The sequence below is a fragment of the Onychomys torridus genome, chromosome 5 (genome assembly GCF_903995425.1).
Source record: "Onychomys torridus chromosome 5, mOncTor1.1, whole genome shotgun sequence".
Lineage (NCBI taxonomy): Eukaryota > Metazoa > Chordata > Mammalia > Rodentia > Cricetidae > Onychomys > Onychomys torridus.
Genome location: NC_050447.1, coordinates 82887521 through 82959461, shown reverse-complemented (window position 1 = coordinate 82959461; position 71941 = coordinate 82887521). Strand labels below are relative to the sequence as shown.

The 71941-nt window shown below is 47.3% G+C and overlaps 1 protein-coding gene across 2 annotated transcripts; it reads right to left on the bottom strand.

Annotated features, from left to right (window-relative positions):
* Positions 1-24013: 24013 nt before the first annotated feature.
* Jcad (junctional cadherin 5 associated) lies at positions 24014-64576 on the bottom strand. 2 transcript variants are annotated; one of them, XM_036187665.1, is made up of 4 exons: positions 64478-64576; positions 50750-51086; positions 29351-33054; positions 24014-25457 (listed from the first exon to the last, which is right to left on the bottom strand). In XM_036187665.1, the coding sequence occupies exons 2-4, from the start codon at positions 51028-51030 to the stop codon at positions 25423-25425; spliced, it is 4020 nt and encodes a 1339-aa protein (XP_036043558.1). In that variant the 5' UTR covers positions 51031-51086; positions 64478-64576; the 3' UTR covers positions 24014-25422. The 2 variants fall into 2 exon arrangements, with proteins under 2 accessions (XP_036043558.1, XP_036043559.1); XM_036187666.1 differs by lacking the exon at positions 64478-64576 and having other exon boundaries at positions 50690-50817.
* Between the last annotated feature and the right edge of the window lie 7365 nt (positions 64577-71941).

The following is a 71941-nucleotide window of genomic DNA, read 5'->3' as shown; positions in this document are numbered from 1 at the left end:
TCAGGCAAAAAGTTTCCGCCTTCCATGTCCTTTTATCTGCCATCAGAAGATGTGGCCAGATTTAGGACAGGTCTTCCGGATTCAAATAATTTTTTAAGGAAATCCTTCCAGGCATGCCCAGTGGCTTGGGTTTTAGTTGATTCCAAATACAGTCAAGTTGACAATCAAGATTATCACAGCAGAGACTGGAGAGATGGTTCAGCAGTTAAAAGCACTGGCTGCTCTTCCTTGGAGTCTGAAGACCCCAGCACCCACATGGTAGCTCAAAACCATCTATAACTATAGTCTAATGGGATCTGATGCCCTCTTCTGGTGTGCAGATGTACATAAAGACAAAACACTAATGTACATAAAATAGATAAACAAATTTTTAAAAAAATTATCACAACAGGACAACTTACTAAGCTCCCTACAGCCATAGAACACTTGCAGGATAAATCTATCAGGTTACTTGGCATTATGTGCTTAAGCAGCAGAAGGGACTCTGGCTGGCCTGAACCAGATAGCCCAGGGGCTCATCTTCATGAGCTGAATGGTCAATGCTCAGGCCATCCCCAGTTTTGTTATTATGATTCCAACAAAAACAGCCATTTGCCTCAATTCTCACCTTGCTGACATGCCTCTATGCTTGCAGCATTCCAACCAAGACCAGGGAGCAGGGGCAGTGGACCCAGCAGGCTATGATGGAAATATCAGAGAGGACGGGCTTCTCTCAAATATACCGAGGCCACAGAGAACTGGCATCAGCTGCAGATGGAAAGTTCCTCCTGCATATCCACCAAACCTGTCACTCCTTAGCATGTTGGCCACACAGGGACAGTACAAGATAGCAAGATGATGATGTCACTGCTCAGGCAACCCAAAGTAAACCACTTCCTTGGGAAGATCTGGTGAAAGGATGTGGGGAAGGCAGGTGCTCTTGGTCCAGGCTGGCCACTGGGCCCAAGGGTACTCTCTCCCTCTCTTCCTGCCCCTCCCATGTTTTAATAAATGCTACCTTTCACATGCTTTGGTCAAGGGTTTCTCTTGCCTCTCAGCAACTTCTCTAATACCCCATCACATTCCAGGATGACTGAAGATCCTTTGAATTGTTTAATATAGGCTCTTTCCCTGCCAGAGTCAACAGTTGACAAGAAGAGACCAGCAAACAGTCCTGGATGGTCTTGTACAAATTCTTGAGACCTTTTGTTGTTGCTACTAATGTTGGTGGTAAGTTTTTTTGTTTGTTTATTTTTTTTATTTGTTTCTGTTTGTGTTTTGGTTTGGTTTGGTTGTGACATAGAGTCTCTTAAGTAGCCAAGGCTAGATTAAAATTTGTGAGCCATCTAAGGGCAGAGCCATCCCCAGGGCTTGGGTTCTTTCTGTTAAACTCACTGTAATCTTGAAGAAATTAAAAATGATTAAGAGCTGGCTACTCCTCACACCTTTCGACCATCAGCACAAGCCTTAGACCAAAACTGGGCCCACACTGAGAGACTTGCTTAAACAAATGATTGGTTTACAGGCTGCAAATAGCTTGATGAAGCCCCTTCTTGCTCAGGTGTCCAAGCACCCTGTGTGAACAGTTCAGTTCAGGTAATAAGCAGTCTATAGTCACAGCTCTCTGGGCTTCAGGCTGTAAATGTTCTCCCTGAACAAAGGCCAAACGCTGAGAGACTGGGTGAAACCCCAGAACTAAGGGTGCTGGCTACCAGCCTTCCTGTACAAAGGTGAGAGTCGATTCTAAGATACTTTCTCCTCATCACTAGCTGGACTTCTTCTCATGTCTTCAACATGTATTGTTGACACGCCCACACCAGGTGACAAGCCATTGTTCTTGAACTTGAAAACCCTATGGCTATTGGGAGAAAATATGTTTTTGAAACAGGTCTTTTGCACAGAAAACTTATTCCTGAATCTAATATTTCTTTTTCTCAAGATACTGGCCTGGTGATCATTTTCCCTCATGGGGGGGTGAACACTCTGTGGAAGAAAATTGCCTCCAATTAGGCTACAGAATCTGTATTCCCACAATGGGCTAAAATGCCTCAGATCAATGGTTAGATGTGGGATGTTCCTTCTCCTATATTTGATATCGGAGAACCAAAAGTCTGATTGAGCTACTATGATCTGCTAGCTCAATAGTCATTCTGTATCTTTTATTTTGTTTCCCAAGTCAATAAACACAGAGGGACAGATGGAGATCAATATACCAGTTTTTTTCTGCTTAAAAGTTTAATAGAAGATATTTACTCACTACACATTCATGTCTCCTATTTAACAGACTTTTTTCATAATTGACTGGTAGATTTTTATATATGTTCCCATATACTCATCATTTTTGTTAATGCATCAATAGACATCTCATTACCCCTCACAATTTGCTAATTCTATACACTTCTCCAGTATTTTAACCCCCCCCCTTTAATGCATTTTTTTTGTTTGTTTGTTTTTTTGGTTTTTTTGAGACAGGGTTTCTCGCTGTGGCTTTGTTCCTTTCCTGAAACTCACTCTGTAGCTCAGGCTGGCCTCGAACTCACAGAGATCTGCCTGACTCTGCCTCCCAAGTGCTGAGATTAAAGGCGTGCGCCACCACCACCTGGCCAATATACTAATTTTAACATTCTTAAAAGGCTGGTGGCTACCCATGAATTGGCCTGTGTTACTGAGAGATTGATCACATTCAAGCCACTCTGGATAGTAAGAGGAAAACTTCTCTACTTATCACAAGAGCTGACTCCATTCAGGGGTGGAGCTGGCGCCTGAGAATTCACGTTTCCCACAAAGCACACAGGGGCTATTGCTGCTGGTGGTCCACAAAACACTGAACAAGCCTGGAAGGGGAGCAGAAAGAAAAGGGAGGAGGTGTCAGATGAAGAGAGGGAAGAAGAGAAAGAGAGGGAAAGAGGAAAGAAGGGAAGGAGGGACAAGAGAGAGATGGAGGAAGGAAGGGAGGAGCAGAGAGAGAAAGGGAGGAAGAAACCAGGAACAAGGGACAGAGTGAGTGAAAAGAGGGAAGAGGGGAGGGAAGAAGGGAGCCAGGGAAGGACAGAGAAAAACCAGAATGACAGCCATGGTGGGATGAATGAGAAGGGCCTTTAGGTCGATATATTTGAATGTTCAGTCACCAGGGAGTGGAAATGTTTGATTGGACTAGGATTAGGAGCTGTGGCCTTGTCGAAGGAAATGTGCCATTGGGAGTGAGTGGGCTTTGAGGTTTCAAAAGCCCATGCTAAGCCCAGTGTCGCTCTTTCTCTCTGTCTCTCTTTGTCTCTGTCTCTTTCTCTGTCTCTGTCTCTCTGTCTGTCTCTCTCTCTTTTTCTCTCTCTCTCTGGATCTCTGGATCACATATAGCTCTCAGCTCCTTCTCAAACACCATGCCCAACATGCCTGTTGAAATTCTTCCTGTCAGGATCATGATGGACTAAACCTCTCAAACTGTAGGGAAGCCTCCAATGAAATGCTTTCTCTTATAAGAGTGGATGTGGCCATGGTGTCTATTCACAGCAATAGAGCAGTGACTAAGAGAACACTGTCCAAAGCTGTGCCTGAGTTTGTCCACTGTTACGAGCATCACCAAGCCAGCTGTGGTGGCACACACCTATGATGCCAGCACTTGTGGAGACAGGAGACTCAAGAGTTTTAGGTCATCCTTTTGGCTATATATTCAAATTCAAGGCCAGCTTGCTTTCCATAAGACCCTTGTCTCAAAATAAAAATTTAAAAGCACATGCCTAAGAATAGTGTTGGTGGATGCCTGTTTGGCCCTTTCAGACATGAAAGCTTTCTGATGCCCCACCCCCTTCTCATCCTGGGCATCAATTGCCCCATGCATCTCCAGGAAAGGATGGGACTCTTCCACAGGTTTCATCTGGTGCTGTTCATCTCTGTCCAAAATAATACAAGACCACTGGAGGGAGTTCAGAGATCAGTGGACCTGAGGAGGACAGACCATGGCTGATTTATAGGGCTGGAGGGAAGAGCTAGGAGAAATGCAGATTTTGCCAGGGAGGGCAAACATGCACAGTGGAAAGTGGCTGGTGAGAAGTGACTGTTCCTTCAGGCACTCCAGGAGGATTCTGGGAAGGGAAAGTTTGAGGCCAGCTGCTGAGGAGAGGGTCACTGACAAGTGACATCAGCAGGACAAGAGAGCACGGCCCACACCTACATAGTGAACAGTTCACACAACCTGCTCTGAGACTCCGTCTTTCACCAGCCTTCAGTGAGAACAACTTGGTCTTCAGGACACTGGGACACCAAGGAGTTTCCCAACACCCTCAACCAACCTTTCTTTTCTTTCTCTATCCCCTCTATTTTTTTTTTTTTTTTGATAGGGTGTCTTAGTTGGAGTTTCTATTTCAATGAAGAGACACCATGATCATGGCAACTCTTATAAAGGAAAACATTAAATTGGGGATGGCTTACAGGTTCAGAGATTTAGTCCATTATTGTCATGGTGTGTGTCATGCAGGCAGACATGGTGCTAGAAGAGGAGCTGGGAGTTCTATATCTTGATCCGTACCCAGCAGAAGCAACTGTGTGTCACACTGAGTGTAGCCTGAGCATAGGAGACCTCAAAGCCTATCCCCCACAGTGACACGCCTCCTCCAACAAGGTCACATCTACACCAACAAGGCCACACCTACACCAACAGAGCCACATCCACACCAACAAGGCCAGACCTACACCAATAGAGCCACACCTACACCAACAAGGCCACATCTACACCAATAGAGCCAAACCTACACCAACAAGGCCACATCTACACCAATAGAGCCACACCTACACCAACAAGGCCACATCTACACCAATAGAGCTAAACCTATACCAACAAGGCCACACCTACACCAACAAGGCCACACCTACACCAACAGAGTCATACCTTCTAGTAATGTCACTCCCGATGGGGGCAATTTTCTTTCAAATCCCCACATAGGGTCTTGTGTAGCCCAGGCTGGCTTTGAACTCTCTCGATAGCTGAGACAGACTATCCTAGACTGTGATCATCCTGCCTCCAACTCCTGCCTCCCAAGTGCTGGTATTAAGGTATACACCACCCTACCTGGCTCAGGACATAAGATCTGTCTGACTCAAAGCAGCAGCAACAGCAGCGTATTTAACCTGCTGAAACTGAAGAGTATAAAGGTATAACAGGGCCCAAGACTTTAGCAGAACTGACTCCATAATGGACGTACCACTCAGGCTGTAAAACTCAGCCCAAACTAAAGCACTACCTGTCCAAACTAAAGCAAAGGCCTAATCCACCCTGGGAAAGTCTCTAAACGAACTGACCTTGCTTTTTGTAGTTCTTGCTCCTGGCAACCTGTTTGTGGTACTTCTATAGTTCTGCTTCTGGCTAACTGTTCTTGTTAACTGAAATGTGACAACCCAGAACATGGTTTTTGTGATTAAAAGCTCACCCTGAGAAAGGCTTGGGGCTACACCGGCATCTTGAACACCCAGCAGAGTTGCTGGCTGGCTAATAAAGACTTTCTATTGGCTTAGATCCATGTCTGAGCAGTCTTCTCTTGTGAATAACCAGAGATCAGAGAACAGACCTCAAGGGTTTCAGAGCCCCTTTGGAGCAGGGAGGAGTGCGGTGGTCAGGGGACTCCTAGGGAGTGCGCAATCTGAGATGTTCCAGGTCCCCAGCTCCCTTTGATCAATCTCTGCCTAATGCTTCAGGGAAGTATGACGCCTCCTCCCCAAAAGGAAACTAATTAGAAAGTCACCTGGCCTGTCACCTCCAGAGGTAAGTCTGGTTAAGGCTCCTTCTGTTTGGACACATAGGAGAGGTTGAACGTGGATGCTGATCCAGTGATTGAGATCCATGTGAGATGTCACTGGATTCCTCCATCTGTCCAGGTGTATGGGGGTGTGATGGCCATCCCTGGTTGTCTTTACTGTGTCTCTCTGTATGTCTTTCTGTGTGTTTCTGTGAGTTCTATTTTCCTGTATTGACCAGTGGCTCTCTCTGGTGTGAGAACTCCCTGGCTTAAGACCTGTGTTCCCTCCTGTTGGGGACCCAAATTCTTTTGGCCTTTCCAGGTCACCCAGAGAAACCTAAAAAACCTCCACCTATCTTACTCCAGGAGCAGGAAGGTTAATGGCTTGACTCTTGCTCATGGTCAGGGCTGGTCCCTGTGTAGAGGTTAGGGGAGGCTGGGTCTCTCATGGGGTGGAGCTTCCATCTAAGAGGAAGCACACAGGGAGGAGGAAATAGTTCCCCCAGGTGAGCATTTCCTCTGCTCACTTGGTGTCTGCTCCAAGCAGGCCTAGGGAAGAGCGAAAGTTCCCCTGGGCTGAGCCTGAAAGAAAAGAGAAAGTTCCACTCCTTTGTCTCTTATGATTGATGTTGTCTTTTAAACCAAAGATCCATAAAACCCACTGTTCTCTGAAAAAAAAAGTAAAAACAGAAAAACAAACAAACAAACAAACAAAAATCCATGTGCCTGGGTGAGGCAGGGGGATTGCTGCCAGACAATGCAGCCTGGACAGAACAGATCTTTCCTTCTGCCCAACTCTGACCAAGGAGACTTTAAACAGCTTCTGCTAGGTCCTTTTTAAAGGATTAAAGACAGATGCTTAAAAAAATTTCCTTTGTCACTCAAGTTGGCCCCAGATATTTAAAAGAAAATGATAAAAGCTAGAAAAATGTAAATATGTAAGTGCGTCTCAGTTGCCAGAGGTAGCTCAAAGAGTGTTCAACAATAGGGAACTGATTGGGCAAGACCTTTTGTATAAACTGAAAGCCACCATCACCTTCTCTGATGATGAGATACAGTTAGACTAATAGACACCTAGAAAAATTTTGGAGTCTCACTGTCAGAAGAAACCAACCCCAAGGACTGGCCCAATACCAACTCCTATAATTGTTCAACTAACCAGATCAGCTACCTCCATCCAGATTAACAATATCCAATGACCCTGGAAACAAAAGGGGAAACTGCAGTCCATATAGCCTGGCTTGACATGACAGGCATCCCGGGGTCCTGCCAATCACCCTGGAATATACCTCTCCTGGCTGTGAAGAAACCTGGGACCTTGGATTCTCATGAGTCAGATTCTCCCAAGGAAACATATGCTGTCTTGGACCTGAAAGATGCAATCTTCTGTCACCCATTGGCAGAGGTGAGTCAACCCATCTGCTTTTAAATGGACAGACCCAGAGGGAGGTTAGAGCGGGCGACATACCTGGACCAGGTTGCCCCAGGATCTAAAAACTCTAAATGCAGACTCACTGCCCTTCTGTCAGAGGTTTTCTAGGAAAACAGACTATGAAAGGGCCACTGAGGGACTGCTGCAAGAGTCTTGTGACTACAGACCTTGAACTACAGAATATCAGCTAAGAAAGCCCAGCTTTGGAGAAGGCTACTTATCTTGGCTCCCAGCTGAGGGGAGACAAAAGAAGCCTGTCTCCAAGTAGGATTGCTGCTGTCTTTCATATTCTAACTCCAAAGGCTAAGAGACAGGTTCAAGAGTTCCTAGGTACAGCTGGGTATTGCTGCCTCTGGATACCAGAGTTTGTGGAGATAGCACGGCCTCCACACACCAGCATGAAGGGGGACACTAAACTGTCAACCAAAGACATTTGAGGCTTTAAAAACAGCTCCGACTTCCACTCCAACCCTAGAATTTCCAGATGTCTCAAGACCTTTTCATCTGTTTGTCCATGAAACAAAAGAAGAAAAGGGGTTTTAACCCAAACTCTGGGGCCATGGAAATGCCCTGTGACATACCTGTCAAAATGATTGAACCCTGTAGCCACAGGATGGGCCACCTGTCTAAGAGCTGTGGCAGCTACTGCTAGTTTAATGAAAGCAAGCAAGCAAGTTAACTCTGGGTCAAGCCCTTATACTCACAGTATCCCACAACATGGTTGAGGCCCTCCTCTGAGGAACACTAGAATACTGTCTGTCTAATGACTGTGTGACGTAGTACCAGGCCCTACCCCTGGCTCACCCTCGAGTCTGGTTTACGAAACCCACCGCCATCAGTTAGGCTACCCTCTTGCCTGATGACTCAGGCGCTCATCCATGACTGTCAGAAAATGAAAGATGAAACCAGGTACGTGAGAGCTGCAATAATTTCTTTAATTGAAATGATTTGGGTCCAAGCCAGGTACCTACCTCAGCCCAGATAGCAGAAATGATTGATCTGAGCCAGGCTCTCAGATGGGGAAAAGCGAAGTCCACCACCATACACATGGACCATCAGTTGGTATGCTTTTTATGTGCTTAAAAGCTCACCCTGAGAAAGCTCAGGGACACACTGGGATCCTGAACACCCAATGTAGCTGCTGGCTAGCTAATAAAGACTTTCTATTGGCTTAAACCATGTCTAAGCAGTCTTCTCTGGTGAATACCCCACAATAAAGGGGTTGCAGGAAATCCTGAATCTGCTCTGTCACTGCTTTCAAGAAACCGATATTCACAAAATAGGCATGGTGGTACACAACTGTAACCTGGCACAGAGGCAGGAGAATCATGGTTTGGAGGTCAGCTTGAGTTCTGTGGACCTCATCTAAAAATGCAAACAAATAACATCCTTTGCCTCAGGAGGGATTTCTGGAGCAGACATTTCTGTCATGGGGCTGTCTTGTGTACTGTAGGATGCTGAGTGTCATCTCTACCTTCAACCACTAGATATCATCAGGAGTCCCACCACAGTCACAATAAAAAAAAAAAAAATCTCGGGCTGGAGAGATGGCTCAGAGGTTAAGAGCACTGGCTGTTCTTGCAGAGATACTGAGTTCTATTCTCAGCAACCCACATGGTGGCTCACAACCATCTGACACCCTCTTCTGGCATACAGGCAGAACACTGTATACATAATAAATAACTCTTTATAAAAAAACCAAAAAAACCTCAAGTTGTCAAATGCCCCCTGGATGGCAAGTCACCCCAGGATGAGAATCAGCATCCCAAAGTGATAGGAGAGTGGGAATCAGCTCCCTGCTGTGGGCTATCTCAGAGCCTGGGCCTTTCACATGGCAGGACCATCTTGGCAGACTAAGTACAACCCTGAGCTTCTGGATAAGATCTAAATGCACTGTCTGGTGTGAATAAAAAAAAAAAAAAGGCCCATGTTAGGCTAACGAATAGACACTCTTATCACAGAGTGCTTTCCGAGGATCACTTTGACTCTATGTCATTTTCATCTGAGGCTTTAATTTTGGAGTGTGTGTGTATTGGGGTGGGGGGGTCCCATTATAATGACTGTACTGCTTTGGGGATTACAAGAAAGACTGGTGGAATTCAGTGTATTATGAATATGCAGGCTGGAGAAGGGTGGAATTGAGTGATACCACAATGTAAAGAACATGTGCATGGAACTTCCATAGCCAATGAGTGTGTGAAGGTAAAGGTTGAGCTGCTGTAACAAAGAGACCAAGAAGATGGAGCCTTCAGGAAGGTGGGTATTTACTTCTGTCTTATGTAACATTCCCACATGCTGGGACTGGCTTTGCCGAGTTGATGAGAGGTCTGAGAGTTACTAAATGGTCCTATGGGTCCAGAGTGTGACTCTATCATCTCCTATAATGCTGCCTTTGGCTAAGGGCTGAAGGCAGATCATGAAATATCACTGAAGGCCAGAGGAGAGAGGAAGGCAGAGACAGAGAGGGGCATTTCCCCACTCCTGCTCACATTCCCTAGGTGACACCTATGTATCAAGGCACACTTGGCCACAAGGAAGGTGGGCATTGCAGACTTTAATTGTGCAGCTGAACACCCAGGAAGGAAAGGCAAATGGCTTAGGAAAGGAGACTGATGCCGACTAAATGGGAAATTCAAATTCAAATTTCAAAGGACTCAATCACCCATGCATTAGGAAAGGGGCTAATACATTTTACAAATAATCTTTATAAATGGTGCCAGATTTCTTCAAATCTTCCATTCAGTCCTAGACTTTGGGTCAGACTCTTCAGAATCTTCCCGTAGGAATCCTGAGCCATTCCGAGGTGAGCCACCTCAGGGTGAGGTCCTTTGGAAGCAGAGGTGAGGAGTTCTTCCTTAAGGAAGCCATGAGGGCCTCTCTGGACATGCAGAGTGTGGCAGGAAGCAGTACATCACATGTGGTGTGTGGCATGGAGCTTAACAACAGACTGACCGATGTCTGCTTCACCAGCTCTCCCTATAAACGGGAGCTGACTCCGTATACCAAAGGTTCATGAAAACAGGAAAAATCCAAATTGATACGACCTTGAAGCACCTCATAAATGGGTGTTTATAGCCACAGACAGCTGCCACTCTCAGCCTTATCCAGAAACCCTCACTTCCCAGTGAACACCGATGAATTGCAGAGACCACATCTGTACAAAGTGCTGGAATAAGTGGCAGCTGAGTGCTCGGCCACAAAGAAGCCATTTGTACCATCCCCTCCAGGGCCAGGAACACCAGGGGAGAGGGACCAGAAAGATGGTAAGAGCTGGCAGATGGGGAGAAGGGCTGTGAGATGCTATCTTCTGGGCACAACACAGTCACTGCAATCGTAAGCTTAGGACCACGGCACTGAGTCTGCACAGAATGGGCCAGCAACAGCCAGGCATGGGAGGAGGAGGGAGGGGCTCAGGGGGCTCAGACCACCATTGCTGAACTATTTCCTAGAGAGAGAGTCAGGGAAAGGGGAAGGCACCTCTTCCAGCTGAGACCTTACCAGCCTCCAGTGGGTAGTCTCAATCCAGGGGTCACACAGACAGTCCCAAGTAAACCAAATGGTGTGTGTGTGTGTGTGTGTGTGTGTGTGTGTGTGTGTGTGTGTGTGTGTGTGTGTGTGCGTGTGTGTGTGTGTGTGTGTGTGATGAGTATGAAAGGGAGATGGGGGTTAATCAGAATGCATTATATACATGAACACAATTGTCCACTAACAATTAGAAACAAAGCAGAGCCTCTCTTGGCTCCGAGTTTTGGTTCAGGCTCTTGAGCGAGGTTCTGAGATCCAGGTCTTGGAAGGGTTAGAGAAGGTGGACAGATAATGTTGGGGTGCCTACCTCCTGGATAACCTTGGGACGAAAGGAAGCAGGGAGAGAGGACAGGTCAGAGTGGAGATGAGGAGGGAGTTGAATCCAAACATCTGGGAGCAATACAGCCTGTCCTGAGGCTCCTATTTCCCAGTTGTGAAATAATCTTCATCAATCACAGCCAGGTCTCTGGTGCCTCTGCCTCACTTCAGTTAGACTGCAGACTTCTAACCATCACCACGCAGCTGGTGCCCCATCCCTGCTTCTAGAAGTGCCACAAGTAGTGGGAGCTATGCTGGTCATATGACCCTCATCCCAACCCTGGGTTTGGGAAGAGTAGATGTAAAATAAGAAGCCTGGCCCAGCCAGAGCACCCGGGATCTCCTGTGTGTAGGATATCTGGTTAGCACATGCATCGGACATGCAGAATTTCTCATGTTTTAGAGCTTGCCATGGTTCTCAAACGTTCTCCGGGCTGGATCTTAAATGTCCCCCAAAGGTCCATGTTTGGCGGTCTGATCCACGTGGGGAGGGGAGGTGTGGTGTGCTCCTGGAGGGTTGTGGGACCTCTACAAATGGAGTCTGTGAGCGGTCTTAGATCAAGAAAGGGGTGTGTCATTGATGGAGATTGGGGGACCCCAGCCCTTTCCTCCTTCTCTTTGGCTCCCTAGTTGTGAGGTGACCAGTTTATTCCACCACAGAAGCTACAAGTCACCTTTTCTCTTTTGAAGTTGATCATAGGGGGTATTTGTTACCGTATTGGAAAGCTGGCTGCCCCTGAGAGGTACTTCCATGCAGCAGCTGTGGCCTCAGTGGAGAACCACCAGGGAGAGGGATTTGTCCTTCTCAACCCAGGAGCAGAAACTCTGAATTGGCATGGGCAGGGATGCAGCCAATTAAATTACATCTGGGCCAGGAGCCTGGACAACCGGGATGTCCTTCTGTCTTCTACCTCCCAGGTGGATAAGGGAAGTTCCAGGACAGGAAAGGATGTGAACAAGGCCATCTGCAAGCTGGCCACCTGCAGGTCAGCTACCCAAAAGTTTGGCATTAGATTTTCTATGGAGGATTCCTGGGCTGTCCATATGGTTTCTAGGGAAATGTGATTTCATGCTACTCTTACGAAAGTGAAAAGGGAGACGCTCCATGTTTGGCCCCACCTGTGTGTTGAGCATCCCTCTGTGTGCACTTACTTCTAGTCCAGTCTGAAGGAATATTCAGCCAGTAGTACACACATTTCTAATGGGAGAGCACCTGTACTATATCTTGGGCTCTGTGGGAGATGCATTCATTACTCACCCACGGTTCATCTTTTTCTCAGCAGCACAGGACAAAGACCACCTCCACCTTGGAGGATCCAGTTCTCCCAGCCAGAGGCTGCCACTCACTCACCACATGCTCCCCTGGGAAATGTTTGCCTCCCAGCCTGAAAAGAAGCTGTTTATCACAAGCCCAGGACACAAGAACAAACTTGAGCTAGTTCTCCTGCTCCAGGCTTCTTGAAGCTCACAGAGATGTGTACTGTTGCTGGAAGCTTTTTTGTTGAGTAGACTCACTGCTGCAAGGACCTCCTGAGGCTTGAGGACCCTGATTTGTGTGTGATCTTGAGGCTCCCTCCCAGACTACCCATCGATACTGAGCCAGGGCCTTGGCTGGTATGGGGGTGCAGAAGGGCTAGGAAAGCCACCTCTAGAGTTAACAACTAGCAAAAGTGATAGTGGGTACACACACACACACACACACACACACACACACACACACACACCTCAGCACAAACATTCAGTATACATAGGCAAGATGTGCAGTGCACACAGCACACAGGTGTTCATCGCCAGCTACTGTGACCCACAGTCTTTGCTACACACAGCACACACGCATGCTTGCAAAGCCAGCACACTCTAAACCCCACACCCCCGAGTTTCTGAGAGACTTTACCCATTATTTTCAAGAACTAGCCATCAGGGGACAACATTACAAAGGCTTTAAAGACCATCTTAACACCCATGGGTAACAGGCAGGAAGGGTTCGCTACATTCATGATGACATCCATGGCCTACTGAGTGCTAGGCACTGGGTCTGGCAGCTTCTAGTGATGAGGACAGCAGAAATAGTTTTGTTGTTTTCCAAGATTAAATTTCTGTCTGGGTTGACCAGTGAAGGCCTGGAATGCCAGCACTCTGAAGACTGAGGTAGGACAATTTGAATTTCTAGACCAACCTGGGCCATAGTTAGACCCTGTCTCGGAAGGTCAGTACTCAGGCTAATAAGATGGCTTAGTGAGCAAAGGTGCTTGTTGCCAAGCCTCACAACCTGAGTTTGATTCCTGGGATCCACAAGGTGGACCCTACGGCCTCAAGTTGTCCAATGGCCTCACTGTGGCTCACACATGCCCACACACAAAATAAATAAAATACGGGATAAGAAAAAATGTTAAGACTCAAAACTAAAATTCTCCAAGAAAGAGGAAAGAAGACTTCTTCATCCAGAGTTCTGTGTGTCCATGTCCTGCTTCGGGCCTCTGTTCAGCTCCACCACTGTCCTGAGCAGCACAGTCCATTAGAAACAGTTTGTGCTGCAAAGGAGCCACATGTGGGCCTAAACCCACCAGCAATGTCGTTCCACAGGGTAAAAGGGAAATTGATTTTAGTAACAGACATTAGCCCAATGCTTTGGAAACAGTATTTCCAGGTGCAGTGTGAACACAAGAACCAGTTTACCTTCCTTCTTCATACTAAAGGGCTGGCCCCGGATGTGGCTGCACGTTCAGTCCCTTTCCAGCAGGGCCGGCCACATTGCTAAGTCCCAGAGTCACGAGAGCACAGCCATTACCCTCTTGGATGCTGCAGAACCAGAGTTCCAAGCCTCAGACCCTACAGTCTGTTAGCCTCATCTTGAGGAACTGTTCAAAAATTTCCTCAGTAGGGACTGGAGAGATGGCTGAGTGGGCAACGTGCTTGCTGCTGCCCTTGTGGCAAGGGTGAGGACTTAAGTTCAATCCCCAGGACCCATTTAGAAGCTGAGCACAATAGTGCATATCAGTAATCCTAACACTCTTGTGGTGAGATGGGAGACAGAGGCAGGAGGATCCCTGGAAGCTTGAAGGCTGGCTAGCCTAGTGCACACAGCAGCAAACAAGAGACCCTGTCTCAAACAAGGTGGTGAAGGCTGACCCCTAAGGTGTCCTCTGACATCTGTACACGCACTGTGGCACACACACATAAGCATGCAGATTTGAAAGTTTACGTGTATTTTTGAAAATAAAAACAAATCAAGGTTTCCCAAAATTAATCCCACTCTGAAAATTTGATGTTACCATCCAAAAATCAAATCCAGTCTAGCCCATGTCTTTTCCCTTTCCAAATGTTTAACAACACACACACACACACACACACACACACACACGCACACGCACACGCACACGCACATGCACACGCACATGCACACACGTACAGCCCCCTATGATCTTACTCCCAGTCTCCTGAAGCTCACTTCTTAAGGGTCCACAGCATAATCCAGTAACACCAACTGGGGACCAGGCTTTTATCATGTGGGTCTTTGTGGGCACTCACCCAAGCGACAGCAAGTCTCTTGTCCTGGTTAGTGGGATGACTACTGACTGGCACTGAGCATTTGCTGGGACACTATGCTAAGCCCCTCCCATACACCCTGTCAAACCCCAGACATCCTTTCTATCTTTTTATAGATGACTCCCTGTATCACAGAGTAAGTGGCCAAGGTCCCACTTGCTGCAGACTCTTATTTGGCTGCAAGGCACAGATATGCTTACAACAGGGGTCCCAAGAATAGGACAGGCCTCTAAAAGCCTTTCTTCTGGGCTAGTGACTCACAGGGGTGGGATCTTTAGGCAGGCCTGGGCTCCTGGAAGATGGAGCATGGCCACAAGTGCCTCTGGCCCCTGATTCTCCCTATGACAAGCATATACTGCCCTCTAGTGTTTAGAATCAGCAGGTGCCTCCTGCATGCTGAGCGATCGAGGTGGCTGCCCTCCTCTCCCCAAGGGCTGCAGGGGCCCCAGCGCTGTCCAACTCTGAAGAACTCTCCACTTCCCAGCGGCCTCTCCTACATGACAAGGGCCCTCATGAAATAACCTGGCCTTCATGTGTTGCACAGGACTGCCATGCACCTTCAGCAATTCTGCTCTATAGAGCAGTGTTTCCGCTGGAGGCAGTTTTGTGCATCATTTCCTCTGTCTCTGTCATCTCTTAAGCCGGGTGTCCTGTTTACTTAATGTCAGTGTGTCACAAACTGGAGTCATTAGAGAAGAGGAAACTTCAGTTGAGGAAATGCCTCCACCAGACTGCCCTGAGGACAAACCTGTGGGACATTTTCTTGCTTAATGTTTGACGTGGGAGGGCCTAGGTCACTGTGGGCAGTGCCATTCCTGGGCAGGTTGTCCTAGGGTGTATAAGAAAGCAAGCCGGGCGGTGGTGGCGCATGCCTATAATCCCAGCACTCAGGAGGCAGAGGCAGGCGGATCTCTGTGAGTTCGAGGCCAGCCTGGTCTACTAAGTGAGTTCCAGGAAAGGCGCAAAGCTACACAGAGAAACCCTGTCTCGAACCCCCCTGGCCCCCCTCCAAAAAGAAAGCAGGATGAGCAAGCCAAGAGGATTAAACCAGCAGGCATCATTCCACCATGGCCTTGGCTCCAGTGCCTGCTGCCAGGTTCCTGCTTTAAGTTCCTGCCCTGACTTCTCTCAGAAGACTGTGAGCTGAGAAATGTGAGCCAAATAATCCCTTTCCTCAGTGCAGGGTGGTGGGAGCGCACGCCTTTAATCATAACACTCAGGAGACAGAGGCAGGCAGCTCGCTGTGAGTTCAAAGCCAGCCTGGTCTACAGGACAAGTTCTAGGACAGCTGGGACAGCCAACACCGTTAAACAGAGAAAAAGACCAAGCCAAACCAAAACAAAAAACATTTCCTCCACAAGTTGCTTTTTGGCCATGATTTATCACAGCAATAGAAACCTTAACTAAAGACACTTGGTATCACAGTGGCTATCTGTCTTAGTGACCCAGAATGATAAGGGTCCATCACCATCCTGGCAGGGACACAGGGCAGCAAGCACTAGGCATGATTACAACTCAAATGACAACCAGGAAGCCAAGAGGACAAGCTCAACATGGTGCAAGTCTTTAAGTTCTTAAAACCTACCCCCAGGGACATAACTCCTCCAGCGAGATCACAGCTCCTAAGCCTCCCCAAACAGGGCCACCAACCAAGGAACAAGTACTTAAATGCCAGGGATGATGGGAGTATTTATTACTCAAACCACATACTATCTATACATTGACACGTGGCTGCATTTCAAACTCAAATAAATGCATGTCCTGGCCTCCATCTTTATAGAAACCAAAGAGTTTGTAATGCTGGGTATAATGCACACAATGTTATCGAGGAACTCAAGAGGCTGAGGCAGGATTGCTCCGAGTTTGAGGCCAGCCTTGGCTACATAACAAGACTAACTCAAACCATATCTCTCTCTCTCTCTCTCTCTCTCTCTCTCTCTCTCTCTGTGTGTGTGTGTGTGTGTGTGTGTGTGTGTGTGTGTGTGTGTGCCCATTTCTTCAGAAACAACCCATCAGATTGCATCCCTCTCTCTCAAACCAATGGCAGCAGGAGAAGCCAAATGCAGAGCATGAGCAAGGTGGTCAAGATGTACTGATGAGCCGTACTCGGCCATGTGTATTTTATTTACTCAGGTGACACTCCTTAAGTGTGATTCAGGATCCTTGCAATGGCTCTGTCATTTGAACTGTTGCTTGATTAAGAGATAAATGAAGCCCCTGAGGTGTCCTTTGGAAGCATGCAACTGCAATCATAGCAGCCACTGTAAAGGAAATGAAACATTTTACAGAGTTTAGCTTTTCCTCACTGTATGTCCTTGCATGCCTGGTATGGAGCTGAGCCAGTTATGATATGGGTGTAATTATGGCTGTCAAGAAATCCTCAGGGGGAAACATTGTTGAAGGAAAGAGTCATTTTAAAATTTTGGCATGAACTATGTTCATCCATCTAAGCTCGTGCATAAAAGGCCTCTCCCAAAGACAGAAGTCAGAGGTCACACCTCACCAGCTTCTCATTGTTCTTCCCTAGTTCAAGACAGAAAGGGCGGACACCAGGTCAAAATGATGGGGCCATCAACATCCATGTTCTTCGGGCAACTCAGTGGCAGTTCAGTGATAGAGCGCTTGCCTAGTGTAGGGATGGGGTCCTAGAGAAAGGAGGGAAGTGCAGGGGAGAAGAGAGAGAGCATGTGTGAGACAATGCAATGACCTCCGTTGTATACTTCTTCTTTTTAAAAAAAATTTTTTTTTGGTTTTTCGAGACAGGGTTTCTCTGTGTAGCTTTGCACCTTTCCTGGATCTCACTTGGTAGCCCAGGCTGACCTCGAACTCAGAGATCCGCCTGGCTCTGCCTCCCGAGTGCTGGGATTAAAGGCGTGCGCCACCACTGCCCAGCTATACTTCTTTTCTCAAAGGCAGTGACGAGTTTTCCTTTTGTCTTCTAACTTTCTCAGGTTCAAGGTCAAGCATCATAAACACAGTTTGTACTTTGCTAAACCAGCCATCCTGCATAGCAGTTTAAAAGACAGTGAATTCCTCTGGTTATGTTGCCATGTACAGGCGTCATCTAGTCATCCACATTGCTTCTGGGGGTGGTGGTGCTGAGGCTTGGAGGCCATTGTAAGAAGCAGCAGCCAAGATGCCGGCTTGTTATTTGAAGGTCTGTCCAGGGCTGAAGACCCCTGCCCAATGCAAGCTAGTGTAGGTCCCTCCGCAGGACTGCTTGGGAGTTTTTGTGACACAGTAGCTGGCTTCACTTAGCTTGAAGTCTTGAAGTGAGTAAGATGGAAACCAGTTGTGCTGACTCAGCAGTGTTGGAGGGGGAAGGGCGTCTGGTTCTTCAGGGAGTGAAGGGGCCGTGTTGTGGGATATGTGTATACTGTGAAGATGTATTGCTGTGATCCGTGTAATTAAAAGCTGAATGGTCAATAGCTAGGCAGGAGAGACAGGCAGGACCTCTGGGCAGAGAGAGCACGGGGAGGAAGAAAGGCAGAGTTGCCAGCCAGACATGGAGGAAGCAGGATGGGCCGTACAGAGGAAATATAGCTGAGCCATGTAAAAGAACCTAAATTAAAAGATATAAGTTAATTTAAGATATAAGAACTAGTTAGGAATAAGCAAAGACCAAGCTTTCATAATTAATAAGTCTCCATGTTGTTATTTGTGAGCTAGCGGTCCAAAGAAAAATCAGTCTACCGGGCTGTGTCCTCTGCTGGTTTTCTCCAACCCTGGGTTCCTTCTCTGGCCAATCCTCCCAGTCCACATGTATCCAGGGGTCTGTGTTTGTGTCCCACAGTCCCTGTAGACTGCAGTGCCAGGTGGTCAGGGCTGGCCCTTTCACACAAAGCTGGTCCTTGGCTCCAATGAAACACTAAACACCACTGAAAGTGCCCTTGTCTCTGAGCATGCTCAGTTTTTCATGAGATGGATTTATCTTTGGTATGCCTGGGTGGGAGAGTCCTGTCTCAGCTTTCCCAGAATCTGGCATACACATGCTCTTCTGCCCTACTGGCTGACCAGTGTTCACCTGCCCCAGGGAAAGTATGCCAAACTTGCTGGATGCCAGGCAATACCTATGGCCACCGTCTTCATTAGTGACAGAATATTGACTGTCCATAGTGGTGCCCAGTTACACAGAAGTCTCTGGACATCCTTGAAGCTAGTGCGACCATTTGACTTCTTAGAAATGGAGTATGGGTTTAGAAATGTAGGATTTCCTGGGAAACTCTTCAATGGAAATTAATTTATCTGGGGGGAGAATTCTTCTCAATAACTATCTAGAAAGTATTGGTGATAGCTGGCACTCCAAAAGCCTCCTTGGTCCATGAGGTTCCTTTAGGATAGAAACTACTGTATGAGGATTCTAGAACAGAATCTCCAGTGAACCAACATGCCCGGCCTGGATTGTCTACTTCTAGGTTCCTTCAAAAGGTGATAAAAATAAGCTCCCATCTTGTTTAAGCCACCGTTGAGTACAGTACTGGCATGGATACCTGCAACCGATCTTCACAAACACACAGTATTGTAAGAACTCTGCCTTTGCATTTTCTAATTAAATAGGGGGTTCCATTATCTTCTTAGGGTGCAGGAAGCTAGGATGACTAGCATGTACTTGGTTATAGAAACAGGCTTGGGACCTTGTGTTGCTGCAAGCAGTGTGCCACAAGCGATGACTCACCCTGAGTCCTTTTGGTGTCCCATTAGACTAGTCAACATGTATGATATGTGTGGCACACAATAAGGAATTGATAGTGCTTGATTCCTCGTCTTCATGTTGTGTGTTTGAAGTACCCGAAACAAATGCTAGGTAAGCCGGGAGGTGGTGGCACACGCCTTTATTCCCAGCACTTGGGAGGCAGAGGCCGGTGGACCTCTGTGAGTTTGAGGCCAGCCTGGGCTATGGACAGGCTCCAAAGCTACACAGAGAAACCCTGTCTCAAAAAACAAAAACAAAAAACAAAAGCAAAACAACAACACCCCAAATGCTAGGTAAATAAAGGCACAGCATCTCTATACAAACTGACCCTGCTATCCTAAATTCAGAATATTCCAGTAGGGCTCAGCTGGGTAAGCCTCTAGTGGCCAAGGTTGTAGGAAGCACAGGACAGAGGTGGTGAAGAAAAGGAACAGCAAATGGAGTGTCTGGACTCTCTTTAAACACAAACTACAGCTGGGCTCTCCCACTGAAACCAAACCAGAGGCCACTGGCCCCATGGAGCAACACTGATCCCCAGGGGACACTGTTCCCAGACCCCAATGACACTGTTGACAGTCTGTAGACTGAAACTCCCAGAAAAGGGACCACATATGGGTCTAAGCAAGCCTGATTGGAGCAGCTCTACACCTGAGAGCATGTGAAGACCTCATGCTCCACACGCCAAGAAAGGCCATCTACAGGGACCGCTGATTGCTGTGTTGTGGGCTGCAGCCAGGCTCGTAAATACCCCATGGCCTGTCCCAGAATTCAGTATCACCAGCCCTGAGTGGATGAAGAGTTACAGTGAGGCAAGGCAAGTGGGAAAAGGACCACCCTGGTTGAGGTAACAGCAGCAGAGCTCCAGTCCTCGGGAGGTCCCGGTTCAGACCCACACAGCCACAACTTCCAACTGTCTCCTCTTCTGCCCCTCTGGCAGGGCAAGGATTCCTATGAATTGCAGGCTTGCCAAAAACTAGTCACCCAATCTCAGAGCTGGAACGAACCATAGAAAGTTCAATCCCTTTCTCCCATTCCAGGGTGGGTGGCCAAGTGCAAGGCTGGTTAATAACAGAGCCAGGCCTAGGGTGGGTCCACCGGTCCCAGGAGTTGTGTTTCATTTTACAGTGTTGCTTTGGTGAGGGGACTTTTCATCTGGACCTTAATCTGTGAATTAAATTATCAACCAAGTTGGGGAAAGTCCTTACTTTGAAACCGACATCTTAATGTGAACTAAAATTTTGGATGGCCTCCAAGGCCCTGAACAAGCAGGCTTGAGCCACACACACAGCAGCATCTAGGCAAAGAAGACACTGGCCTGCAAAAGCCAGTGGGAGAAGAGGCGACATAAGTTCCAGCTGGGAGGAAGGATGCATTTCTTTTTAAAACTGTTATTACGTGTGTGTGTGTGTGTGTGTGTGTGTGTGTGTGTGTGTGTGTGTGTGTGTGTGTGTAGGTCAGAGGACAACTCGTAGAAGTCAGTTACCTCCTTCCACCAGGTTGCTCAGAGATTAAAGCTAGGTCATCAGGCTTATGGCCAAGCACCGTTACCCACAAAGCCACCTCACTGGCCCCCAGTTTTTAAAACTCAGGAACTACAGCTTGGTTTACTAGCCTAACAAGCAGCAACAGCAAGCCAAGAGCATGACGGGACACAGAGTCTCTATCTGCGTACAGAACAGCCATGCAGGACAGGTAGAATCGCTGATTTAAAGCCTGCAAAGTTCCCTAACAGAACTTTCTCCCTAACATCAAGCATGGCTATATTCTCCATGCTCTGGATGCCCATTTGTGCCAGGGCCGTTTCTGTAAGTCAGATGCATCTATCCTAGCAAGAGAGGTAGATAAGAAAGCCAAGAGCTGAAGAGTGGTCCATGAGTGACTGGAAATTTGTACCCAGTTCTTGGAATGGACCATAGGTCACAGCACCAGAGTCTCTGTGGGGGAAGCCACACTCAGGACCTCCAACCCCAGTGAGTCCTGGGGGAGAGTGAAGGTGCTATGCTATCTGTCCCTGCAGCACCCATATCTTGAGCCACTGCACAGGCAGCTTCTGGACCACAGTTAGGTGGTGAACAGTTTTGTGAAAGTTACCTGGAGCACAGGTTAGGAGCAGGCTAGCCACTCTGAGACAGTGAAGGTATCTACACTATATAGAGAAGCATGCTCCTTGGAGGCCTCCATCCTGCCATTCTACCTGTTACTTTGCTGTGTTTTGCCTTGCTCTATGTGATTGATTATTCCTCGCCTGCCTTTACCTCCCACTGCTCAAGAATCTGCTGGACTGTCCCATCTGGAATTGACCACAGGGCAGTCTCCAGAACCCTCAAGTGCTAAGGAAGCTGAGCAAAAGAATGAGCAGACACAAGGTTCCTATAGGTTCCAGGGCCTTATCCTTACCACATTTTATGATTTCTGGCATGCTCAGCTTGCCTGACAGGCCTCAGTGGGGGCTGGAGTGGCAGCTGACCCAGATGATAAGGACTTCGCTGATTTTTACCATCTGGATAGAGGTCGCGGTTTTCCCTGACTCTGACATGTGGTTTTCATTGCTGAGCTCTGCTTCTCGTCCTGAACTTGCCTTGGTCTCCCTCTTGCTCAGTGTCATGCACCTGGGCTCTCCTGTGAGGTGCAGGGAGGTGGACCTGGGAGAGGCTGCAGCAGCAGGGTGGCTCTGTCCTGTGAGGCTTGCAGTGGACTGTAGACTGGGCTGTCTGTAGCCTCCCAAGCCCCTCCTTGGCCTCTGCTTCATTAATAATCCCAATTGAGACAGAGGCTCTCAAAGTCAAGGCCACCAACAGGCAGGAGTCTAGGCTGCCTCCCACAATGCTGCTGAAGCCTGGACTGTTCAAGTGAGCAGGCGGTCAGACCACAGGGACCTTTTTCAAGGGGCTGCGGTCTGAATTTATAGACTTGACCTCACCATTCTTCCTTTTAACAAAACACACAGGCTGGGGACCAGTCTTTCTATGGTGGTATTGGATCATTTCCCTCTTCTTCCAATTGAGGGTCAGAGAGTGAACCAATCCGCATTCTGGGACAAGGACCTCCCGCCATCCAGGCTCTTCAAAGGCCATTTGGAATGTGTTTCTTAGATCCTGTCCTGAGTGGCAATTCTCCTCCCACACACAGATGTACAGAATGTACAGTCAAAAGCAAAGAAAGAGGACGAATCCCTGGCTGCAACAGCTTTAGCAGTTGCAGTATTCCCGCCCCACCCCAACCCCAGCTGCCCCAGCCCAGCCAATCCGCACACGGTGCTTCCCAACACTAACGACTTCTCACAAGACTTCTACTGCCCTGGTCACTTTGGAGGAGGCATTGGGCCAACGACGGTGTATTTATCATCTAATCATTTCAAACAAACAATAAAAAGTTGAGTCGGGCAGACACACGCTTTGGGCACCCCGGGTGACATGCTTTTGTAGCTGGCCATCCTTTTGGTGGCTTTCAACGCAACCAGAACCCACATCTACTGTCCCAGTAAGGGAGCCACAATACCGAAGAAGGTGATGCACATTCAGGGTCTTTATTAATAAAGGAAATACATGTTTATAATTATGGAAATGACTCTGATGGTCCTATCCAGAGGCCAACTGCATCTTTAGAGGGTTTCGGGGCTGACAGAAACACAAGTGAATGTGGTAGCAGATAACTCATCTTCAGTCCTTCGGAAAAATTCCCCCAAAGAGGCCACAGACTACCACTTCCCCCTCCTGCAATTCCAGAAGCAACACAGGCCCAACTCCTCCTATCATTTTTAGCTCAAATGGTCAAAATCAGAACTTTTAATTTTACAAGCTCCAAATTATTGAATACTAACATGTGTAATGAGAAAAGCAATTGACAAACACAGGACGTGGAAAACTCTCCACCAACAGTCAAGGGCACATGTGAAATTTACATAGGGAATGACGGTTAGTATTGAACTCAGACCTCAGCAAAACAGTTTTTGGTCAGATATACATTACCTTGAATATGAAAAGTTAAAGGTAAATTTTTCAAGTTACTAAGTGGAATGTTACCTTCCAAAAGATTTGCATATGGGCTTGAATCTGGCAAAATTAAGGTTAAAGTATAACTATTCACTATTTTGACCAAATGGCTGCAGGGAAACATGATATGATTTCAAACAAGACAGAATGGACGAGCATCCCATTTCAAACTGAGATACATAAGGCACATGAGTTCTCCTTCAGGATCCTTCTCTTTCTCTTAGAAAGTCTTCAGATGGTATCAGGTCACTTGACAGGAAGTCAGTACAGCACCAGTGTGCACACAGACATGCAGACATGGGGTCTACACATGTGGACACATGCACAGGGCCTTTTCACTTCATTTTAAGGAGGGATGTGCAACCCCACAGAGTCCAGGAGGTGGCTCAACCTTCACTTGGCCCTAGCAGATGATTTGACCACCACTACAGATCACCAACCTGCTTATCCACTGCCCCAGGGAGACCTACATCCCATACCCTTTTCCATGACAGAGAGCCAAGCTCTGGACGAAGATGAACATAGGGAACAGGTGCAAACCAAGACTGCAGGTATGGACATCTAGGAAGGTGTGTTGGTCTATTTGGATTCTGTTCTGTGTGGTCCAGTCAGAACATGTGAGGTTCTTAGGAGATAAAATAATAGTGTGTAGATAAGAGGCTGTCAAAGTCTGTCTTAGGACTAGAAGACAGACCAGCCATGGACTCACACTAGAGGAATTGGACATGTCTGAAAATTGATTAACTGTCTCAAAAAACTTAATAGAGAGGGAAACAAAAAAAAAAAAGAAAGAGAGAAAGAGAGAAAGGGAAGGAGGGAGTCAGGGAGAGAGGGAAGGAAGGGAAAGAAGGGGACAAAACCTTTGGAAGATGTAGCTAGCAAGGATCTTCCTCAGACAGAAGGTGAAATGCCACAAAACACATAAACTATGCAGGCAAATGCAGTAGTAGAACCACAGGCCTCTGATACTTCCATCACGGCATATGCACGCGAAGATACCACCTACGTACTATCTCCAAGCACTTTGTAGAATATGCAAGATTAGGTAATCAGGGTCATTCTAGACAAAAATAGATCTTTCTTTAAAGGAGCAAGGTGACGGGCAAGAGAAAAGTTTCTTCTCGGGGCAGATTCCCCACAGCAATACAAGATGAAACCATGAGGTTTGGGCAATCTTAGTTGACATGGCTGCAAATGACCGTGAAGCTGTTAGCCAGTTTTGAGAGGGGTGACTTGGAATGTGACCTCCCAGCTCCTTCTGTGGAAAAGCATCTTTGTGAGGATGAATGAACTTGTGATGATTGGTCTTCACTGACACTCTGACACAGCGTTCAAAGGAGCAGAGCCGAAGTTGGAGCAGGGGTAACGGTTTTGGAGCCGAGGTGGGCCCTCTCGGGTCCCTCACACACATAGGGATAGACTCTTAAATAAAATAGCACTTCCTTAAAAATCTGCCACCTAAGAACTGTTTATACATCATAGAAAAATAGCAATTTTATAAAAAGAAATATAGTTACTTTGTTACCTGGTCTATTTTAAACCAGCAATTACTTTTCATATAAAGAATATCTAAACATTCACACAGAGAGTAAGACCTAGGAAAGACGGAGTGCAAAGCAGAGCGCGGCACATTTGCTTCAATGCCGTGAATCACCTCTTGGGTGAGTTACAGCGTGAGTATGACCCTTCAGGAACACAGGAAGCTGCTGCCAGTAGAGAGCACTTACTTACCAATTACCCCACGCTGCCGAAGGTAGAGTAATAAAAATGGGCCATACATAGTCACATATTCTTCTTAAACTGTTAGTGTCCAAATACCAAGTGAAGGGCCTAGGCCACACTCCTAAACATGAGCATGAGCTGGGGAGACACAGCAGGGAATGCATGGCATTATGGTCCAATCAAAACTACCCACTGCATCTTCCACACTTGATTTTTCACATAAAACCAGATTAACACCAAGCTATTTACCAGCTCAGCCTAATCTACCAGGAAGGGGAACTGATGTGAAAACTCATTTCTAAACATAGGAATTATATATCCATGCTATAAAGACAGATGGTGTCAGCACACCACTGCTTTAGCTCCATAACAATTCTGTAGGGATGACGGATTTCCCACTGATGGGCAGAGCAGGAGTCGGAATGCTGAAAACCCAGCAGTTTCCAGAGTCAGCCTGGACAAGGCAGGTGAGGACTTCACCAGCATCCATCACACCCTCTCCACTCGGCTGGGATCATATGACTCTGCGAACAAGAAGGAAAGAAGATCAGTGGGACATTCACCTGCCATGTTTTATGTTTAATCCTCAGACTATAAGTACATTAGAGAACAAAATTCACATGTATAGAAAATTGATTTTTAGATACTTTAGCAAACTTATTTCACCAAGGAGTAAGAAACTATGGCTGAAATGCTGCTTTCAAGGAATGTGCATGATCATTACCAAATAAATACAGATAAGCAAAGCTGAGTTATTCAGTTTACTGATGGCACTTCCTGATGCTCATAGTACAATATAAATAATAAACTCACTGACCCTTAACCAGCAGCAACACCTTGATCTAATGATGATTCTTTTTTTTTAAAACAAACACCAACATTTATTAAGTCCTTTATTATTATTATTTATTATTTTTATTTTTATTTTTTTCTGTGTAGTCCTGGAACTCACTATGTTGACCAGAGTGGCCTCAGAGATTGGCCTGCCTCTGCCTCCAGAGTGTTGGGATTAAAGGCATGTGCTAATGCTACTCAATCCCCGAATGCTGATTCATTTTGATGTTTCCTCTCTCTCTCTCTCTCTCTCTCTCTCTCTCTCTCTCTCTCCTCTCTCTCTCTCTCTCTGTGTGTGTGTGTGTGTGTGTGTGTATACAAGTGTGTGCAGAGGCCAGAGGTTGATACTGGATGTCTTTCTCAATTGCTTTCCACTTTGTTCTTAATTTTTTTCTTTCCCTGTATGACCACCTTATTTTTTGAGGTAAAGTCTCTCGCTGAACCTGGAGCTCACTGATTTGCCTGATCTGGCTGGCCAATGATCTTCAGAAATCCAGTCTTGGCTGTCTCAGCACTGAGATTACAGGCATGCCGCTGCAGCTGGCTTTTGGGTTGGAGAGATTTGAACTCAGAACCTTGCATTCCTATCCATCCTTGAGAGGGACTGAAAGCATCTTTATGAACAAATTCTTCTCTTCAAGGCTTGGGGAACCTGGAATGTCACATGCATGGCCAGAAAGAAGAGGTTTCCTGTCTCCAGCTGCTACCAGCCATATGGCAGGACCAGGACTGGCTGCTTGCCTGTCAGCACACCTTCTAGAACCTTCTCATACCACGATGACCTTCTACAGCCTGCACTGGAAGAACCTCACACTGAGCCCAGATGACCTGGATTTCCCAAATGGAGCACCGTGCTGAGGGACAGAAGTGCCGACCGCCCCGAAATGGGAAACACTTGCTGCTGAGTGGAGGCTCTCCTCAGAGATCTGGAAGCTTGGCACACCCGAGGCTCAATCATGCACCTCCTGTGGTCAGAGCTCCCTGCCTTAACATTCCTAAATTTTTATGAGAAAATGGTTGACAAATCTGTAAGAGTATAAGATAGCCATTACAACAGATATTCTTCAAAAAAATACAAACAAAAATAGAATTACTACATAATCCAGCAAGTTCACTCCCGGGAAAGGGAATCAATATGGCTGCACATCCATGCCCACTGTTTATACAATTTATACTGTTTATACAGCACTGTCAATGCCAAGAGGTGGGAACAACCCACGTGTCTGCCAACAGATGAATGAGTAAAGAAAATGACTGTCTATACATAAAAATACACACAGTGGAACATTACTCAGTCTCAAAAAGGGGGGAATCTTGTCATTTTCAGTGACACAGATGATAAACCTTGGGGACACTGTGCTAAGCTAAGAAAGCACAACACTGTGTGATACCACATGTAGAATTTCTTTTTAAGTTACACCTGTATGAACAGAATAGGATGATGGCTTCTAGGAGCTAGGGGTTGGAGAAGAGAGGAGATATTGGGAGAGTATAAAACTGCACCTGTAAGATGAACAGGTGTGTTGAGGTTAGCACATCAGGGTGGATATAGTTAGCAAAGCACATGTGCTCTTGAACTCCATTCAAGAGGCTGTTAGACGATGGATATGTTAATTAACTTGATTATTTTACTTAGCACATAATATATGGTCTCTCAAACATAATGTGCATCTTAAAGACAGTAGCATCTTACACACTTACTGTCAATACCTTGACGAAGATGGAGAAAAAGTAACAGCAAGGCTCACCAGAGCCTAGAAGATGATTTTTAAAAGCCTGCAGGATGGTCTAATATTTATAGTAAACAACATTCTGCAATGCACCTGGAAAAGGATGCCATATGAAGGGCCTCTATCCCATCCCCTGCAGCTCAAAGGGGATGTCCTTTTCCCTCTGACTGGTGCACGCTTACATGCTAGGCAATGAGACTGCGGAAAACTAAGAACACTCTGCAGGCGCCACAGACTAGAAGGACAGAGCTGGCATTTAGGGGAGCTGCCAGAGCCTGCTACATGATGGACTGTCCCAGGGCCACCTGGCTAAGGGATGAAGCATTCCCACGATTTAACACCTCTTGACACTGCCCTCAGCAATACCATGTGACCACATAAGACGATAGTTATAACTCAGTGCTGTATGTGGAGCTCAAGGTATGCCGATTCTGAGGGTCCCTGTGAGCAAAGATGTCTTCTCATGTGCTGAGAATACAGTGGAGGGTTGCTAACAGAGAATGGAAAGTGCCACACTCCTAATGAGGGAGAGGCCGAGCTTCGAGTCACACAGGCACTGGGCACTGAATTGCTCACTTCAGTTTCTGGTACACTGAAGACAACACCACACAATGTACCCACATCCCAAGACTCAAAGTTGAGGCTAAGGACTCACATACGGGGAGCCATGGAAAGAATTCTCCAGAACAATAAGTTCTTTAGCTCATAGACAGTCTAGATCCAACAAAAATAGTGTGAGCCATGTAATGTTATTTTAAACAAGTTAAAACAAATAAAAAGAAACAGGTGAAGTTATCTTTAACAATATACTTTATATGTCCAAAATGTATTCTACTGATCATTCCAGAATATTATCATTCAACATGTAACATTTCAATGTAAAATTATTAAGCTATTTCAGGTTCTTCTGCATTGAGACTTTAAAACCTGGGTGTGTATTTTATATCACTTCAGTTTCAGGGGATCTGATGCCCTCTTCTGGCCTCTGTAGGCAGATGGATCTCCGTGAGTCCGAGGCCAGCCTGGTCTACAAAGAGAGACCTCATCTCAAACCAACAACTAAGTAAAAATAACCAGTTGACAAAGAGCGGTCAACAGGGTCCTGTGGGGGAAGGCCTATTATTTGGGCAGAAAACAAGAGTACAAATGTTCTGTAGCCAGCATGCGCCACTGAGCTGCCACAGCCGAGATGAGAGCTCTGAATAATGTCCTACCTCTGCAACACAGTCAGAGGCCCGAGAAGCTGTTTACACGGATACTTTTATGTAGCTGTTTCCTTAGTCAACTAAATCAGTAATATAACCATTCAAAATACAGGACAAGGTCTTGATTTCCAATTGGGAAAGCTTCTGGGTAATTTTTTAGATGAGCTTGTTTGCCTGTTTTTAATGTATTCACTATTCTTGTGCACGTGAGGTCCACGACTCTGTGAACGGGGTTCTGTCCTATGACTTTATCTGGGTCTCAGAGATGGAGCTCAGTCACCAAGCTTGCACAACAAGTGCCCTGACCTGCTGGCCACCTCACCAGACCTTCCTTCTTTCTTTCCTTCACTCCTGTCCGTCCGTCCTTCCTTCCTTCCTTCCTTCCTTCCTTCCTTCCTTCCTTCCTTCCTTCCTTCCTTCAAAAGGATGACATCTTGCTTTATGGCCCTGGCTGGCCTTCAAGTTTTTCCCACATCAGTCTCCTAGTGCTGGGTCTACAAGTGTGAGCCACCACACCTGTAGGAAAGATCTTTCTATGGAACCATTGCCAGCGTTGAGCTTAGGATACTCAGCAAACTAGTCATGCTTCTGATGGTCACACGGCTCCAAACTCACACCAAACACCTGCCCGCCGGCCCGACTCCTCACCTGCACACCACAAGTCCTGATTGGACAGCTTCTCCCTCGGTACTTCAGGATGCCCATTTTCTTCTTGAGGGATGACATCCTGAGAGACAGAGGACAGATGTCCTGCTTGCCAGGCCTGGTCTCTACCACTCGGGGACATAAGGCCTCCTGAAGGCCAGGCCTGACTCGCGGTGGCCTTTAAGTGGTCGGGCTCCTCCATGGAGTTTACACTCTTGGAATTCAGACACCTCATCCGAGACAAGGAGTTGATCTCCCTCATTCTTACCAAGCGATCTGTGTCTGCCTTCCTCGGGGGCGATGCCAATTTTTCCTGTAAACTCTCGATCATTTTGGAAGGGCTTCGGAGCCTCTTTTCGGAGCCTACCACGCTTGCAGTCTGTTCCATGAAATGGAACAGAGTGGACTTAAAGGGTGGTTTTGCCTCCTCATCCTTTTTCTCGGGCTCAGGGCTGGTGGCCTGGCTTGCAGGGAGCCCATCCACATCTGAGCATACAGAAGCCTGAGGGGCCCTGTCCCCTACAAAGAGGGGACTCGCAGTCCAGCCACACTTTCTCCTGCCATAGAAGGCATCGGTGGCCACTGTGCGGCCCCCTGATGGTGCTAAGCTGGGCAGTGAGTCCTCTCTGGATGACTCTAGGTTGCAGGCACTTGCATCAGGCTCGGGGAGCTGGCTCTGTCCTCCTCTCCTAGCACCTGGCAAGAGGGACTCCATGGCCACCTCAATGCCCAGGATCCTCTCTGCCCGCTCCTGCAGCGATTCACTTGGGATGACTTCCACGGTATTCTCTATACCCAGAGGCTCTGATTTATAGGCATTCTGCTTTTGTCCCCCTGTGAGCTCCAAAGACCTCAAGTCTGGTGTTGAGAGGCCTCGGTATTTGTCAGCGAGAGGCAGCAGGACTTCTCTGTCCCCTTCCTCACCACTGCCCACCTTTGGAGGGGTCTCTCTGCCTAGCTGCACAGACCCTAGAGCATCGCTGACCTTGGTGAGTTCTTGACTTCCTCTCAGTTCTGCCAGATAGAAAAAGGGGGCTGATTTTGTGTCACTGGGAGCCATGCTGCTCAGCGGACTCAGGCTAATGTCCCGCTCACACATCCCGTTCGGAACCTCCTGGCTTTGCTCGGCAACCAGGCTTCCATCTGTCCGCCGCTGCCGGACAAGAACACCTCTGCTGTCTTCCTCCTGCGCCTGGCCCAGGGGCTGCGGATGGGCACGTGCACAGCCGGGATTTGGTTCCTCACCCCAGTTCTCTGACTCATTCCTAAGTCTTCTTGCCTGGAACCCTGACTCCTCTAACACCAGCCCTGCAGGCTGTGGCTCTGCTCTCCCTCCCTGGCTGGTTTCATGGCGGCTTCCGGTCTCGGCTCTAGAGTCAGCACAGTCCTCTGACTGTTCTGTCTCACTGTCCTCATGACTGCTCCCACCACTAGCACCATGGCTTTCTTCCTCTTCCTGAAGCTCCTTGTTAAAACTTTCTAACTGACTTATCAGATCCCACGGCCGGCGGCTAACTGGTTTCAAGAGAAACTGACCAAAAAGTTGTGTGCTGTTGCACTGGCCTGCTGTGGTTCCCCCCTTCACCACCTCTGGCTTGGGTACAGGGCTGGCCCCAGGGGGCTCACCACAGACCCCCTTTGGCACAGATGCCTGGCTTATGGCTGGCGAAGTCCTTGAGAAAGCACTGTTGCGAGATGGGCTGAGGGACATCTGCCCTCTGAGGTGAGGTACACTGGGCTTCTGATTTTGGTCACTGGATGCTAAGGCTGCATGCAGGTGTACTTCGGAGGCAGTGGGCTCTGGGCATGTTGGGGTCAGTGCTGCACTGTTAGACTCTCCTGGCTTTGTAGCATGGGGGAGATGTGAGCTTTTGGAGTCTTCAGGGAAACTGGTTTGGGTCTGTTTATCTCTGTATTGGTGGCCTGGCCAGGAGCCAGCAGGCTGGAGCTCCCTGGGTTTGATAAGGTGGAGGAATCTGAGGTCATCAGTTTGGCCATCTTCTGGCTCCCCCAGACCTTGCCCTGGAGATGTTCTTCTCCAAGCCATGCTTCCCATGAGGGCTTGCAGCTCCAGGTCAGTGGAAGACATACTCAACAGACTTTGCTCCTCCAGGCCTGTACCCTGACATAGCCCATGCGTCTTATCAGCTCCCAGCTTCAAGTCATTGTTGTTCGTATCCGTACCTGGCGGCAGTGACTCAGATTTCACTGGGACAGAAACCAAACAAAATATGGTTGCATTGGCTTTCTTCTTTGAACTTTTCTTGGTCTGAATCCCAGTTTCAAACTTTCTGAGCTTGGTGTAGGTTTTGCAGGTACCCTCACCCTGTGGCTGTGGGGAAGAGGCATGGCTTTCTGGCTGGCTGGCTCTCACATCTGTTGCTAGTCCTCTCATGATAGGCTCTTCTGTTTGGCCAGGGAAGCCTCCATGTTCAATGTCCACAGGGACATGGCCCCGCAGCCACTGGGGACTGGAATGAGCAAAGGCTGAGCCCTGCTCATTGCCTGATGGGGGTGTTGGGCCCTGTGGTGAGAAAAGGGAACCATTGTACTGTCTTTTCCCAAGAGCTGGTTCCTGGGTAGTGATGATGCCAGAGTTATAGGGTATGTCATCAAGCTTTGTCTTCTCATAGTATTCTGGGGGCAGGGCTACTTTAATATGTCGAATCCGTGGATCGTCAAATGGAATGTACTCAATAGAACCCCCATGGGCGGCAAAAGGATAGGGGTGGGGGGGAAGGCCTTGAGGAGGAGTGCCAGGCGTCGGATCATAGGGGTTCCTAGCTACAAGGGAGCCAGTAGGAAGTGGACAGCTGGCCTCAGCTTTCTCAGGCAGTTGCTGCTGTTGACTCTGGCTGCTGCTCATATGCCTGGGCACAGGATCTTCAAGGTAGGGGTTCGGAATGTGCTGCGGGGGTGACCTGTATGAAGGAGGAGGCACATACACCGGGGGCTCCAAGCCAGAATCCAGCACACCCAACTCATGCCTGGAATCCTTACTTCTTGTTGGCTGCGAGCCACGTGGGTCCCTGTGTTGGTGGTCCTGAAATGCATCTTCTCCCCTGGGCTGTGGGTGAGAGCCATGACACGGAGTTTTAAGGGGTTTCCCAAACCTAGGCCGGGGAAAAGGGCCTGAAGAACTAGCTTTCTCAAGATTCCTTGTGGGTTCCAAAGGTGGTGGGCAGCTAGGAGGGTATGGTGGCACTTTGGGGACACCTGGTAAGTGCCCATCGTGTAGTGGAACAGGAACTTGTGTGAAATGCAGGCTCTCGGGAGAAAGAACTCGAGGCAATGACTGGGATTTCTTTTTGTTCTGAGATGTCAGCATGTGCTCTCCTTGAACAAACTGGTACAGGTCCTGGAACATTTTCTCTCTGTCACCCTCGGACACTTGCCTCCCTAACTTCCTTGGCTGCTCCCAGCTTTCCAAGCTCACGTTGTACCACTTAGCAGGAGCTGGCGTCCTCAGCTCTTCTTCCCAAATGGCCTTCTTTATCACATGCTCTGTCCTTCCTGCAACTTCCCAAGGGCTCTCTCTCACATGGATGGGCAGACTGTGGGTCTGAGCCATTCTTCTGGTCTCCACATCTTCCCAGTCCCTGGGACCCAGCAAGCCACTGCCCTCCTGCCTTCCTCTGCTCCGGTAGGCGTGGTCACTACCAATATGGGGCTGAGAGGACCATGCTAAGACGGGCTGATTAGAAAACCTGCAAAACAGAGAGGCAGATGTTATGTGAGGCAAAAAACCACCCTGTCTGCTTCAGTGATGGACGCTCAAGATCCGACTTGGGTTACTACCTTTGAAAAATTGGTCCCTTTGGTAGTTTGAATAAGAAAGGCCCCCATAAGCTCATATAAATGAATGTTTAATCACCGGAGAGTGAGACTCTGTGAAGTGATTAGAAGGATTAAAGGTGTGGCATTGTTGGAGGAAGTACGTCACTGGGGGAGGGCTTTGAGGTTTCAAACACCCTTGACTAGCCCAGAATCTTTCTCTGCCTATGGATCAGGATGTAGTTTTCAGCTGCTGCTCCAGTGCCAGCTTGCCAGCACGCTCCACTCCATAATGACAATGGACTAAACCTCTGAAACTGTAAACACGCCCCGGATTAAATGCTTTCTTTCATTAGAGTCATGCTGTCTCTTCACACCAATAGATGTTGCCAACTACAAAGAAAACAAGGCCCACCAGTTATGGTTGTCACCAAGGGCCAAGTGACAGCAGCAACCTATCCACAGGAATACCAGGGATGCTGGCTGTACTAGAGAGGACACGAACCTCACAACTTCAAAACACTTGGATTAAGGGAGCACCCCGGAGGAGTAATGTTCTCTCCAAGCAGTCCTAGGGCACCTGCAGACAGGCCAGGCATGGTCCAGAGCAACTGTACAATCTGAGGGAGCCTGCTGTTCAAAGCAGGGCACCACAGCACATCAGAACCACCGAGGGACACCGACGAGGCACACTGCCAGGTTCCAGGGTCCCATTCCCAGTCCAGCTCAGTGTGACTGGATAGGGTACCACATTATACAGTTGGGACTAAGTTCCCACAGGGTGATGATTTCAGAGATTTGGGGAACTTACTTTCCTAGGGATTGAATCCAGGGGCTTTCAAAATCCCAGTGCCCAGGAGTATCTTAGACGTGTTAGAATCTGGGACCTTGAGGGAGACCAGGCAAAAGAGCACCTGCAGGGTCCCCTGGTGCTTCCGAGAACCACAGCTCTGGCAGAGTCCCCACATTTCTCTGATGGTGAAAATCACCACACAAGTATGTTAAACATCCATGCCCCACTGCAAACCATGTTTCAGTCAGTGACAGACTACATATATGACAGTGAAGATTATAGGAAAATTATAATAGAGTAGGAAGCCCTACCACCTAATGATATTATAGCTATGGCAACACTATGGTGCAACCCATTACCCGTGTTTTCATGGTGATGCTGATGTCAGTGCACTTACTGCCTGAGTCACATAAAGGCACAGCAGGTACAATTATGGAAACATGATAGGTGATAATAAATGAGTGTGTTATTTATTTTATTATTGAAGGGTACTTCTGGTTGGCTGCATTATGCTGTGGGCAGCCTCAGCATTTTGTATCAGCTGACTTCTTGGCTTCATCAAGAGGCAATGTCCTCTACTGCCTACTAGATTTGCACAATTCCAAAAAATCAAATAATGATGTTCCTCTCAGAATATGGTCCACCTTTAAATGACACAAGTCTATATGCATATTACCAAGTCTCTCCTGGTGAAAGCTCAGCTTCGGTAAATCTTGTTCTAATCCAGGCATCTCTATGTTTAACTAGTACATCTGGGGATTTTTTCCTTTTCCTGGTGTGTGTGTGTGTGTGTGTGTGTGTGTGTGTGTGTGTGTGTGATCATCTATGTGTGAACACATGGGGTGCATGTGCATGCATATGGGGGACCAAGGTTGATGTTGGGAATCATCCCCCACTGCTCTCCCAAATCTTATTTGTTGTGGCAGGGCCGCCCAATAAAGCCCAGGGCTTGCGACTCTGGCTAGCCAGCTAGCTCCAGACAGCCCTAGTCTCAGCCTTTCAAGGCTGAGTTACAAGCAGTCCACCACAGCCACATGGCATTTTCTTGAGCGATAGAGATGTGAACTCTGTCTTGAGCTGGCAAGGCAAGTGTTTTTAACTACTCAGCCACCTCCTCACCCTCCCTAAGAAACTCTTGTCCTCTGATGATAATTTGGAAAATCTTCTAAGTGAGCTAGTGAGGAGTTTTCACTGCATATACGTTTTCTTGGAAGCCTTTAATAAACTACCAATGGGGGCTGGAGAAATGGCTCAGTGGTCAAGAACACTTGTGGCTCCTCTAAGACCCAGGTTCAGTTCCCAGCATCCATGTAGTAGCTTATCGCTATCTGTAACTCTAGTTCCAGAGGATTTGATGCCCTCTGCTGGCCTTTGTGGGCACCTGCATGCACATGGTACATATACATACACTCAGGCCCTCACACAGATATTTAAAATAATAAAAATAAATTAAGAAAAAAAAAAAAACCACCCAGTCGGGGCGGTGGTGGCGCATACCTATAATCCCAGCACTTGGGAGGCAGAGGCAGGTGGATCTCTGATTTCGAGGCCAGCCTGGTCTACAGAGCTAGTCCAGGACAGGCTACAAAGCTACAAAGAAACCCTGTATCGAAAAAAACAAAAATAAAACAAACAAACAAACAAACAAAAAACACCCTTAAACTGAAAACTACCAAAGCCCAGGCCCCACCTCCAGATGTGTGGATTTGATTGGACTATTAAGGAGTCCAACATCATTATATTTCAAATCTTCCCAAATGACTCCAGCCTGCATCCAGGGGGTTACATTACAGTTCTAATGCAGTTGAAGAAAGTGTTGGGCAACACTGCTGTGCTGAGTACAGTATTCAGATGCTCCCCACACATGACCAGAGCTGGACAGTGCACAGAAAACCCTGCAAGATGCTCAGGGAGCACAGCTGCTCGGATGAGCCAGACAGAAGAATGACTCTAAAGTCAGTGTTTCGAAAACATACATTAGCAAAATACAATGTATTCCTTGTAGAAATGAACATTGGAAGAACACGCACGAGGCCCAAATCCAGACGGCACTGGTCATCGTCCCCATGGCTGGGTGAGGACCTGGGGTTTCAAGCAGTCTTAGTTGTCCAGGTATCTGATCATTGTGCCTCTTCCCTAAGGCTTGGGCTACAAGCAGCAGGTGGCGATGGTTCTTTGGTTGCTGTCTGCCCTGCTGGGTTTACCAAGTGTTCCCACACACTCACCTAAGCTTCAAGGAGGAATGGCTGTCCTTCCTATTTTGCAAAGGAAGAAACTGAGGCACAGAAGTCACTCAGTGCTAACGTTTATCAGACAGTTATGCTGTGCAATACTGAGTAGCAAGGGTGCCAAATAATTATCTCACTTAAAATTCACCACCGCCATTATTTCCCCCTTTGGCAGGTAAGGAAGCCAGGGCACAGAAAAGTTAATCAACTTTCCCGAATGAGCCCATTTGTGAGAATCCGGGAAAGACTGTTAAGCAGAGAAGTGCAGGAGACGACCCAGTCCATTAACCACTGCATTCCGTTTCACTCATCACCGGAGCTTCTGCTGTTGTTGTGTGATTGATTATTAATTTGTTGATTCGAGGCCTCAGGTAGCCCAGGTTGGCTTTGAGTTCCTGATCCTTATTCTTCCTCCCAAGTGCTGGGTTCCGGGTATACACCACCAAATCCATAGCCAGTGCATTTTAGTTCTTCCATTGTAAGTTAAGTTCCCTCCAGCCTTCAATTGTGATAGATCAACACTATTCCCTAATATACGCACGATGGGACCAGTGTGGTCCACTACATGGATTCTGTTCTAGCACGCTTTGAGGAACACTTTGTCCACTAGCACTTGACGTAAGTCTCAGCTCATTGAGAATAAACTCTTACCGAAGGAATGGGTAGATCGTGGGCCATGCTGTCAAATCCACCCTAGATAAGCCACTTCAATTTACAGTCGCAGCTGGTATGTGGAGGGACTGATGGGCTTGCACAACTGTCTCAGCTCTGCTTATAATTATTTTTTCCTCATGAGATAAGTGAAATCAGCTTCTCGTTGTTCTCATTTACATTGCTTTGATTGGTGGTAAATACCCCACCACCACCACCACGTCTTCCCCCACCATTTGTCTGGAGGCATAGTGGAGTCAAGACCATGAGGGCCAGGGAAGGACCCAAAAGCCTCTGGTCCTGTGTGACTACGGCACCTAAAGGTCTGGAAAGGGACTGGGGCAGAACACAGCTGCTATGCAAGGGGTCCTTGTGAAGTTACATGTTCCTTGAATTACTACTATTCTTCCTTGGGAGTTACTTATTTGCCTCAAGGGACAGAATTGGCATCCAAGTAACTGATGAGGCAGCCGCCATCTGAAAAGCTTAGTCATTTTTGGAGGTCGTGTGCCTCACTGAGAGGCCTACATGCTTCTGCATTTGCTTCTTACTGTAGGCTGCCAATCTTGTCGCTGCATTCTAGTTCTTGTTTTTCACAGTAGCTTTTGAATCCTCAGCAGAGTACTGCCTGGATTAAGTTCTAGAAGACTCATCACTTTGGAAGCCATTGCCAGGGGTTTCCTTGAACACTACCTCCCCACGCAGGTGAGTCAGCCTTGTCTAGAACTATAGTAGGTAGCCATTCCAGCCTTGGCCTGAAGTTCCAACCCCAACTGAGGCTTTGGTAATGGTCACGCCTACAAGGCGGGGCCGAGAGAGGATGCAGAAGATCCAGGATCCAAATGAGAGGGATCTCTTGGTGCCCGGACCCTGGACGCTGGAGGTGGACCCAGCAGAGTTCTCCAGAGAACACCGCCGGACTGCGCCATACCTTTGCCAGACCATACAACCTACCTACCCCTTCATTTGTAAGTTACCCCACAAAATAAACCTCCCTTTTAACTACGTGGAGTGGCCTTAATAATTTCACCAATATAGAACCTGCAGGAGACATCCACTTGAGTGTCAACGATCATGGCTGGAGGGCAGCGGACTCTGTAGAACACTGAGGCAGCTCAGTGAGACACTCCCTGCAGCAGCCACAGGCTGAACTGAGGGGCTGGCCTTCTTCCCTCTCAGCTGTGACACGCAGTGGGCTTTGTCTCCTCCTGTCCTCACTCCTAGTGGCCTGACCACTTTCTACAGGGGCTGGCTGACTTTATAAAGGAAGTCACAGTGTGGCTCTAGCTTCATGGTGAGCATGCTTAGAGAGGAGATGGAAATCCCAATGTGCTGTTTGTGCAGGCATATGCCGTGACCATGACCAGACGACAGACAAAAATGACATAAACAGGGTGAGAATATAGACAGGCTGTGACTTCCTATTGATGTGATGTGGGCAGTTTTCTGCTCTGTGCAAAAAAATGTTATCATCCTCACTTTGTCAAAACTAATCAAAATCACTAAGCATCCCAGGCTAAATTTATTTGCATAATACATCCAAATCCCAAGTTACAGAAAATCCAGGTCCATCTGGGAGATTTTAAACGAACTATTTTCTTTTCATAATTTTATTTATGTGTACATCTACTTGTATGTGTGCATGCCACATAGCATAAGTGTCCGCAGACAGAGAGGGTGTCGGATGCCCTGGAGCTAGGCAGTTGTGAACAGCTTAATGTAGCTGCTAGAGGCAGACTTAGGTCACAGGTGCTCTAACTGTGAAACCATTTCCCAGCCCCATAAATAACCTATTTTAAATATCAGGCCATATGACATGGAAATTTCTAGATATAGCAGTCCACACCTAGAGCCCCAACGCTTGGAAGGAGGATTGAGTTTCAGGTAAGATATGACTACATAGTGAGACCCCGCCTCAAAACAGCAAACCAAGGAGGAAGACACATCTCAGTACATAAAGACTCTTACTCCAAGCCTGGTGGCCTAAGTTTGATTCCTAGAACCCACATGGTAGGAACAGAGATCCAACTCCTGAAGATTGGACTCTTTTAATCTATACACACACACACACACACACACACACACACACACACACACAGAGATAGATAGATAGATAGATAGAGAGAGAGAAAGAGAGAGAGAGAGAGAGAGAGAGAGAGAGAAGCAGCAACAAACCTATCAAGTAATTATTTAACAACTGTCTACTTTGAACCTAGTGTGAACCAGGCCATGACAGGCACCACACAGGGAATGTTCTGTAAGATCTCCTTCAAACAAGTCACCATGTGCAGATTCTCTACTAGCTTTGAGACACAGCATCACACAAATCAAGTGCTACCTCATACCGCTTTCAAAGCTTCAAGGATGTTCATTAAGGCTTTTGGATAAAAACAGGGTAAGAGCAAATTTTTCTTTAAAAAAAAAAAAAAAACAACAAATAAGTAAGAGCTAAAGATTTAACACAGACATTGTTAACAATGGACTCTGCACAAACGTGCTGGGCACACTGATATGGGGTGGGAGAGAGATAAGATGGCACAGTGAATGTGAGTCCAGATGCTCCCCTGCCCCCACACACACTGAAAGGATGACAGGACAAGCTGGGCTGTGCTGAGTTCCCAGAGGACAGGATGGGGAGGTGGCAGGGAAAGCCTCCCTCTCAGCCCAGCATTATCATGGCCAGAGAGATGAAGCTAACAGGATAACTGATAAACTGCCTGGAAAATATTTGAAATACAAACACATTAGAAAAGTAACACATCTAAAGGAAACTAGCAGACACACTCCCTGGTCTGCGAGACAATTAAGAGAAGAGTTAGGAGGACCCTGTGTTCCTTTACTGGTCTTGGATTTTCACTTCGCTGTTTTCTGCAGTGTCTGGGATCAAACCTACTGTTTTACACATGCATGCTCCCACGGAGCCCCAGCCCCAGCCTGTCCTCTAAGATGTTTTATTCCGCGAGACTGTGCATGCTTGTGGGTAAGCCCATGTAACAGTGCATGTGTGGAGATCCAAGGACAGCCTGTGGGAATCAGTTTTCTCTCACTGCTACCACATATGTTCCTGGGCTTAAACGCAGGTCACCGGGTTTGGTGGCAGGCACCTCTACCCTTTACCCATTGAGCCATCTTGCTAGAGCCCTGTCTTCTTTTAAAAGCAAGTCTAGAGGCTAGGAAAATGATCTGGCATCTAGGTAAAGCTCTTGCTGAGTGAGCAGGACCAGTTACACACATAAACGCAGGATGGGTGTGGCAGTCCACCTGCAACCCCATAGGTTAGGAGGCAGAGATAAGTATCCATGGGGCTTCACGTGAGAGATCTGCCTCAACATATAGGACGGGGAACCATCACGGATGACACATGATACCAATCTATAGCTTCTACACACATGTACATATGCACCCTCATACACATGCCCCCAGAATACATACATACATGCACACACACAGCACACAAGCTAAAAACAAAAAGGTAAGTCTAGTACTTAGAATGGAAAACACTGATTTTAACTGCTGTCACATGCTCTGATAGGATTATCTTCTCAGTGCATTCCACGGTCATTATGACTGACTTGTGACCATTTGGGCACAGGATGTAGGTGTGGTCTAGTAAAACACCAAGTAGAGGAGTGCTGCCTTGCACACTGACCTGTGCAAAGGGAAACACGGGCACTGCAGTCACCTCTCCCTACTCCATGAGCATCATCCTGAACCCATGGGGTAACTCAAGGTCCAGTCACTTGTCCTTCCATGTGAAGGTCAGAGTTGGGATGAGAGGTCCTGAAGTCATATATATGTCTCCTGGAGCAGTGGCTCCTTCTTGGTTGCCAAGTGTGTAGCCTAGTAGATGCTTACTGTTGTCGATCACCTGCATGCTCTGGACCAGGATGGCTGCGGCCACAGCCTAGTCCTTCAAAAGTCACCCTCCTCCTTCCTGAGGGCTCAGTGGTTTGTGGCTAGGTGAGTAGGCTAAACATAAAGGCTGTAGGCTGTCAGCACATTCTCCTTCTGGGGGTGACTACCTTCTCCAAACTGGTGTGGCAGGAGCCATGGCACCTTTTTACAGCTGCTCGTATTTATCAGCCCCGGCCCAAGGTGCTCAACAAGCTTTTGCAGCGGGGTCCTGTCTTCCCCTGAAGAATTTGCTGCAGGCCTGGAAGCCTATCATTCCCTTTTTTAGCGTCTTGGAGACATTCAGTTCACACAGAGCAAACATCCCTCTGATAGAGAAGAACAAATAGAAAGAAGAAACAGGAGGTGGGGGAAGACCGAGACTGAAGGAAGAGCAGAGGCTAGCGTGACTTAAAGGTCAGTCAGGTAGACAACATAAAGCTGCTGGGCAAACCGACAGCATCACGCTATCCAGCCAGGGCGCCTGGAAGGCTGCATGGGCAGTGCCCTACCAAGAAGCTACCACTGGCTTCATACTGCTGGGCCTGCTTTTCACAATGTCACCAATGACTGCTATCACAGAGGACCTGACGGCATTTTCAAGAATTTATTGGGAGATGAGGATTTAGCTCAGTGGTAGAGCTCTTGCCTAGCAAGCACAAGGCTCTGGGTTCGATCCTCAGCTAAAAAAAAAAAAAAAAAGGTGTGTGCCACCACATGAAGCTCCTTGCCGGGCGGTGGTGGCACACGCCTTTAATCCCAGCACCCAGGAGGCAGAGCCAGGTGGATCTCTGTGAGTTTGAGGCCAGACTGGTCTCCAAAGCGAGTTCAAGGAAAGGCACAAAGGTACAGAGAGAAACCCTGTCTCGAAAAACAAAAAAAAAACAAAAAAAACAAAAAAAAAAAAACCAAAAAAAGAATTTATTGGGCTTTGAAAAGATGTTAAATGTAGACATTCAACAAGGAGGGAGGGCAATCTCTTCAAGGGACTCAGGTAGTCAGTGTTCACAATGGCATCTTTGGGATACACATATTGCTAATACCTACACGGAGGCCTGTGAAGTCAGTTGCCAACACCACAGGCTGTGGAGTCCTGCCCAGGGGCCTGGGCTCCACCAAGAGCAGCTCATACTAGGAAGAATACAGGCATCCAGAAGCCATCCCTGCCACAGGGCCACAGGGCCACAGTGTCCCTTCCACACTGAGCTAGCCCTGGCCTTCAGCTGCTCTCATGTGAGTGCCAAGACTCTTCCAAATCACCCCACCGCCTGTTGGGGCAGTGCCAAGTTAAGAACAATCTCGGGCCAGTGCCACGGCTCAGTGGGCAAAGATACTTGCTGCTGAGCTTAGCCACCTGACTTTGGTCCCTGGGACCCCACATGGTAGGGACAGAACTGAGAGGCTGCTCTGACTTCTGCTCACACGCCATGTCGTGTGCTTCAACACTACAAATAAACAAGTATATTTTAATGTAGAAAGATAGAGAAGCAGAAGGGAGGGAAGGAACCCCGGCACACAAACCACCTCAGACCCGAGTGGCAGCAAAATAAAAACAACTGGGGAGCAGGTGGGTGGCCACCAGGGGCCGGTAGCTGACGTGAAGAGTGGGCTTCGGAGCACGTGCATTTTTGAGGAAAACCCTTCCTGAGGATGTACTTCAGAGAAGAAAGCTGTTCCACATATGCCCCACCTTTGAGTCATGTCCCATGTTACTGGTGGAGAGGCAAGGGCATACTGGTGACTCTGGAGCAGAAGGGAGGCGACACTTTTCAGACTTTCCAGTCCAGAAGCAGCCTTCCTAAGAGGACCTGTGCCAAGTCACCTGTGCCCACAGGCATGCCAACGGCAGACCACCTTCTCACTTTCAGGCCCCCAATGGACCAATTGACAGACCGCCTCCAGCCCACAGGAAAACTAGTCTTGGGACATCTTTTCAGAGAGAGATCGGCACCAGAGCACCAGCTAGGAACTAACAGGGCAGAGTCTGCTCCCACTTGTAGTGTGGCCATTCACATCTGGTGCCTGGCTGGTAGCAGCACCCAAAGCAACATTTAGTGGCACCCTTCTGACTCAGCTTTAGGAAGCTGACCACATGGGAACCATGTGGACCAAGATGAAGACGTCAGGAGTGTGAGCTCTTCTGCCCTGGCTTAAAAGGACAGCATGGATGTTAAGTGTCAACCTCACAACTTTTTTAGCTGAGGATTGAACCCAGGGCCTTGCACTTGCTAGGCAAGTGCTCTACCACTGAGCTAAATCCCCAGCCCCCTCACAACTTTCTAACTATGCACACCTCCTGCTGAATCCTTAACCTCCCCACCTCCAATGCCTCTCCTCTATAGTGGGGACAACAACAATTCTGCCTTTGGGAGCTTGCTGGGAGACACAGTGAAATAAGGCAGAATGTTTCACATGGTACTGAACATGGAGAATATTGTTTCAGCTATTACTAACCCAATTATAGTAAATTCTTGGTGGACCGGGAACGTCAACACTCTTCCTTCCCATCCTCGGGGAGAGAGGTACAGGCAAGCACAAAGAAAGGGGAAGATCGGAATGCTTTCCATGATGTGATGGCTATTTCAGTCCACATTTTCTTTCTTCTAGGTTGTAGCCCCTAGGCCTTGACAATAGCAGGAACTGATGATCCAGCTGAGTGTCATAACAAGATGCTGCCTCTCCCAGCACAGCTGGTCGCTAAGGAAGAAGCTACACCCGTTTCCACAGGACAATGCAGAACAGACCAGTGTTTGGTTTTAAAACCAAACAGGAAGGGCAGCGTCCACCCATCTGCTCTCGTGTAAATCCAACAGGTAAGCAGACTATTCCAGGGAATCCCACTTCCTCTAACAGGAATTAATACGCTCTTTACCAAGTGAGGCTTTGAGTGGTACAGTCCACTTGGTGCCACTGAAGACACGATAGCTCTTCACTTCCCACTCCCATTTAGACCAGCCTCCTTGCCTCCATGTATTCGATCACTCAGCCCATGTGTCTGGCCCATCGTTCTCTAGCAGCTGATTAGTACAGTCCTCTTCGGGGCATAGTGATCCACTAAGCTCTTGCTTAACCTCGTGTTTCCTACTCAGACGGCATTTCCTACTTCTTAAACTTACCTAGTCTCTAACTAAAGACAAGCTTCCTCATGGACAAGCCTCTTGGTGATGCCATGGCTGCCAAGACACAGGAAGGTCTTTGGAAGTCCTTCCTCGCCACTATGCTTCTGCAAGACATTGGTCCCAGGATCTACCCCGCCTCCTGCTGAGCAAATTCCTCAGCAGAAGGCAATTGGCAGAGTGAGCAGGAGACACTGGGGACCCAGGGCCCCTGAACAGGAACAAGGGCCTGGAGGAAAGGCCCGGGTTTTGCTTGCTCAAAAGCATGCTAGCTCAGGAATCTGCATTGTCTCCATGATGAAGCCAAGATGTAGCACTCCGTGCTGAGGATCTGAAGCAAGCCCCACAGATAGTGTGTGGGCTCAGAACTTGGAAAGAGGAAGAGAGACACAGAAACTGATGTTAAATGTAAGCACTTACGCACTCCTTTTTTAGAAGACCATTGTAAGTAGGGTATGATTTGAGAGAAGCTGAAAAAAAAACAAAAACAAAACCCAAATGAACTGTTTACCATACCCAGTAGCACCATTAAGAAGGGATGTTTATCCACCTGATATAAACCACCCAGGATGAAAGAGAGCCTGGAGCCACCGCATCAGAGACTCCTCAGTTGCTAAGTCTCTAATTAGTCATGCTGCTGCTGCTGGGTAATTACAAGGTAGCCTCAAAGTTAACTGACAAAACCTAAAAAAAATAAAATAAAATAAAAAAAAAAAATCAAAATCAAACCTGAATTCCCTGGGTGAGGCAGAGCAGAGCCCACTGTGGTGTGATTTCAGATCCAAACCTCTGGGCTGCTAAGCCATTTTACAGCTTCCTCTCATTACACTATTCCACAGGAAACACATTAAGGAAACCCGCGAAGGCTGATAACGGCCTTCACATATTTTAATGGGAACTAAGGATCAGCCTCACTCAAAGCATGCAGCTTCCTCCACAGTGTCCCACCCACTTTCTCTGTGTGTCACATGTGTGTACACTCACGCATGAACACACACACACGCATGTATGTGCTCATGTGTGTGGACTATACATGTGTGTGTGTGCTTATACATGTGTGCTTATATGTATATATGCTTGTGTGTTCTCATGCACTTGTATGCTTGCATGTGTGCTCATGCATGTATGCACCATGTTTGTGCTCACATGTATGTGCTCCTGCATGTGTGTGACCATTCACATGGGTGATGGCAAGCAAGCTTTGGATGTGGCCTGTGGATTTTTCTGTCCCGTTTAAGTGACTTGCATGTGGAACCTGCTGCCAGTTTCATGGACACAGTCTCAGGCCACTGAGGGACCCCAAGCCTCCAGGCCAGCATGGGCATGGTGATGTGAACAGGGGAAATGCCAGGCTTGTGAAGAGTGACGTGTTTGTGTCTGGGCTGTGTTCGCTACTTTCCTCACCTCTCTGACAAAAGCAACTTGAAAGCCCAAAGATTTCTCTCAGTTCACCAGTTCCTCATGGGGAAGGTCTCTCAGTCCACCATTTCCTTGTGGGGAAGGCATGAGGACATTCAGAGTGGCAGCCAGGTCATGGGGGTCTTGCTCAGATCTCAGTGGCTGACCAGGAAGCTGAGAGTTCCAGGCCAGAAGCACCTGACTCTAACCCCCAAGGCCCTCACCCGAGGGACTCACCCTCCCCAACTAGACTCCACCTCTTAAAGGTCCCACAACCTCCCAAAGCAGTGCCACACCCTTGAGACTAAGAGTCAACAGGAGTCTACTGAGGACAGTCCATACTCACAGCAGGGCTGGGTACCGTACCGAGCACCCCATGCCTGGAAGCTGCCCTCATGCACAGCCCTCTATGGAGCTCCAGCTCCCCACAGCTCACTGACTGCTGCAGGAGACACACCCTGACACACTTGCCGCTGTCCAACACCATAACTCTTTTCTCAGAACTTTTGAGAGACGGGGGAGGCAGCAGTGGGCCCCACTGTTAAACCACTGTCATCGTTAGCTTCGGCTGTTAATTTGAAACAAACCTAGAGTCACCTGGGAAGGGAACACCTCAACTGAGGAACTGCCTCCATCACACTGTACCGTGAGCATGTCTGTCTGTGGGACACTTTCCTGGACCGTTGATGGATGCAAGAAGGCCTAGCCCACAGTGGGCTGTGCTACCCCTGGGCAGGTAGGCCTAAGCTGTATGAAAAGGTTGCTGAATATGGGCTTGGGAGTACATCAGTAAGCAGTGCTCCTCTGTGCTCTCCGCTTCGGTTCCTGCCTCTAGGTTCCTCCCTGAGCCTCTGTCCGGACAGGCTTCCTCTGATGATGTAAGATCTAACAGACCCTTTCCTTCCAAGCTGTTTTTGTCATGGTGTTCTATCACAGCAACAGAAAGTGAGCTATGACAGTGTCGTGCAAGAAAATAAGCCTGTTTCTGGGGTAGAGTCACTGTCCACACAGGGAAAGAGCTGCCCAGCAAAGGGGTCACACACAAGAAAGAATCAAGACCACTCACAAGAAGAGACAAGGTGGATAATTCCTCCAACAAGGTCATAAAACTTCAGAAGGAGAAGTCTAGCTAGCAGACGAGATTGTTGAGGGATCCTGAAGGCTATACTTACTTCGGGTTCTGGCTATTCTCTCTGTGACTACCCAAAAGGATGCAAAAAGCTCCCACCACCATGGACCAGCCTCTCATCCCCATGCCTTCCCCGCCATGGACCAGCCTCTCATCCCCATGCCTTCCCCTCCATGGTATACACTTGTGCTCTCTGAAACTGTGATCCACAATAAGCCCATTTTCCTTGAGTTGCACTGTCACAGGGATGAGGAAGGTGGTCAAGTCAGCTCAGCATGGAGGCCAAGACTCCTCTTCCTCACCATGGAACCTTCCCCAGCCAACTCCAAGGCTGGGCAAGACCTTCACCCGTCACAGATGAACCTGACATGTTGCAATACTTAGCACTTCCACAAATGCCTGGGCATGGGAGTGCCAGCCTGGCATGATGAATTTATTAAAGAATGAATACTTACAAAGTGAAAGTGTCAACAACTGGAATCAGTTGAGTTGCTGATGTACCAGGTAAGGTATAATCAGCCTTCAGGACATGGCAATCCCACAGGCCTAGAGGACATGCTAGAGAATTCAGGGACAGAGGAATTCCCATGGGGTAGAGCTGCAGCAGGGGTGCTGAGAAGGCAGGGTTTCCAGATGGACAACTGGAGACCCTTGAGACAGAGTGCGGAGTGGATGTGACCCACTGAGGCCAGACACTGGCAGCAGGAAAGGCAGACTGGTAAGGCACAGAAGGCCCCTGCAGAGCCCGCTATGAACCCAGGTGATCACATAGCCAAGGGAACTAAGCTGGGCCCTGGAGAGTGGTCACAGTCGGGGCTCCAGCCATGGAAGAATAGTCCCAGACATACAGCTTCAAAAAGCAAGTTCTCTCCAGTCATTAATTTGGATAAACTGTATACAAGTGAGAAATAACTCTTGGTCCCATCTCTGCCACTTGAGCATACAAGTTTTTTAGCAAGTTCACACATTCCTTCACCTCTGTTCCCCCGGAACTGTTAATCATTCTTGTCTTGGCTGCTCAGTATCATTTGATCTAATAATGGTGAGAGCTCTGGGCAATGTCTGCAAGGTTGGGAAACAAGTACCTTGCATGCTTGCTAATCACATCAAAAGATGCCCTTGGCTGATGTTCCAGCTGAGTGCCAGGGTGTAGACAACGCTTCTTTGCATTTACATGTAAGTGAACAATGTCCACAGAGGAGCAGGACTGCATACACTTGTTGTGGATATCGCTCTGTGTAAATAAAGTTCTGATTGGCCAGTGGCCAGGCAGGAAGTATAGGCGGGACAAGAGAAAGAGAATTCTGGGAAGTAGAAGGTTGGAGGGAGACACCGCCTACCGCCGCCATGAAAAGCAACATGTAAAGACACTGGTAAGCCACAAGCCATGTGGCAAAGTATAGACTAACAGAAATGGGTTAATTTAAGATAGAAGAAGTAGATAACAAGCAGCCTGCCACGGCCATACAGTTTGTAAACAATGTAAGTCTCTGTGTGCTTTCTTGGTTGGGTCTGAGAGACTGTGGGACTGGTGGGTGAGAGAGATTTGTCCTGACTGGGCCAGGCAGGAAAACTCTAACTACATACACTATCTAACGAAGGTATGGTGCATGCATTCCTTCAATGTCTGTCTGTCTCTCTCTCTCTCTCTCTCTCTCTTGGTTTTTTGAGACAGGGTTTCTCTGTGTAGCTTTGCACCTTTTTCCAGGAACTCACTCTGTAGCCCAGGCTGGCCTCGAACTCACAGAGATCCGCCTGGCTCTGCCTCCCGAGTGCTGGGATTAATGTCTATTGACAGGAAGCGACACAGCCATGTCTGAGAAGACAGTGTAGGATGGGAGGTGAAGACAGTCCAGCACTTAGCAGCTTGAGAAGAGCTCACCAGCTAAAAGTATGGCCATGCCTTTCGCTGCTGTGGGGTGGCAGCCAGATGCTTGACTTCTGGCCAAGCTATGTTCCCTGTACTGCCACCCAGAGTAGCCCTTGACAAGCCACCAACACTCTCTGGGCCTCAAGTTCTTCTACAAAACATTACTACCATACCTGTCTCTACAACCTGACAAAATAAAAGAAGCAGGCCTCCCCACTCACTCCAAGGCTTCACCTGGAGCACTGACCTTCATCTTTCCCAGAACGGTAGACCGATGCGGAGCCCTAACTCAACATGTCGGGACAACTGCAGGTCAGACCTTAGCCAGAGTGAGAGATGTCACTAAACGAACCCTGGGATTTACCCAGTCTCCTCACAGTTTGGAGTGGACATCCTGAGCCCCAGGTGCCCTGCAGACCTGTAGAGTAGCCCAGCAGAGGCCACTGTTAGGACACTGCAAACCCACAGCTGCCCTGGCCAAGGAACCAGGGGCTGCGAGCTGGCAGAGTTCTGGTATCCATGCAAATCCAGGATCGCATGTGCTGGCGTGTGCTTGGCTTCATCTTGAGGTTGAGTTGTTTGAGCTGTTCACTGCTGGCACCTGTTAATGTCCTCCCAAAGCAACCTTTTCCTGAGGGGGACAGCTCCCCTCCTGCTCTGCCTCCATAGCCTGCCTCCTAGTTTCAAATATCATTTGGCTACCAAAAGAAGAAAGTACCTTTCCAGATCATCAGGGAATACCTGCACTGCAGATGGTCCCCAGGCATAAGCACTGGCATGGATTTCTGTAATCATGTATATATTCTCTTTACTCTATAAACTACCCTTTCTACCCAAAAGCCACTATCTGCTTTCTGAGTTAATCAGCAAATCTCAAAAACACACAGAAAAGGCATCTTTGACATCCACATGAAGACATGCCAGTGTGACACACTTCACTCATGACACAGGAGAGGTGGCTCGTATGGAACTGTGCCTCTCCGAGTTACAGGCTGGGAGTCTCAGAAGCCTGTTCCTACATGACGGAATGGAAAGCCCCGAGTCCAGGATTCAGAGGAGTTCTATACATCCAACAAGCACTGTGTGTGCAGCTCAGACTTTGTAGGAGACACTGAGGAAAGAGTGGGGCCAACCTTCGTACTCGGTGGTCAAGGTGAAAGACAGAGGCACACAAAACCAGAAGGGAGAACACCATGCCCACATTTGCCCGGAGTAGAGCTCTCATAACCCTCAGCCAACTTGTCTGGAAGAACTTGCCTCCGGAGCCCCACAGTGGGAAGGTTTCTGGAGGAATGTGGCTGACATGCCCCCAGAGCAGCCGACAAATGTGTGAGCTGACTTCCAGCATGGCGGCCCTCCTGAGCCGGCCCCCGTGGGAATGTGGCTTGGTCAAGTAAGCCTGCCTCTACTACACAAGACAAGAAGAAGCCCCCTCACTCTGTCACTGCCCGACATTCAAGGTACTGAATGATCTTTAGAGTCCCATCCATTGCTGTCTGAAAGCTGGGGGCCAGTCAGAAGAGGCTCTCTCTGGAAAACGGACCTGGACTACAGAAGGCTAGTTTTTTTATTTTTAATTTTTGTTTTGTTGTAGTTGTTTTGGTTTTTGTTTTTTTGGAGACAGGGCTTTTTCCTCTGTGTAGTTTTGGTGCCTGTCCTGGATCTCACTCTGTAGACCAGGCTGGCCTTGAACTTACAGAGATCTGTCTGGCTCTGCCTCCTAAGTGATGGGATTAAAGGTGTGCGCCACCACCGCCTGGCTGCTAGTTCTTGCCCATTCACTTAACCCAACACTGTGTTTATTTCTTTGGATGCCAGCTTCACCTGTCACTTTGCCCTGGCTGGTTACATCCAGCTCCACAGTACACTGCACACTAGCGCTCTGCTTTCCTATATGCTTTTCCTGTCCCAAGATAAGCACAGCTTGACAGAGGGATGGCATTAGTGGGTCTGAACTGCAGTTGTTTGGAAGAGTGTGGGGCTCCTTCTCATGTTCACTGAAATTCCTGTTTTCGACACCAATCTCCAGCCAACCCACCCTCCTTTTCCATCATAAGGAAACCCCCACAGGTAGACCTGTGTTCAGATGGGACAAGCACCAAAGGACAACACAGGTGCAAGCTGGGTCAAATATAGGGGTACACACCCCTTTCCAGCTCCCCGAATCTACCAACTACTGACATGCATCAGTGAGGAAGCCCACTATATTAGAGTGTAGGGGTGGCCATGAATGAGCCGAGCACTACAAAGCTCCAGGATGCTTCCTATGCAGCTGAGCGCTTCCCAAGAGAAGAGAAGTGGAGTCAGGAGAGGCGCTGCCTGCCTTGGTGCAATCTGTTTACACATCATGGGGAATGGAGGTCTGTTACCCAGCCCTGTGCTGACTACAGCCAGGACTCAGACCCCAAACGCAGCCCCAGCAAAATGCAGCCTTGTCTTTGACACGTCCCCTCCCCCCAACCCAGCCAAATAGGAATAGTTGATTTACTTACATATAACCCAACGCCAAACTCCCAAGTCAAAAGAAAACGCTGGGCCAACACGAAGCTTACCCTGCTTCAGGAGTTCTAGAAGCAGACGTGCTTTGGCGCTCCCGGTGGCCTCTTGGCTTGCTGCTGCGGCTTTCAGAGCTGCTCACGTGTCCTGTCCCCAGGGACGACTTACTGTGGGCATGAGCTGTAGGGCCATCCTCATACCCATTCAAAAGGCCTTGGCCGGCTCGGGTTCTTGTTCTTGTTGGCCGGCATCCCTCTGGTTTGTCCTTCCGTGGTGCTGAGACATCTCGGGCTGGTTTGTATCCATGAGAAATCAGGAGATCTTCCACACTGTACATGGTGCAGTGTCATCAGAGCTCACCAGTTCCGACCATCATGGTGGCAGGACCCATCACTGAAAGGATAACGAAGAGCTGCATTTATGAATGCCCACACCGAAGTGGATACACACCCTCCCCAGGCCTGCTGGGGAAGCATACTTAGACCTTGTCTGGGAAAGAGGGGAACTCACTAGGTAGGTTCACACTGACTTTGTGAACTTGTCATTCTTGTGCCCCCGGTTTCCAAGCACTGGAGTCACAGGTGTGTGCTACTAGACCAGCCAGGGTCCACAGGAAACTTTTGTGACACAAATCTCTTCACAGTGATTTTGTATGTTTTCCAGCCCTCAGCCAAGGGTGGCCACGGGTAAATCTGGCCTGGAGACCAGCATACTTAGTGGCTTATCCCATGTTAATAACTAGAGGCAAGAAGATCAAAGAGAGAGGATGAAGCCATCCTAAGAGCAAAGCAGTTGGAGCTGCCAGTCACAGAAACTGGGCCTAGCCCTGGCCTGGACACCCCGGGTTAGGGAGCTCCATCCCCAGCCACTCCACTGGGCATTCTCCTTGGGTCCCTGCACGGTTCTGCTGACCACTAGGCACATGCCACCCATTAGAACACACAAGCAGAGGCATCTCTGCGGTCAGCTTAGGGATGATCACACTTTGTAGGTCTACAACTGTGCATGGTGTCCATCTACATTTTGGAAGGTTGGAAAGCTTCGGGAGTTGGTGACCTCACAGAAAACTCTCTGCCACTGTTCCTGACACTACTTTGTGACTTTGGGGGAGTCACAATAGTGTGACTTTTGGGGAGTTGCAAATGGGCCATCCACTTATACAGCAAAGAAGGACCAGAGGAACAAACATATGTTCAAGTCAGCTTAGCAAGGACCTTGGCCAAGGACTAGAGAAAAGAAGTTGCAGCACAACTCGGGGCTGTGTGAACGCGGGGGAAGGTCACTTGGCCAGGTTTTTTGCTGGCTACACCCCCAGCATCCCCCGGCATCCAACAACTAATGTGCTTTCTGGAAATACCCGTGAAATAGGTGCATGAATGAGAGAAGGGGTACTGGGCATTTTGAAGAACAGTCAGGGGTTGGATAGATACATTGCATTTGTCAATATGGGAGTGCAGAACTTGGCACTTTAAATGGACCCTGGGTCTGATGGCCTCAGGAGTAAAACCATGCCTTAGAGACAGAAGCCTGGTGACCTAGGGTAAAGATCTCATACCCACGAGGAGTCTGTGCCTTCATACAGAGATGGCTGTATGTAGTCCTTCTGCACAAAACATCCATGTGGGTCACTGTCCCACTGGGGTTTGGTAAACAGCCCAACATTCCCATGTGCCCACAATTATATTCAGAAAAATCTTCAACAGGACAACAACCCACATACTAAGGCAAATATGTCTTTCAGAGGAGATCCAGCTTGTCAAAGCCAAAGTGACCTCAGATGGCTGAGGTCAAGGGATCTCTGATGTTGAAAGTCTTACCTGTTTTCCTCTCTGGGGCCTGCAATTCATGGGTGTGGGAGCAGAGTACAGGCTTCAGTGCTCAGGGCTGAGCGACCGGCTGACCCACAGACCTTACCCATAACCCCAAAGGCCCCACCTCCATGCAGGCTCATGGAAGACTTCTGCCCTTTGGGTGTGCTCTTCACCTTTACCCAGCTCAGCCTGGCCTCTGCCTCGTTTCCACATCCGGGTGAGGCCCTGACCCCTCTCCTACAGCTTCCTGTACACTAGTGTTCTAACACCTGCTGCATTTGCTTGCTTCTTCCATGTCACTTTCCCTTGAAAATGGAACGGGCTGTGTCAAGAGGTAACAGTTCTTTACTACAGACACATTAATCGCAGTGGCCACCAAGACAGACCAATGAAGGGGCTCAGGCACCCATGGAGGTCAATGGCATGTGATTCTGTCACTCACACACCACCATGACAACAGCTGACACACACTGAGGCCGTCACTGTCATAAAAGTTGTTCTGTAACCCGGGAAGGTAAGAGTAGAGCTGAATCGACACAGGATCAGACATAACTCAGGGTCTGGTGAGCTCCTCTTTCAGGTGGTGTCCCTGAAATGGGCGGGGAACCACTTCAAGCTTTCCTATATGCAAAATGGCAACGAACCATCTCCCCAGATTACTGCACTGTTCTAAAAGTCCAATGGGAATACATACACATCACCATGCAAACATCATACGACAGATTATTATGCCACGCTGTCAATTTTCAGCATGTGCTTTTACCGTTTTTCTGTCTCCTTTGGTATCATGTGGTGTGTTTGTTGTTCTTGATTTCCAACCTCATACTCACTTGGTATCACCATATACTCTATACTCAGCCTCTTCAATAACCAAGAATGGAATATTGCTTTGTAAGAACAAACATTAAGACACGTTTCCTAGGAGCATAGTATGTACCAAGCTCTGAACTGATAATGAAGAACACATTCTTTGTCTGTACTGTTTGACTGAACAGAGAGCAGGCAATTAAAACTAGGCATATGTGTGTTAGAGACATGATGGGAGCTTGTCACCTATCCCATGGGGTTGAAGAACATGGATGAAGGCAGGATGACTGGAAAGAGACCCTACCTAATCTCAAGGGATTGACAAGGCCTCTGGAAGGTTCTCAGTCAAACAAAACCTCTGCCCAGGTTGCACTCTGTATTATTTTGCAGCCAGTTCATTCAATAAATGTCTTCTTAGTCAGACATGGTGGCTCATGTCTCAGCACTCAGGAAGCTGAGACAGGAGGACTGTCCCAAGTTCAAGGCCAACCTTGGATATCTAGTAAATTCCAGGTCAGCTAGGATACAATGTTGAGTCCCTGTCTCAGATTTAAAAAAAAAAAAAAAAGATATTTTTGGGGAGTCCTGTTAGGGTATGAGTGAGAGATATTGCTCACAGGCTCATGTGTTTTGGACACTTCTCCAATTGTTGGTCCTATTTTGAGAGGCTTAGGCCTATAAAGAATAATCTGGGGGTGAGACCAGTGGGTGATAGCCCCACCCCAGTTCCAGCCTGAGTTCTCGGCTCTCTGACCCAGTATGATATGAACAAGCAGCTCCATTAACCTGTGGCTACATGCCTTCACTGCCATGATGGAATGTGTCTTCTCAAGCATGTGTCAAAATCAAAGTCATTCTTTGTTAGATATTTGGTCATAGCAATGAGACAAGTAACTGATAGATTTAGCTACATTTATTTCTTGATATGGAAATACCTAGAAAGTGATGAAGATAGTTACTATTTCACTTCTTAAGAATGGTGGTCATGACCTAGTGAATAACTTCACGAAGCACGAGTTTGAAAGAACCTCAGTGTAGATGCCATCCCTCTGATGGTCATCAGAGTGTGAGGCAAGATGACCTCTGAAGTATGTTCAAGTTCAGTAATGCTATTACTCTGTAAGAAACTCCTTGGCCTAACAAGTTCCTTGCTCTTCTCTCAATAGCAAATAAAGCTGTTCTCACCCATCCGAATTTGGCTTTTCAGGAAGGTCCTAGCCACCACATGTTGCTGCTTTTCTGGTCTACAGAGCTCCACTGGAAGAAGAAACAATTCTCCCGAAAAACGGTACCATCACTTCCTTCCTCCCTCACTCAACGGGGATCTGCTGCAGCTTGAACCTGAGGGTCCCCAACCACCACCGACTGGCATAGCCAGCATGCAGAAGAGCCCAGAGGGCCGGGGAAGTGAAGTAAATCTTCCAGGCTGCCACTCTCACTCTGGGTGTCTGCATGTATTGGGCTTTTCTGTTGTTCCGACATTCCTCAAGGGACTGCACCACAGTGGGAACTGACCCACTAGTGAAGGGACGTGTGTCCCAGGGACAGAGATCTGGCTGTCTCTTGTCTTGGAGGGAGGCCATTGCAGATGGTCTACTCCAGCAGCTGAGGTGGAGGGCAGATTATGAAGTGTGTGTGGCTGTAACATCATGAAGACCCACGTTTTCGTGTATTAGGGTGCCTCATTTTCTTACCCCAGAGAGGACAGGTGTCCCCAAGAGCTAGGGCAATGCTGACTTAGTCATGGCTGCCAGACCCAGTGGCATGAGAGGAATCAAGGGTGACCCAGCCTTCAGCCACAGGCTCTTCTCTAGTTTGGTCTTGTAAAACTTGGACTAAGTCAAACAAGGCTTTTCATTAAAACAAACTTTGCAAGGCAGCATACACAAAGAAGAAATACTGGGTCTCTAGAAAATTCTCTTTTCTTGCTGAGCATGTAATTAACATTCTAAGAATAGTTAAGATAACACAAACTTTGGGAAATTCATTCCTGTCTTTTAAACATTTAAAGGCAGGTGCAGTGGGCTGGAGCACTGCCTGCTCTTCCAGAGGACCCGAAACTGCACACACGTGGTGAAGACACGCATGTGCAAAACACTCATGCATATAAAATAGATCTTTTAAAAACATAAAATGAAAAAAGTAAATGAAGGAGGTGTGGAGTTGCCAGTACTTGGGAAAGGACGGTGAGGAGATCTGTGCATGTTCAAGGCAACTAGAGTGAGACCAGTGTCAGAGACAGACAGACAGACAAACAGACAGAGAGAACAAACATTATATTTCAATGAAAACAACAACAACACAGAAACCAGACACAACACTGGATGGGAGGGAAGGCCGGGTTTAGCCCCAAACACCCTTTGTTTACCTCTATTGGACTGTTTTAAATTATGCTTTCATGAGATGGGCCCAAAAAAGAAATGCTCCTTAGCATGCAGGCTCTCCTTTAGGTGGAGAAGGAGGTAAAGCTAGAGAAGAGGAGGGCTGAGGAGCCAGGGTTTTCTCTCTGGGCTTTGTGACTCACTCATGAGATCTAGTTTGCAGTTTACTGTCCCACTGCTCCCCCTTGGGAATGTTTGTGACCAGCTATGAACTGCTCAAAACACCCCGCAGTAGGTCCACAACACACTTCTAGTCATAGTTAACTTGTTCCTTATTCTCCTGGCCCCTTAACCCCAGCAAACTCTCTCTACCAATCACCAGAAAAGTGTTTGTGCAGGGCTGGAGAAATGGTTCAAGTCAGGAGTGTCACTGTTCTCTCAGAGGACCTAAGGTGGCTGCTTCCTGACACCCATATCAGGAGTCTGGCACTCTCACGTGCACTCACGTTAAAAAATAATAAATCTTTAGGGCGGGCATGCACACACACACGCACACACACACACACACGTTAAAAAATAATAAATCTTTAGGGTGGGCACACACGCACACACACGCGTGTGTGCACACACTCACACATACACACACACACGTTAAAAAATAATAAATCTTTAGGGTAGAGAGAGATGCCTCACTGGTTAGGGGCACTTACTGACCTTCCAGAAAACTCGCTGGAAGGTCAGTAAGTGCCCCTAACCATGTTGGGTGGCTCACAACTGTCTGTAACTCCGACTCCAGGGGATCTAACACCTCTGGTCGCCAAGGGCACCTGCACTCACATGCACATACCCATACATGCACACAAACATTACACACATAGCTTTAAAAAGTAGAAACACTTTAAAAATAGTAATAAATCTGAGACACACACACACACACACACACACACAGAGAGAGAGAGAGAGAGAGAGAGAGAGAGAGAGAGAGAGAGAGAGAACCTTGCATTGTAATATTGTATGTAAGCGTGCAATCTCGGGGCACCTGAGAGACAGAATGGACAACCTGTGTCTGCCAGGTGCCAGAGGCTGCATTAGCTGCCTGGCATACTTATGTCCCTTTGAATTCCCAGAAAGAGCCTGATATAGACATGGCTATTTCCACTTCACAGATGAGGGTACTGAGCCTACACATTCAAGATTGCACAAATTCTAAATGGCAGTTGGTAGGTTTATCCAGGTCTGTCTAGCATGGCAATCCAGGTAATATGTAGATCCCTCCACATATCTCCCTCCTTCCCATTAACCAGTTTCCTGGCTTACCAAATCATGCATAAACAAACAACGAAAGAAAAGGATGTGGTGGCATGACGCTTACAGCTATGTGTTTAAAAAGAACTCCTGCTTTACTGTTTTGATGAAGGTCCACCTCCATGGCAATACTAGTGTTCATTTTAAGACACACAACAAAGTGAGCTACTCAGAAATACACCTGTATGGCGACCTTCACAGGCCACTTAAGTCACTGCGGATTTCAGGTTCTTCCTCAGTAAGCTTTGTTATGTAAAACCAAAAACAAAACCAGACAAACCAGGAGGACATCCATGCCAAATGAGAAAGGGGCACCAACAGAGACCCTGCATTCTTAAAGAAAAAGAAAGCAGCTGCCTAGAAACAACCACTGCTACCCGCCACACCAACAGTCTGGACTCTGCATAGCCACTGGGGAACTGCCAGCGAGCTTGGGGAAGTGTAAGACTGCTGCTGTATGGCGAACCTGATGGGAAAGGAAAGGGCCAAAGTGGTAAAGAAGAGCAGAGAAAGAGCTAGAAACCCCTTTGACTGTAACATGCAGGGGAGCTGGTGGAGAAAAGGACAGGAACAGGAGTAAGCTTGTAAAAAAAAAAAAAAAAAAAAAGCCATGTGTTTTGGAGTTGGCGTGACTAAGACAGCAGTCAACCCATTTGTAGAAAGTATTTTTGTTTCAGAAGAAAACAAACAGTTTGATTCTGATGCAACCCACTAGTACTGGCTAGTCTGATGTCAATTTGACCCATGCTAGAGTCATCAGAGAGGAGGGGCCTCAATTGAGAGAATGCCTCCACAAGGTTAGGGTGCAGGCAAGCCTGCAGGGCATTTTCTTAATTGGTGATTGATAGGGGAGGGCCCTGCTCATTGTAGATGGAGACACCCTTGGGCTAGTGGTCATGGGTTCTATAAGAGAGCAGGCTAAGCAAGTAATGGGGAGCAAGCCAGTGAGCAGCACTCCTCCATGGCCTCGGCACCAGCTCCTGCCCCCAGGCCCAGCACTGCCTGAGTCTCTGCCCTGACTGCTTTTGATGATGAACTGTGAATGAAGTAAACCCTTTCAGTGTTTCATCACAGCAACAGTAACCCTAAACTAAGATGCCACACATTCCCAAAATTTTCCTTGTCCTCCCAATCGCTATGAATGATTTATTTTTATATATCAAAGTCCAGGTTTTGTCCTTTTCAAAGAACCCGAGTGAAACCACTTAGACCAATTGTTTTCAACCTATGGGTCACGACCCTATGGGGTCACATATCAGATATTTGCATTACAGTTCAGTTCATAATAGTAGAAAAATTACAGTTATGAAGTAGCAACAAAATAATGGTATGGTTGGGAGTCAGGCCAGCATGCGGAACTGTATTAAAGGGCTGGTAGTGTTAGAAAGGTTGAGAGCCATTGACTTAGACCAACTTACCGTGATAAATTTCTGAGTCCTCTATCAGCTGTGTCCTTAGTATTCAAATGACTGAATCATGAAACTGGAAACTGCTGCTCACAATGCCCTTGCCTTAGGATGGAGCTGTGCTTCCCACCCCACACTGTAAGTGTGCATGTAGTGGGGTGTAGGTGATATAGAGGGGGAGGGGTGTGTGTGTGTGTGTGTGTGTGTGTGTGTGTGTGTGTGTGTGTGAGAGAGAGAGAGAGAGAGAGAGAGAGAGAGAGAGAGAGAGAGAGAGAGAGAGAGAGAGAGAGAGAGAGAGAGAGAGAGAGAGGAGTGTGTCTGCATGTTAGCATGTGAGTTTTGTGTCACAGTATATATGTGTAAGAGAGTCTGTACACGAGTGTGTCTGTGCTCGTGTATGAGTTGTGTTTCTGTGTTTGAGTTGTGTGTGTTTGTGTGAGAGTTTGTGTATGAGTTGTGTGTTTAGTTGGGTGTTTTGTCTGTGTGAGCTGTGTTTGAGTTGTGTGTTTTGTGTGGTGTGTGTGTGTGTGTGTGTGTGTGTGTGTGTGTGTGTGTGTGTGAAGATGGAGCCCAGGACACTGCAGGAGAAAACAGAGCTTTAGATCCCTGAAGGAGCACACTGGACAGCCAAGTTGATGTATTTAAGCTTTTCACGGCTCTGGAAATCTGGACCTCCCTCCAACCTGTCTCTCATGTGATAAACAGCACATTATTTCCCAGTCAGGTAACCACAGAAAAGAAACAAACAAACAAACAAACAAACAAAACAAAACAAGAGTACAGCTTGTGGCCATGACATAGAACAAAGCTAAATAGGTCATATGCAGATAGAACCTCTGACCTTGGCCTCATTAACACCCATGCAGAGGCTACCCAAGATAGCAGAGGCAAATGGCCACACAGTGAACAGAATTGTGCCTCTGCAACCAGCAATTCTTCGTCCCAAATAGCATACTTGCTCTACTCTAAGTCATCAAGGTATGTGTTTAGAACTGGGTATGAAAGACACTGGGTGTGCTGGCTTTGGGCCCTGGAGAATATAAAAACAAAACCCACTCGTTCCCACCCTCCATGGCGATGATGCTAAAACTCTGGTGGTATTACTTCAATCATGCAAAGTCCCATCACTTGGAGTACAGAGCAGTAAACAGATGCCATTTAACAGTTATCAATTTCTTCTCCCTTCTCATTTGTAAAAATAACATTTTTATTTTCATATTTGCAGTTATAAACCTTCCTAAGGCAGTAAAGAGAACAAAATATCAATAAACTCATTACCAAAACCTGAACTTTTGTTTTAAAAATTTGCTTAGAACATGATCTGAACATTAAGAGACAAATACCCAACTACAAATCTGAGAGAAATTCACTCATCTAAAATCGAATAAAAATTAAGCCAAATTGCTGAAGATACATAAACTAAACCAAACTGTGACCATTCATATCTCCAGATTATCAAAGCTTAAAATTTTTTTTTTTTATTTATGTGTACGTGTGTATGTGCCTTTGGAGCACCAGAAGGGGGTGTCAAGCAGTTGAAGCCACCTGCTATGTGTGCAGGGAACTGACCTTACCATTGGGTTCTCTGCAAGAGCAAGACACTCTCTAAACTACTGAACCACCTCTCAAGCCCCAAACGTTTGTAGAAGCATGTTTGTTGCTGATGAGGGTACAGCAATCTGTGTGTTTTGAATGTGTGGGATGGCTGTGTGCAAACAGATAGTTCGTTTTCCAACAGTGATTAGGAGCCCCACTGGATGATACCTGCCTTTAACCAATAGGAGGCTGAGTCAAGAGGTTTGACAAATCAGCCTGGACCACACAGCTAAAATCTATCTCAGGAAAACAAAGCAAGCAAATGATCAGATCAAGTAGCAAGAGCTCTGAAATTCTATGGACTGACAGTTGTACTTCTTGGGACCCATCCTAATGACATAAGCAGAGGTACCCGCATATAAATGTAATGCTATTTATACAATTTTATTCATGATAATATGTTGAATTAAATGTTTGATGGGACATTAAGTACATTGAGAGCTGAAGTTTGCACAAACAAATGTACAAATTTATATTTTCAGGCATTTGAGGCACAGAGAAATGTTACACCTGACAAGGGAGCAGAGAATTGAACTTGGATCCTCTGCAAGAGCAGTCAGTATTCTTAACCACTGAGCCATCTTTCCAGCCCAATATACTATTTTATCATTAACCAGCACTCAAGTCATATGCTCTGAAGATAAAACCCAACACAAGACCACAACTTGCATTCTAACAGTTCCTCAGACAATGTTCCTCCCTAAAAAATACCCCCAAACTCCTCAGTTGTATCCACTGACATTCCACACTTAAGATGTAATTGGTCCCTTAAACTGTTGGCAGCTCAGTGTAAATATTTCCTCAACTGACAACATTTAGGTCTAATGTTATGATTAATATATAACAAAGTGCTTTCTTTAAACAAGGAGTAAATAGCCAAGCCAGAAAACAAGCCAGAATGGGATATGCTGTTAATGGTAAGTGCATTTGTAAAGTCTTCTCTGTGGCTTTCTCCCCCAGTGGAAGGAAGAACTGTGTGTTTCATGACGAACAATGGGGCTGTCATTTCCCTCGCTAGTCTTAATTACTAAATAAGTAACTGCACAATTCCAGTTTAAGTCCTGAGACAAGAAGTTCTCAGGAACTTGTTCCCAAGTCGTTCAACGTGTGGACACCATGAGGAGCCATCTGTGATGTAATCATTTTGGTAAGGCAAGCATCACTGAACTGACTTTTCCTAAGGTAAAAGGGAAAAAATACGGATGGAAAATTGGTCTAAAATAAAAAGTGAAGGGTTGGGGATTTAGCTCAGTGGTAGAGCGCTTGCCTAGCAAGCACAAGGCCCTGGGTTCGATCCTCAGCTCAAATAAATAAATAAATAAATAAATAAATAAATAAATAGATAAATAAATAATAAAATGGTCTTGGCACACTGCTAATGGCATTGAGGGGGACTGCTGCTGAGAAAGTGGGTTTTAAAGGAAAGAAAGGGGAACAGTGTCAGATGCCCTGTGCTTCAGTTTTTAAATAAGTACTACCTCTTCTAACTCTACTTTTCCTTTTTCTCCACTAGGGTCGGGGAGACAGACAGACAGACAGACACACACACACACACACACACACACACACACACACACACACACACACACCCCTAAGTTCTGTGTCATATAACTAGTACTTTGGTTACTTTACTCCATTTTTATGAGACTCTAAGTACCTCACTGACATTTCTAAAAGATTAGGAGTCATTAAGAAAAGACAAAACCAAGTAAGATTTTTTTCTTTCTAATATTCTGTTTGGGAGAAAATGTAAAATCTGCAACAGTTTGTAATTTTCCAATTTTATCCCATTATCATCTGCCAGCTGTCCCAGGACAAGTTTCTAGTACACTTGTCATGTATTTTTCTTTTAATTTAAAAATACCTTTAGAATAAAAAGACATTTTATAAAAATGTGAAGGCTCAAATTAGTTCATGTAATTTTTACTAATTATAAAAGCCATGAAGTTATTTCAAAAGTAAACACTACAAAATTCAGTGATCGGCAAAAAAAGAGAAGGTTCCCAGTGACCCCCCCCTCCCCTGTGACAATTGTTGTGTCCCTCTCTTGATTCCCCTTGATTCCCCTACCCCCAGCAGATGCTCCATTCCAGTCTCGTTTCTTGACTTCTTTGACGTGTCTTTTAGTGCCTGCTCATAACAGTATGACCATGCAGAAGAGCCAGGCTTCGTCAGTCATGTTAGAAAGGGATAACTAACCACAGCCAAAGCCTCGTAAGAAAATAGTCTAATAATGTATCTTCGTGCATCTGAATCACACCCTCTAAAAGTCGTCAGGAAATACAGTTATAGGAAGTAAAAGTAATAAGTACATTTTAAATAAGATCCTCCAAATGCAAATTAATATAAATGGTGTAGAGGGGAGGGGGTTCTGTGTTTAAAGGATAAAGTAAAGAGCCAGAAGGTGGGTCTCCCTTTCCCTCAGCATTCACCAAGCCAGCCAGGCTCTGGAAGCCAAGGCTCCACTAAGGAGATAACCCTTCCCACCCAAGAGGTAAAAACGAACATCTGCTATAACCAAAAGGAACTGCAGCAAGGATTTAGCCCCAGCCCTGGGGGAAGTGGGGGTGGGGGTGGGGTTCAGAGATAAAGCCTTGGCTTATCAAGTAAAACCCACAACAGAACAATCGTTTCAGCCCAACACTGTGTTCTGAACTCTCCAGATTAATTACCGTCAAGTCTGGCCAAGCTCATTAACACAGAAACTGGCCTCCGACCATGCTCCCTGTTTGCTTCCACAGGAGCTAACTCTCCCAGCAAGGACAGGGGACCTGCAGGAGCCACTGACTTCGGTGCTGACAGTACAGACCAGATCTATCTTTAAATTGCATCCCACAAAGCAGATTTCTACTATCTTCACAGACTTGTTTGGTTTTTGTTTGTTTGTTTGTTTTGATTTTTAACTGAAAAAAACTGACCCATTATCTTGCCCATTTCCTTGCCTAGCTCCAAAGGCTAGTTAACTTTTTATAGTGAGGGAACAATACCCAGCTGGCCTCTGGAAGCCATGACCTCTCTGATGAGTTATCAGATAACTCTGATGAGCCGGTCAAGCACTCCAGAGCTTGTGGCTGCTCAGGCATGGCCTATGTTCCAAAAGGCTGGAAAACAAACTTCTCCCTCCCTACAACAGACTTCTTCCTCTACCCTATCTCCCTAAGTCCCCAGAGCCCTCTGGGCCCTCACCAGGCTCAGCAGCAGAGGGTTTGCAGGAGGAAGGCCCCACAGATTAAAGGCCTCTGTTCAACAAATATTTGCTTGCCCACTGCAGGAGTGAAAGTTTGCCCCATAGTGGTCTGCCCAGTGTCACAGGGAGAGACCTTTAGGAAGTTTGTTCAAGGGATGATAAAGATTAGAGCTACTATCAAGATAAGTCCAAAGACTCTGATTATGGAAAACCAAAGAAAATTTTCAAACTCCCAATTTCACAGGAAAAAAAAAAAATTCCAACACAACTCCTATGAAACGAAACCTCTACAAGACTCGGAAAGTCCTGTTCCTGTTATGTTCGATGGTCTTGGTCCACCTGACAAAAGACTGGTTCCTGGAGTTTTATCTATTTGGGCTGTGATTACGCCACTGAATATAGTCTACTTTTTCTTTCCTATCTTCCATGCAAAGTGTTTCTGGATGCCAGAATCCCACCTCTCACCTCCCTCTCAGGGCTCCTCCCATCTTCTAACGCTCACTCCCAATCCCTAGATATCTTTTCTTTGCGAGCCTGAAAAGACAAAAATCCAAAGAAAGAAAAACACGAATCTGTGGGAGAAACAGATTAAACTGTCCGGGACAGGAAAAGCCTGGGAGTTGTGTGTTCCAAGCAGGGCCAGCCACGCAGACTTGGGCAGAGAGACCACAGCGGAGCATGGAAGAGACCGGGCTGGGGCACAGCCAGGCTGAGCTGGCTGAAGTTCCCCGCTAAGATTATTTTCCTCCCCAAAAGGAACCAGAGGCGCTCAACCAGAGACACAGGGGTGGAGTGGGGGGGGGGGGGGGGAGTGCGGGTGCGTCGGAGGCCGGGGTCCCGGGTCACCGGGTCTGGGGGTGGCGCGAGGAGGCTGTGGCTGATCTGGGCGTGGGGACGCGGGCGGCTCTGTCCCGTTGAGCCGCTTAGCGGACTGCCAGCCACTCCCCGGCGGGTGGCGGGGCCGGGCGGGGACCCGAGCGGGCGCGGCCACTCCCGACGTCCCACCGCCGGTCCTGCGGGCCAGGGCGTCGTGGGAACCCGGGCTGTCAGTCCTGGGATGGACGGTCCGCCAGGTCGCTGCACCGGACGAGGAGGAGGCCCACGCGAGACCCGCGCCCACGGGAGCCAAAGCCAGCCCGGCCTCCTCCCCGCCCGGGCACCTGAACGGGGACCGCAGCAGCTCTCGGGACGTGGGGGCGGGCTGCCACCCGCGGCGCGGGCCGTCCCCTCTCGCCGAGGCAGGGACCCGACAATGTCCGGGCTAGAGAAGTTGGGGGCGCGCGCGGGAGGCTGAGGCGGGGCCCGCGGGACGCCGTGGGAGCGAGCCAAACGGACCGCGGCCAGGACTTACCGAGCGGTTCCCGCATACTGTCCCGCGCCGCAGCCGCTGCCGCTCCGGCCGGTCGGGGACCAGCACGAGCCGCCCTGCCTGCTACCACCCGCCGGAGCATGCTCGGAGCGCAGCCGCTCGCCCCGCCCGCCCGCCCCGCATCGCCCCGCCCACCGCCCAGCATCGCTCCGCCCACCGCCCGACATCGCTGGGTCCTCGGAGAGAACAGGCTTCCTTCTGGAGGGAGAAGGCTGCGTGCACCTGGACCCAGGCTGGTGCAGGAGCTTCAGAGCTTCAGTCAGAGAATGGCGCAGCTGGCACAGGGTTGCCCATCACTTGTATTTGGATCATGTCAACCCTGGGCAAATGTTCACACACACACACACACACACACACACACACACACACACACAATGGCGCGAAAGGCAGAAAGCAGTGATATGACAGCAGACTAGTCTTTTAGGGACTAGGAGACATAGAGATCCATTGTCCCATCCTCTCCTGAGAGAGATGAGGGAGGCAAGGATAGGGATAGTATAGCGATGGATTTGCCACATGCAGGACATAGGAGATGCTTGGTGGGAGAAGTCAGACCGCACTGAATGCTTCCTGACACCAGCCTGGCCCCTTGTTTCTTGCAAAAGCAGGGCAGAGAGCTCAAACTGCTGTCCAGACATGCCAAAATTCAGACTTTGGAGGGAGAGCATAGAATGGTAAACTTCACTGAGGAGTTGGAGAGAGTTCAGAAACATTGGCTAACCCAGAGCCACCAAGGCAAAGGATCAGTTGTGTTGTCAACTTCTTTTTATAAAGCCATCATGCAGGGATGGGTTTCGTCAATGGCATGTGCCACTGCCAATTCATTGAACTAATAAGCTTTTGTGGTGGGACATTGTATTAGTCAGGGCTCTCTAAAGGAAGCAAATAAACCTCTAAAGGAATCTAAAAAGTCCCATATATATTTGGTGGCTTACGTGCTGTGGTCCAAGCAGTTCAACAATGGCTGTCTCCTGACATAAAGTTTGTTCAGCCCTCAGGACTGGATGTCTCAGCAGTCCCAGTGTCTCAGAGAGCTTCAGATTTCTGGTTTACACTGGAATCTTGAAGAAGTGGGTTCCAACACCAGATAAGAAATAGATCAAGAACAGGATAGATGAACTGTCCAGTGAGAGTGAGGGCAAGCAGACACAAAACAAAATCTTCCTTCTTCTAAGTCCTTTTATTTGGCCTGCCACCAGAAGGTGTATCCAGATTTAGAGTAGGTCTTCTGACCTCAAATGATCCAGCCAAGAAAAATCCATCACAGGTGTGCCCAGCTGCTTGAGCTTTAGTTAGAATTCCACATGTAGTCAAGTTGATAACCAAGATTAGCCATTAAAGACACCCATAAGTACCTCTTTTCTAAGCACGCAGTCACATCAACTCTATATTCGTAGACTCTGTATCTATGTCCTTGGATGCTTACCCACAGGCAGCCAAACATTCCTGCAAGACCATTTATCAGCTGTTGACCTGAGATTAAGATGCATCTCCCCAGAGAACAATGTCATGTTGTTGAGTTTCTGGGTCAACCCCACCAAAGTTTCATAATGGAGCTGCGATGCTGTACAGCTGCAGTAGAAAGCAACATTGATGAGATACGAAGCAGTTGGCCCAAACAAGAAGAAATAATAACATTTTAGCAGAAAGGTGGGCAAGACAGATTAAGAAAAGGAATGATACTGAAATCCTTTCATTCAAAAGAAGGCAACTTCACAATTTCAAGGATTTTTGTGTTTCCTAGACCTTCCTGGATCCCTTTCTAAGTGTTGGGCTTCTCCTTTGTTTAGGATTGGTGTATCACATGCCTCACTCCAGTGCATTCTAGCAACATCTAAGGCCATGTTCCTCACAACAGAAAGCAAATCATTAGGAAAGGAGACAGTAGTAGCTTGGGTGAGGGTTGGAGCTGGGAGAGAGGGTCAGGAGCAGAGATGGGGAGATTTTAAAGATCTGAGAATAGGAAAGTACAGTTTAAATAAATAGATGAGTATAAGTGGGTGGTTATCTGAACAACAGGTGTAAGAAGACCGGTGAAGGAAGAGGTAGTGGGGAAAGTCCATTTGGCCAATTACTGGTCACCAGTGTGCAGACGTGTTGTGAAAACAGACGTACATCAATATGTATCTAGAGCCTGTACCCCAGAACTCAGGGGGCTGAGGAAGGAGGATGACTAGTTCATGTCAGCCTGACTACATAATAAGACCCTTCACAACGATAAATAAACACATAAATACATAATAAGTGGTTGGGGATTTAGCTCAGTGGTAGAGCACTTGCCTAGCAAGCACAAGGCCCTGGGTTCGATCCTCAGCTCAAAAAAAAAAAATACATAATAAGTAAAATGTACACAGTTGGTGAAAACATTTATAAAAGTAAGTATATATGCATTCAGCCTATTGTATATGCATATTTATATCCATACACATGTGTTTATTATTGTGGTTTTATATTAGAGAACATTTCTTCATAAGGCAGGTCTTGGAAATTCAGAAAACACCTGAATATATTTTATTTTGATCCTAGAGGAACAGCATGCCTTCTCCTAACTTCCCAGGCTCACAGTCATCACCCACTTTCCAGAAATCTTCAGTTCCTTTTCTCTCATCTCTTGATGTTGAAGGATTAAAATGTGGGGGAAATGTGCACTGGTGATATATTGTAAAATATAGGATATGCTGGAAAACAACTCTCATCACAATAGTGTTAGAAACTTGCTGGGACCCAGCCCGGATGCTCAGTGTCCCCACCTTCCTCTGAATCCTGGACAAGAGATTTCACAGACTCAGGAAGGAACTTGGATTATTGAGTCATGGGGCAGATGTGCAACGACCAGAGAAAGAATACTTACGAGTCTGCTTAAGGAAATTAAAAAAAAAAAAAAAAAAAGACAAAAACCTGGTTTCTTCAACTTGATGCCTTTTCAAGGACCTAAAACAACCCGCCCGCCCGTACCCTTCCTTCAGGGCTCTTCTCTGATGGCCATAAAGTGTCCTTTGGTTAATCTAGATATTCTCTGAATTTTTCCCTTTAGCCTGTAAAACACTACCAAATTTCATATTTGTTTAAAAAGATTAATGATCTCGGTGGAAGCTTGATTCCCTCTTGTTGACTTGTTGTGGAAAGACAAACAATGGTGGTCATGTACAGAAAAGAAGGGCATTGTGTCCACTGTGCCATAAAACTTGATTAGCTATTGATATGTGTTACAGTAATTCATTATTTTTGACTAAAAACTAGACATCAGTTTTCCTGAAGTGTTCTCTAGTCCAGGATCCACTGAAAGGGTATGACTAGTAGATTCCTGCTTCTATTAACAAAGGGTGCGATTGGAATTCTCATTGTGTGTGTGAGAACTAGGTTCAATCTGCAGAGCCAGAGGGGGGGAAATGTGTTGGAAATAATCTGTGCTGAGAGTATAGAATTATTGGGATTTAACATAAATACAGTAGCCATTGACATCACCATATGAGCATACAGAATCCCACAACACTGTCTTCCATGTTGGCTCACACTTGACACTGAAACATACTTCACAGACTTGGGGACTAAGGAAAGGTAAACACTTTTCAATTATCCCTAAAGACATTAAATCTGCATGGTTACTGCAAAAGGGGGAAAAAGCCGTTTTTAATTATTGGCTATCTGGGTGTCAGATTTTTCCCATATAGGGCTACATAATCATAATGGAAAGTAGCTATTCCCTGTCTCCCAGACTCTGTCAACACTCACCACCACAGCAGAGTTGCAGTTCACTAGTGGTGGGTGGCACATTCCTAGCACCTCTGGCCTGCACTCTGTCATTCCTTGCCAGATTCTTAAGGAAAACTCTTGAGTGCTGCTCTCTCCTGAGAATGGTAGTATCTGGCTGGTGTCTCACTAGGACGGAGAGATGCCAGCGTAGTTTTAGTGGACAGAGGGATGACCAGCCGTAGAGGAGCACCTCAGCCTCCCTCCTTCCTTTCTAACACCAGTCAATCAAAAATCAATCATAATTAGTTCAGTACTTTTTAACCCCATGCGACCTTATTTTTTAAGTGGGAAATATGTGGGAGTCTGCAAGATGACTCAGTAGGTAAGGGCTCCTGCTGTCAATCCTGACAACCTGGCTTTGATCCTAGAACTCACATGGTGGAAAGAGTGAACAGACTCCAATAAGTTACCCTCTGACCTCAATTTGCACACTGTGGCATGCACATGCTCACACACACACACACACACACACACACACACAGACACACACACACACACAAATGGGTAAATAAATGAAAATAAAAATTAAAAGGGGAATAACATGACCAACCGAAGGGGGCTGGTGGTGCAGAGGGAATGCCTGTTTAGTATTCTTGTGGTCCTGGGTTTCCTCCCCAATACTACAAACAAACAAAACCAAGTTGTTCACCAAATATTAATTACAAAAAGGATGCTTCTGGGTTGGGAATGTTGCTTTGTTCACAGAGTGCTTGCCCTGGATTCAGTCTCCAGTCCTGCATAAAACTTGGTGTGAGGAGGCTTACTTATAATCCTGTGACAGGGAGACTGGAAGATCAGAAGTTCAAGGTTATCCTGAGGCTTGCTTTTGCTGCATACTGAATTTGAGGTCATCCTGGGCTACATGAGGCCCCATGTTAAAAAATTAAATAAAAGCTCTGTTAATAAGAGAATATGTGACAGATTTTGTTAAATCTGTGGCATAAAGCAAGATAAAAATGTCATTAAGGTGGGAAGAGGCGGTGGGAATTACTTTTCCTTTAGTTAACTTTCTTATTGGCCAGACTCTGCCCTTCCATATTCATGAGAGTAGACTGCTTATGGGCTTGTTTGATTTTGAAGTAATTATTTTATTTAAGTGTTGGAAAGGAGATAATCTTTTAGAAGAAACTTCCATCCCATTACTTATCTTCCTCTCAAAAACTTGTGTGGCATTTTAGTGAAGCTGTGCATTCGTCAGCTTCCCACCACGGCAACAAAACTGCCTGAGATGATCAACTTACATGCAGGAAAGTTCTACTTTGCCTCCTGGTTTCAATTTAGCATCCTTTGGTCCGATTGCTTTTTAACCCTTGTTAAGGCAGAATATCATGAAGAGTAGTGCACCATGAACCCAACCTACCCACCTCATGGCTGCTAGAAGTCAAAAGAGAGAGGAGGGACCAAGCCTAAATATCCCCCACAAAGGCCTGCTCTCAATGACTGTGGTGGTTTGAAAGAAAATGGCCCCCATAGGGAGTGGCACTATCAGGAGGTGTGGCTTTGTTGGAGGAAGTGTGCCACTGTAGGAGTGGGTTTTGAGATCCCCTTTGCTCAAGCTATGCTCAGTGTGGCATAGAGCTGCTTCTGCCGCCTGTGGATCAAGATGTGGAACTCTCAACTTAGCACTGCGTGTGTCTACCTGCGTGCTGCCATGATGATAATGGACTAAACCTCTGAAACTGTAAGCCAGCCCCCATGAAATGTTTTCTTTTATAAGAGTTGCTGTGGCCAGGCAGTGGTGATACACACCTTTAATCCCAGTACTTGGGAGGCAGAGGCAGGTGGATCTACAAAGCAAGTTCCAGGAAAGGCACAAAGCTACACAGAGAAACCCTGTCTTGAAAAAAAAAAAAAAAAAAGAGTTTCTGTGGTTGTGGTATCTCTTCACAGCAATAGAAACCCTAACTAAGGCAATGTCCCAACATTTTACTCCCAGGCCTTACCTGCCAAAGGTTTTACCATGTTCCAAAGCTTCATTGGCTGGTGGTTGCTTCTTCAACACACGAGCCTTTGGGGCACATTTAAGGTCCAAGCAAAACAAGCCACCAGCATTTCAGCATATCCACTTTCAATTTCCCTCTTTTATTTTTTTCCCTGTTTTGTATGTGTGACTGTGAATTTATGCATGTGAGGCCACATGTGTGGCGGTACATGTGCACATATGTGCATGCTTGCATACAGAGACCTGAGTGTGCTGGTCGGTTTTTGTCAACTTGACACAAACTTAGACATGTCTGGGGAAAGGAACCTCAACTGAGAAAAATGCCTCCATCAGTTTGCATATAGCAAGTCTGTAGAGCATTTTCTTGATTAATGATTGATGTGGGAGGGCCCAGCCCACTACAGGTGGTGCCATCCCTGGGCAGGTAGGTGGTCCGTGGTGGTTTAAGAAAGCAGGTTGAACAAGCTAGCAGACAGCATTCCTCCAGGGTCTCGGTTTCTGCCCTCAGTTTCCTGCCTTGAGTTCCAGCTCTGACTTCTCTTGGTGATGGTCTATAAAGCAAAAGCCAAAATAAGCCCATCCTACCCAAGTTGTTTCTGGTCGTGATGTTTACCACAGCAACAGAAAGTGGACTAGAACACCAAGGTTGAAGTTGGAAGTCATTCTTGATGACTCTTCCATCTTATTTGTTGAAACGGGGGTCCATCGATCAAACCCTGAGCTTACCATATAGCTAGTTTTACTTACCAGCTTGCTCGGGGGAAGAGTCCCTGTCTGGACTGTCAGAATTGCAAGGTGAGCTGCCATAGCCACTGGGCACTTCTGTGGGTTTCTGGGGAGCCACACTCTTGTCCTCAGGCTTTCCTGGCAAGCATTTTAACCTAGCCCTGGATTTTCTTAATTGTCATAAATACCTGACTTAGCTGGTAGAATCTGGGTTCCTTAGAGAAAGGGAAGTTCTTTAAATCCTCCATGCTTGTGTTCTGGTCTGTATCTATTCAGCATCCATTTAGTCACAGACCAAACCCAAAGCGCAAAGTTGCTTACTCCTGCCTGTGATCGATCAGAACCTAAACGCCAAGCCATATCTTGTTCTGACCTGCACACCATGCCTGACCAAGGATTTCCCTGCAGTAAATCAAGCTAGGTCAGGTGCCAGACAGCTCAAGGTAACTAAGTCCCAAATCTCTCTGAAATGACACTAGCTAACTAACCATCAGTCATTCCCCTGCCTGGCCAGGCCTTTTAGGAGGAAACCCCAATAAAGGTTGATGATGAGGCTGTCCCCTAGTACTTTCTGCCTTCTGACTGACCCAGAGTTTCCCCATGACCCTGAATGACTCACTATGTCTATCACCTGAATCCTTTCTTACTGTGACATTAACCACTTGGTATCAACATCAGTCACCTTTATAAAATAAGACCTGGGACCAGAAGTATAAGAGCATATACCTGCTGTGTGAGGCCCTGGAATCAGTCCCCAGTATAAAACCAGAACAGAACAACAAAAATATGCAGGTAAATAAAAAACAACAGCAAAAGTTCTTAACCAACCAGGTTACCGCAACAAAAGCCCCAAATAACCAGCCCTTTCAGAAAATGTTTAGATTTTGAATTTGTTGTCAAATCACTTTAAATCTTTGGTGGTGGTGGCAGGGGCCAGTGAGGAGCTGGAGAGATGACTCAGTGGTTAAGCACACGTACTGTTCTTTCAGAAGACCCAAGTTCAATTCCCAGCACCCACATCCCAC

What these genes read in the sequence shown, in the direction of transcription:
- Jcad (XM_036187665.1), bottom strand. Translation starts at nt 51,030, where the DNA reads ATGTACAGTGTGGAAGATCTCCTGATTTCTCATGGATACAAACCAGCC. An exon ending in TCTAGAACTCCTGAAGCAGG is followed by an intron (nt 33,055 to 50,749) that starts GTAAGCTTCGTG and finishes TCTGTTTTGCAG; the next exon opens with GTTTTCTAATCAGCCCGTCT. An exon ending in TCAGGACTTGTGGTGTGCAG is followed by an intron (nt 25,458 to 29,350) that starts GTGAGGAGTCGG and finishes TCTTGTTCGCAG; the next exon opens with AGTCATATGATCCCAGCCGA.